Consider the following 72,089-nt stretch of genomic DNA (forward strand, 5'->3'; position numbering starts at 1 on the left):
ACAATAATGGTAGTTTAACTCCACTCCATTCCAATAGAATTTGGCTATAAGTTACCATGTGTTATGATACGATTTACAGCAATGCATCAACAGGTTAATTCTTTTGCTTCTATTGACAATCAACTTTAGCCCAATGCAGTCTACTTTAATGCAGTAGATCAGATAATTTTTGAGCTGAAACAATTAAACGAATTAATTGGGATTAATTTATTATTAAATTATTTGTCTAATTTAGTAATCGATTAATCGTTAACTGGAGTGTAGAGATTCTAAAATGTGTTTTTAGCTCACAGAGCAACCCACTTAGAGCAGTAATTAGGCCAAGATTGTAAAAAAAAATGTGTAAACATTTTGCATTTAATATAAAAACTATATAAAAAATACTGTCAAGTTCTATCCAGCACTCCTCAAGTGTGCTTGAGGAGTGCTGGATAGAGCTTGACACTTGGTTTAATTGACACTTGAGCTTGACACTTGGTTTAATTTTGCATAAAGTCTTCTTTAAGGAACCTTTTGCTATCCGATAAAAAAAATAATCTACAAAATAATTAGTGTTGCACCGATACCGATACCAGTATCGGACGGGTCCCCGATACTGCCCTAAAATGGTGCTATCGGTATCGGCGAGTACCAACAAATAGCGCACCGATACCATTTTGAGACCCATAAGTTTCTTCAACTATTGTCACCCACTCCAGGTAGGCAATAAAAAGTTCTACTGGATTCACTTTGTATTAGATTTTTTCCTGTTTCACAAAGGTAGGCAGCAGCTTGACAAAGCCATGATGGCAATTATTTTACATTATTATGCTATTGGTATCGGCCGATACTGCACAGCCAGGTATCGGGTATCGGTATCGGGGCCAAAAAATGGCATCGGCGCAACACTAAAAATAATCGATTTGCAAAATAATAATTAGTTGCAAACCTAGTTTATTTTCATTTGTCTGATCTGATTTTTTCAGATTTTTTTTTCACCAATGTAAAAAAAAAACAAGAGTGGAGAAAAGCAGCAGCTGCTTTCTTTTTGTCACACCTCTATTAAGAACTTTTGCAACATCCTGGTTTTTGTAGAGCTGAATGAAATAAACTCACCGGCTGTGCACCACTACAGCTGCCTTTGGCATTCCAGTCGTACCAGAAGTGTAAATGTAGAAAAGTCTTCCTGTGATAAAAACAAAGAGAAGGACACTGTGCTGAGGGATTATGCAGCTTTCTCATTCATTGCTGTTTATTCTTGGGTTTTACAGGGCCTCAGGTGTATGGCATTCATGCACCCACATTCCCCAATCATCCCCAAACATGTTTCTTTTTCTCCTAATAGCCTGAACAAGCAAAGACTTGAAGAGTCTCACAGGAATGTGATAAAAAGGGAGAAAAATTACTGATTATTTGAGAGCTTCAATTACAAATGCTTAAGAGTAATTATTTAAAGTGCTTAATGGATTAAAAATCTACTGTTACAAAACAGCATAACTGACTAGCTGTGACTTTTGCGTCAGTCTTGTGCAGGGACCTGTTGTTAAAATAAGTTCAATGAAATAGGGTCGTAAGACAGAGTGTTTTTTTGACAGGCTAAGACCTGCTGCGGGGAATGAATGTTGCAATCAAATAACAAGAGAAGTAACATTATGAATTTGCAGCCACACATTAATACATCAGCAGGATACAAGCTGCAGCAGGTTACCATTAAAGCCTTTCTTCAGCTTGTAGTTTGGTGGGTGAGTGGGGGAACAGGTCAGCAGAGCTTCCAGACTCTGAGCTGAAAGGCTGCAGGGTTTTTCCTTTTTCTCTTCTTCACCAGTGCAGAACAAAGTCATGGCGGGCTGTAAAGATCCTGCCACTTCTGACACAGCTGAAAGAACAACAGCATGTTGTGTGCATTAGAATGCATTGAGGGCAACACTTGCTCTGGAAAATAAGCTACAAAAAAGGATCAGATGTAATAGGATTTTCTGCCGTGAATTAATCATTATGGTACAACTGGAGTTTGTTTTATTCTAACACTATTTAAATTAGTGCTGGATGTTTTATTGATTTTTATAGATCTATTTTTTTGTTTATAAAGATTTTATTTTGGAAAAAAAATCCAGACCTTTTTTTTCCCACTCCTTGAACTTCCACAGCTCAGAGGGACATTAGTTAATCACTTTTTGATCTTTGATGTGAACTAATAATCGATCAGTCAGATTATGGTGAGAAACCACAATCTGCAACTATTTATTGTTATTTTTTTATAATAATTTATAATAATTATAATAATTGTATAACAGGAACGTTTCACAGCTTCAACGTGGTTACTCTTTAAATAAAGTTCACCTCCCGGATGAGATGACTGAAATAAAATCTGATTTTTAGATGTATTATATTTTATTACTTATTTTTATGTCAGGAAACTGAAGGGAGAGAAATAAAAAGATCAATTAGACTAGATGGGAATAAATCAGAGATTAGATTTTAAAGCTATATGGCCAGCCATTATTTAAATGTTCATCCATTTTAAAAACACACCAAAAAAAAACTAATATATGAATTAGATTTATAATTTAAAGAGATATGCTTCAGTTATTATTTGCTTCATATAATCTGAACAAATACAGCTAGAAAATAATCTAAATTAAACAAGGAGGATATTTTTACACTACATTTGATGATCTATACAAAATATGAGATTTCACTTTTAGAATCAAATTAGAAAATAAAATCACTTTGAAAACATAATTGATTTAATTATTAGGGAGGACTTGTTATTCAGTCTTACATTTCTATCTTAAAATATAGCTAAAAGGGATATTTAGATCTGCTGTATAGAAACACAAAACCTTATATTCTGATTATCTGTCTTTTAATCAGACTATGCTTCTCTGTTTTAAGCTAGCTGGAGTACGAAAACAAGTTTTCTGAAAAAATAATCACTAGCCTGCTGGAGTTTGGGCCCGTCCCTCTTGTCACAACTAATGTAAGTAATGGGAATTTGTTGGCCACTTTCTCAAACACACCTTTCCAGTTCTGCCCCACAAATTATAGGGTTGAGACCAGGGCTTTTTTTTTTTTTACTAATGTGATGAGATGCAGAAGTAGGGAAGGAGCTACATGGAGGGCCAGGTGTGGCCATGGACACATTCAGGCAATCATTAGCCCCCCTGTGGCCACACCTATCTGCTGATCCTATGTGAACTTAATTCACAAGCAGTTCCTCACTAAAACACAGGGTGGCAGCAGTAATACTCCAAGGAGAACATTCTCACTAATTTAACATTTAATTATCCTTATACTAATAATAAACTGACAAAAACAAAAAACAAACAAAAAAACACAACAGTCATTAATTCATAGCAATATACTAACATTAACAATGATAAATATAGAATTAATACTCTTTTATACCTAGATTTGTGTTTTATGGGGAAAGAAGAGAATTTATTATTTTTTCTTCAAGTATTCTCAGAATATTTCATGTAAATAGAGAAAAACCCATTAGTAGGTATTATTATATGTATTATGCAGAACAATCAGTAATTAAAGTATAGTGGGCAATTTTTCTAGAAAGAAAGACTCACCATCCGGCCTGCTTTTCATCCAGTATGTGCAGGAATCTCCCAAATGTACTCTATTCCATATTTCTTTTTTTCTGAGGACTTCCTCTTCTTCTCACAAAAGTATATGACTATATCTCAGCCGTTTTTAAAAGTATATAGAGCTGGAACCAACTGGAACTGAAGCTAACTGGATACTTAAACTCTAGATGTGGACATGCACAGCAAGAAAAGGCCGATACATAAAATGTTTCCCCTGAACTCAAAGCCAAAAAAAAACAATCCATATACATTTAATTAAGAGAGTATGGATTTGGATATATGTATGTCTATTTATTAGCAAGGGCTTAAGGAAAATCTAATTGTCCTTAACTGGAAAATCCGTATTTTGTGCTTATGTCTGCTGATGCGCTGTAGATTGGCCCTGAATTGGATCTGACACATTTCTACCCTCAGCCACCCCTTAGTTCACACTGCTCCCTTTCTGGCCACCCCTTTAATAGTTTTCTGGCTACATCCCTGTGCTTTATGGAGGACCAATCCTGCCATAATTAAAAATAAATACAGAAATAAATAAATACTCCAAAAATAAATAAGCATACAATTAATTGTCCCCCATAAATACAATAAACAAATAAATGTAGGTAGAATTGAAATTATATAGTGAGACATACATAGATATACTGTATATCTCTTTTAATTAGCTTCTTTGTTTATTTGCCTTTGTAATAATTACCTTATTTATTTATTGCTTGTTATATTCTTCAACTTTATTTATTTATTACTTATTTCTTTAAGCATTTGTTTATGTGCATGTTCTAATATTTTTGTCTGGTTTATTCTTCCTTTGTGTTTGTTTTACCCTATTTATTTCTTCCATGCTATTTATTTCTGCCTGTCGTATTTACATTTCTGTATGCATTTCTGCCTCATCATGCAAATGAGAGAGGGGTGTGTCTTAAGGGGACACCTTCTGCCCATTGGTGGCTTAGCATCCAATGGCCACAGTCACAACAAACATGTCTACCTACGATGAAGCTGTCAGTGAGCAACATAGCAACATAGTGCTTTAGGTCATTGTGTGTTTTACACTGGAGCTTTGTCTTCGTGGTGATGCCTTCAGATTTTGCTTTCATAGTTCCCTAAAATGCTCTGTTCTCATGATACCATCTACTCTCTGAAATCCTCTGCTGCCTCTGTACTTCATCCTTACAATGTTCCAAAGTTTTTCTCAAATGCAGCGATGGTCATTGTGGTCAAACACAGTCATTTTAGCATCACCAAACTAAAGCACACCTCCAGAAAAATGATCTCTGGGTGAATTTGAGAATTGCAAGCCAGCTTACCATATTGTTTTTAAAATAATGGTTGTGTCCAAATACCCTTCCTAACCTTATGCCATTTTAGATGAATTTCCGAATGTCTAGTGGATGCAAAAGTAGGGGACTCAAAATTTCCCACAATGCACCTTGAAAAGTAGTGTGCAACCATGGTCACTAGATGAACAGATATATCCTAGTTTGCTTTACCAGAGGTCTCCTTGCAAAGCATTATGGGATTTGTTGTAGCAGCGAGAAAGAACAAAGATGGAGCAGGCACCGTACCGTGCAAGGAGGTGGAGTTATGTGACCAATGGGGATTGAAAAATATTGATCATTTGTCCAAACGGTCATTTAACTGACATCACCATGAAGTCCATTATATAGTCCCTGCTCTATATAGTGATTGAGGGATTTAGGGGTTAGGGCGGACATTCTGACACAGCCAAGGTCTGAGAGGCCTTTCAGGTCATGTTGGTAAGAGTAATTTTATTAGTTAATTCCCAACTTTTCATCTAATAGTTTTTATTACTTTTTAAGGTTTTTATGGTGTCATAAAATGAAGAACTATTTTTTATATCTCCACATTTGGGATTTTATTTAACTCAAATGTTATCAATTACTCCGAAGCTGACATAAATAAACTTTGTCTAAGTTTGTTTTGATGTTTAAAAACATAAAGATTTTGGTATATTTAAACTTGTGACTTTTCAGATATAAAAATAAAATGTAAAAATTCCTGGAAAAAAAACATTTTCTCCGGAATTTAACAAATAAAAATAATTGTTATTTTATTTGATCTAAAACAGAAGACATATAGTCGGGTTGAGGGTTGCGCAGTGAACAGAAATGGGTTGTATGTTCTTAAACTGTCCTTATACCTATTTTTATATCAGCTGCATGTCTAACATGATGCCTCATTCCTACCTTCATTCAGTTCTGCTCCAAACACCATGGCCCGAGCTCCACACACAGCGACACAGTGCAGCAGGGATTCTTGTCGAAGGTTGTAGTTAATGAAAGCAGTTTCTACACCCACCATGGCCAGCCCCAGCCACAGAGCCACCACTGATGGATGATTTTCCATGTATAAAGCTACTACATCTCCCTCAGCCCAGCCCTGGGCCAGAGCCCAGTGAGCCACAGCATTGCATCGCTCCTGCAACTCCAGAAAACTCCAAACCTGTGGGGACCAAATATGGAAAACTGCACTTTCATTTTCTCAGTTACCAATTTTTTTTTTTTTGTCAGTAATGTATTCTTACCTCCCCTGTGGTGTCAAAGATCAAGGCTGGTTTGTTTGGATGCTGCAGAACTTTCTGAGCAAACAAGGCAGGAATGCTTGTTTTGTTTCGTAGATTTCTGTTTATGGAAAGTCTTACTCGCACAATAGCAGCCAGACACCTGTTAAACAAAAAAATAGAAAATAGAGGGAGTGATGGAAAGTCATTAATTGGAAAGACAGGGGTAAAACGTTTAATAAAACATGTCTAGCAAATACTTGCTTACATTAGATCTCTCTTAATAGTGCATGCAGCAATATGAAGGTTCTTCCAAGATCCCATCCAGAACACAAAGACTCCCAGGCCTGCTAACAGACTGGAATACCATGGGAGGGAGATGAACCCCAGCAGAGCCAAAAGAATCAGGCTTAAAATCATACAAATCCACAGCTTCATAATCTGCAGAGAAGCAGTTCACAACAGGGTTTAAAGAAGCGTGAGAGGAATCTGGGGCAAAGGGATTTAGATTACAATAGATAGAAATGTATTTACCTGTGCAGTGATTTTACAAAAAGCTCCACTGAGAAGAAGAAGAATCAGGGAACAGTGGAAGAAGTAATTAAGGCAGAGAGGGAGCAGCAGCAGGCGCTCCGAACAGATGTTTCCAGAGCAGCTGTCAGAAATGAAATGCCTGATAAGAAGCACAGCAGAGAGCGGAGCAGGTTACAACTCATGGCTCCTGCGTCACAGCGGGGTGTGTTGTTCATCTAAAGCTAAAATGGAGCTGTGTCTTTACGAGGAGCAAGACACTTTTTTATTTTATGAGATGTATCATAAATCTTCAGCAATAAATACAAATGAGATCAGACTCTTATGCAGACCCGGATAAATGCAAAGGCAAAACAGGGCATGTCCCCAGATTGTCAGGGGGGGGGCATAGAGAGAGGGACAAAAAAAATCAATATAAATATTTAAAAAAAGTAGCAATATGTAAAAATAGAAATAAATAGGAGCAAAAGAGCAGGCAGTGGGGGTTTTACAGGAGTTTCTGTCAGGAAGCCATCCAACAGATTTGAACCTGTTATTATAAGAGACAAAAAGGCCTGGAACAAGTGAAAACATTCCAGAAAGCAACAGTAACAGAGAAGAGGCGTCTTCCCTGCTGGCAATTGAGAATTAATATACAACCTCTCTGAATTATTGAGGACATTGCCTTAACAAAACTCAGGAGAAAGCGTCTATAAATGCATGTTTTCAAAATTTAAATCTGAGTACCGGTAAGTAAAGTGGAGATTTAAGCATAACATAAAATGCATAATAATTAAATGTATAATATAGGGTAATACAGTAATTTCTATTAAAAAAAAAATTGTAATTACATTTCAGGAACAAAACATGCACATTTAAATCTCAAACAGTTATCTTTGATCTCATGCATTTTATTATTTATTTTATTAGGCCTCAGATGCTAGAAAGCTCAAAATTATCCATTCTCCACACTTGCTAAATGCTTTCCTCAGGCAGTGCTGCTAGTTTTATTTACGGTATTATCATTTACTCTTGGACAGTTTATAAAAAGTCTGGAGAAATTTGAAGGATTCATGTTTGTCTTCTTGTTCCTATAGTTAATCACAGGTGTGAATATTGTCTTCAGAGGAAGGGATGAGAATTTTTACTCATCAAATTCAGTTTTCCTTCACTGTCTGAACGGCTCAGATGTGTTCTTGGTTCAAACATAAGGATCAAGTTATTTAATTATTGTTTATTTAAATGTCCTTGCACAGCAAAGCATCCAGATAATCATCCAGACCAGTGGAGAAAACTGCTAAACAGTCCAGACCATGGAGCTGAGCTGCTGAGTGTTGAAGACCCGAAAATTGAAGATAGGTGATGCTTGTCCATAAAAAAAAACATTTTTACTTTATCATTACAGCAAAGTTTCTCTCACTTCAAATTTTTATCTTTTTATATTGAATTTAATAAAAACATTTAATGAAGATGCAATAGCTTACTACAGTTATCGTATTTGTTTACAACACAATGCTTACACTTATAGTGATTTACTGATAGTACTGCCTTAACAATGACATTCACAATGGATAAGGATAATTTAATAGTTTCTATTAGGCTTTTTAATAACATATAAATAAGGTAATAAAAGTTTAATATAAAACTTTTATCTTGTAATATCTTCTATTAAAAATAGACTGTTTTATATATGACTAATGAACTAGTCAGACCATACAGTCTGCCTAATTTAGACCATTTATTTAATCTGGCTCTGCTTTTTGCGTCCAAACACAGTTTTTAATTTTTGAAAAGACCTGCTCTCTCCACTTAAAAAAAAAAAAAATGCACATGCACAACCCTATAACCACTCCCAAGATGTAACAACTATTAAACTCGTGCAAGAGCATGCACAAGCCCATTTCTCCTCCTGCACACTCTGTGTAAAAGTTGCTGTTTGCATCGCTCATCCAAAAGATTTCCACATTTTCCACTATGTTAGACTCCACCACCAGTAAATGAAAATGGGGACGAGCACGTAGGATGGCCTTACGTGAACATATCACCAGAATGATTGATAATTAGGAGGACCACTTATTTAGATGATCCACACGGATACAAAACATCCTCTACTATACCTTTCAGTGATTTAATTTAGAAAATAGGTGTGTGGGCACCAGGGTTGAATTTACTGTGGGGTTTTTGGTGTCTTTACACAGGGTCAAAGGTATACACACAGACTTAATTGTACGTATTTAATCTAGAATTGTATATACAATTAACAGTATCCGATAAAATTAGATCAAATTATTTAGATGCTCTCCAGAAGCATGTTTCTCATAGGAAACCAAAAAGACATCTCTTAAAGGTCAAAAAGAATGGAACTTGCTTAGAAACATGTACTTAAATCCTGGTGGAGCTGTATCTATATGTAATTAAACCTTTTGACTGACAGTGAATCAAGTAGAAAATCCACATCTATTCAAACTTGTGAACTAAATCTTCTATGCTTTGTGTTTAGCGTTTATTAAAAGGAAATGTTACAAGTCCAAAATAATGACATTCATCTTTAGGGGCTATAAGCAAACTGTAAATCGGTATTCTCAAAAGAGAGGATATAGAGATTAAATAAACATTTCAACGATAATCTAATTTATTTAATGGGTCTGTATGAAATTTGTGATAAAAATAACATTTGAAGCAAGAGTTTTCACATGAATGAGCTTTATTTAAATTTATAAACAATATTATTTGAAGAAAAAGTACCAAATAGTGTAAAGATTCAAAGTAAAAAAATAAGCATATTTATAAATGTAGATATAGTATACTCTAACAGAAAGGATTCTTACATTCATAATAAAGCTACATTTAGCTTCTTTACATAAATACATTTTTTGCTTTGCTTTGCAGGAATACAAAAAAAAAAAGTTTCTTGATAGTAATAATAAAAACAGTTACAATAACAAACCAAACAATGTTTCTGCTGGTAAAACGGTTTCAAGAGGAAACAAAACACCATAGAGAGATTTCTGAAAGCCCCTCCTTGGGTAAGAAAGGGCGTTTCCCACTGTTTTTTTAAAACATGTTCAAAATATTCAGGTTGTGTAAATGTAACTGCTTCTATTATTACGCAGCAATGTGAAGAAAAAAAAACAACCTTTAGCTGTACTAAATCTTTTTACAATGGAAAAGTGCAATAATATAAACCAGCTGAGATCTGTATAAACACTATAGCTGTCTGAACGCTCCTTGCAGAGACAAAGCTTCCGTCCTACAGTAACTTACATCTTTTGGGACATAGACAGGAGCTAGAATAAGAAGACAGTCACTAAATGGACAATTATTCCACAAACACTGCATGATGGGAGGAAGCTGCTGCAGGCTTATCAGAAGGGTGGGCCTGTTTTTGTTGATTCCCCAAACTGGTATCCTTTCCCTGTTGGGTTTACTTGGTTTGCAGTTGCTAGAATAATAATAATAATAGCAGAGCACAGCTCAGTCATTACCTTAGATGGAGTGTTTAATGTTAGCCATGAGTGACTGAAACAAAATATCACTCATTTTGTTTAAAAATCTACAACCTGGAATATTAGGGAAATCTAGACGCTATGAGTTTCTGTCCCACTGAAAACAAATGTTTATTTACAGTATGTGGAAACATAAAACAGAAATACAGCCAGGAAAAAGAAACTAAATACCTTTTTTTGTTTGTTTTTTTTCCCGATAAACATGTTTTTCAAATGTGGCTATTGGCATAAACTTCACATCAGATGTTCAAATAAACTAAAGTAATCCACTAATCCAAAGAAAATATGTCTGGAAATATGTGCAATAAGGAGGAAAAAAAACAAAACAGGATAATAGAAATGCTCAGATAAATCAAATGCCAAGTGAGACTTTCAAAGTATAGAAATCTGATAAAATCTCCAAATATTTAGAGATATATCAGTCTGCCTCCTCGCTGCAGATTAATATCATGGGTTAATTCCTGGTTGATGCTAATAAAATAGAGTCTTGCCAAGATATCAAACATGTCATCTCCAAATTTCCTTGCACTAATATTGTTGCAAAACTTAATGATTCCATTTTTGTTTTTTTACAGACAAATCTGGGAAAAAATAAAATGTCACACTTCTCTAAAGACTTCTGAGAGAGGATTGAAAGGAATAACAATGAGAATCAAAAACCGCTGAAAGAGCATCACAGAACGACCTGAATATAAGACATTGAGTTTTCAATAACAATGATAAAGCTGTAAACTATATTGGCTTTTATAAAAGCTAACTGCACAAGACTCTGCTGCTGAAGAAAACGGGAAATTAAGTGAATTATCTGCAGAACATGTATACAAACTAATGAAATGCTGGGAGACATGAGCCCAGGAGTGGCACTGCACATAAAAACACCATAAAAACAGGGACGTTTGCAAGTGAGAACATCCTGGTTTGGGGCCATTATTTACCATACGGACAAGATTTCACATAATTAAAGAAGATGACGGTGGATTTGGATTTCGGCGTGACAATGAATCTAAAATAGTATCCCCTTATACACAAATACATAAATTTAATGGAATCCCTTAACCAACTTACAATCCAGCTACATTCATCCAAATCTGATCCTAGTTATGATACAGTTTAAAATATTTGGCCAATAACCTGATTTCAGCACTAAAGCTACATTGAGCTGTTATCAATGTTAAGTGTAAATGTAGTGAAGTGCTAAAATAGATCCTGGCATAGAGTGGAGGTTTAACAAGGTCTTCAAATTTCCAAGAATCCAAGAATAAAGAATGAATTGGAATCAAATACATTACATCCTTTATAAAATTGTGATTACTTTTCGCATTAAACTGAACAGCAGAAAAATAGAGCTAGGCCGTATGATATTATATTAATTGTTGTTACTCTGACATGGTGCATGATATTATGCTTGTTAAAGCTAAAGTGATGATAAACATGTATAGTATGAGCTGCTTCAATTGATGTGAACATCTGGTGTGAATTTCATGATAATATCCTCATTAAAGATATATTAGCTGAAAACAATTCATATTTATTCAATATCCTCTTCCTAACTGTATGCACAAACAATCAACAACAAATTAATTTTTACAATGAACATTTACATACCTTACAGTGCAAACTATCTGCTCATGCGTGTATAACTTCTAATGTCTGCACTCTGAAATAAATATATTGAAATCCATAAAAGTGAGTTTTAGTTGCTCTGAAGTTAGTACAGCTTATTCTATAACTGATATGTTCTGGATGAACTGTAGCATCACTTTAATTCAAAGAGCTCCTGAATGCAGATTTTTTTTTTTTTTTAAGGCTCACAGTTTCTAAATCATCCGGATAATTTTACAGCAAAGGTTTCGACAACTTTATCAATCTACTACAACTTGTTCTCTTAGGAATGCCGGTATTAGTATGATAATAGGTGGGATAACTATCAGGCTCTATGGTTTAAGAGGTTTTTTTTTCTCTAGGCTTGATTTTTGATTTTTCCCTTTAAAATAAAAAGGACAGCGCTATTGGAGCCATGAAGTGATGCTTGTTTTTAAGTCCTTAATACCAGCAGAACTCTATTAAAGGTCAATTTGCATTAAATTTGAAATGGTTTTCTTAATACTGAAATGCATATCTACAATTTTCAAAAAGCTAAAGTTGCTATTATTTTCAATGGTATGCAGGGGGCAACCTTTTATCTAGGCGAAATGTCATTATCTATTAAAAACCTTTTTTTCATATTGTTTGTAAAGCCAGAAGTTAAGAACTGATGAAATTTGGTAGATATTTAATGGTTGCTTTAATATTTTTTTTTTATCATGGTCCCTTTTAGAGTGAATCTAAATGCAAAGCTGAGCAGCTACTGAGTTGAAGGGTTCGGTTTTTCACGATTCACAGTCTGACCACCCTAAACTCAAGTTTCAGCAAAATCCTGAAACCAGCTGATGGTTCCACTTCATTTGTTTCTGCTTTATAGCATTTATTTTTCTGTTCTTAATACATATTAAACAAACAAACAAAAAAATCACTCATGGTTGACATTGATCTCTTTTTTCTCTTTTTTGTTTTTTGTTGGGGTTTTTTTTTTGCTATTCCAATGGTCAGAAATGGCAGGTTGAAAGATCAATAAATTAAAAACCCTAAAATATAGGCATGAGAGGAGTTAATTTTTTTTCTTGGCTATTTCAATGTCAGTCTGAATGGCTTATTTTCTGTCCATGAGGCTGAGGAAAAACAGCGTAGCTCTTCATATTTGGGATTCTCCTGTGATCTGCCCACTCCGGGAACCCTAAAGAAAAAGAAATCACACCATGAGGAAAGCTTTAAAAAAGGTTTTCCAGCTTTTAAAATCAGTTATTAATACCAAATGAAACAAATACGTTTAATAATGAACTGTGAGGCAGAGGGGTAAAAGACATCAGTTTTAAAAAAAAAAATCAAAACAGATTTTAATTATGTTGCAGCGTAGGTGTTTTATCCGTTGGATCAAACATTAGTGCATGTAAGGTGTGCAGGGAAATAAACATACACTGGTTGCAGGACAACAGCCCATGAGGATTTAAGTCTACCACTGGTTTAAACCCATCATCAGCATCGAAACTAATTCCCAGCTTTCCTTAAATCTTTCTTATGTTCCATACTTACTGCTCTTTTTTTTTTTTTTTTTTGGAAAGCAGGACTTCCAGTTTCTAATGCTAATCTTTTTCAGTGAAAAAAAAACTCAAGGTCTCAGACCTTAACAAATGAATGCATGTTACATGTTTTTGCTTGGTACCAAATTCGTACTGTATTCTTATTCAGCCTATTCATTTTATTTTCATTTCTTTTTGAGTTTTTAATTGCACTCTTGGCTTGTTTTTTTGACAGTAGGCTGACAGGAAAGGGGGTTTGAGAGAGGGGGAGAGAAATGCGGCAAAGGACCACAGGTCGAATTCGAACCCGGGTCAGCCACGTCGAGGACTAAGGCCTCTGTACATGGATCATGCGCACTAACCACTGCAGCACCTGCACACCCTATTCAGCCTATTTTTTCAGAAAAACAACTCCAGATCTGCTGACACTACTTTTCTTTAGGCAATGAGAAATGCAGGTTGGAAATGAGAGGTAGTGAAAACCATGGAATGGAAGGATTTTAAAACCCAGTGCCACTCATTACTGGCCTCCTAACTGCTGTCTGTAAAGCAGCAAAATCATTCATTTGTTTTATCATTAGGGTGGAGTCTCATCTATAAAACAATGTGTAGAATCCATACTAAAAGGATGTATGTATATATATATATATATATATACTGTTAGAAATATTTTATCTATACTCCGTTTGTGTTTGATGGGTTGTGTTCTAATGAACTATTATAACGGAGGAAACACAAGGTTATTAACTCTTGCTTAAGATTGTTCCAGATAAAGGTCATGCAACGGACGGGTTGTGAAGGAGGCCTGAACATCCTCTATCACATGCTGGGTTGTAAAAGAGACCTGAACAGCCTCTATCACATGTTTCTTCTAAAGATGTGTTCTTGGAACAATTCAATTGTAAAACAACCACATGCTTTGTTTTAACATATGTACTGAGGTTTAAAGTAAGATCCTTTTGTTTCCCCTTTCCCTTTAGTTAAACCTCAGCTGATGTAATTAGGGACATCCCATTTTCTTCAATAAATAGCAAGGAGAAAGCTGAAGACTGCAGAGTTTACAAATCTCCAACCCACTCTCCTTCCACTCCTTCCTATTCTCCTCACGAGTAACTAAATTAATTGTCTCTGTGCTTTCTTTCTTTCCCTGTATGTATGTATGATGTTTTAGGTGCTTAGACCTGACATATACATATATAGAGAGTCTCAATTGTAAAATGATAAATTGATAATTGGGGACATCAAGGCAGCGTTGCAATTATCACTGACTTTGATATCTCAGATTTAGGGATGAAATTCACTGAATTATTTTGTCCCCTAAAAGCCGCTTGATAATTATGTTTAAGCCCAATTTGTGCAGGTGACAGCCGTCTGGAACCGCAAAGTGGTTAACAGCTGTAACCTACTAAAAACAAAACAAAAAGCCCCATGATGGGGCAAAGCAGCACATCTATCTATCAGGGTTATGGGGAAGAATGTATGTGTTTAGGCTACAACTTATAGCCTATGCATATACACACACAGAAACACAACCACACACTTACTTGTTCTGCCATCGTAGTGAGGACCATGTATTGACTCCAATTTTCAACCCTTTCTATGCCCTAACCCTAAAACTAACCATTACCAATGCACACCTCACCCTAACCCTTACCCAATTGACACCTTAGCCCTAAACCTTACCATTAGCAACTTAGCTTGTGAGGACCGGGAAAATGTCCTCACTTTGCTGCAACTGGTCCTCAATTTGATTGTGAAATTGGAAAAGTGGTCCCCACTCTGAGGGCTAGACAGGTCATACACACACACACACACACACCTTAACACATAAAATCTGTTAATATTTATTTGAGTTTCTTTAGAACCGTGCACCTAGCAAAGCTTTGGATCAATGCTCACGGTCCACCTGTTTAACAGATGTGACATACGTATAGTAATGATGTGAGTGTATTTGGGTCTGAGAGAAATGCTATAGTAAGTTTGATCAGCTGATAACCGGTCATCATCCAGGTCATGAAACACTGATAATCCCTAAAAACATGTTCCCTCTTAATTCTAGCCTGATAAACCAGACTAAATGGGAGATGAAAGGTGTTATTTATTTCAACTTGCAGGCAAAAATTATTGGTCGCTGGCGGGTGGGGCTAGTTTACTAATTAATTCACCAATTTCCAAAGTCACCAGCATAGTTAAATCCCCCATAGTGCACCATTACGCACAGATGGTTCAGTTCTATCTATAGCTTTACAGCAATGCATGTAAATTCTAACATTTTGTTAGAGAGGACACATTTAAATATGTGCAGACCTCGAATTTCTTGTTATTTATGACAGTACCTCAGTGCCAACACATTTCACACTGTGGTTTCAGATCAGATCTGACAAAGTCGATCCACAATAAGAGTTTCATCTGAAATTAAATAAAATGTGTGAGAAAAGTTATGATGCAATCTGGTTTCTGTTCCCGTCATCACTCGCCATCTGTGTCGCCAACTTCTCCTCTTTCCAACATATGGATGACCCATACGATGGGTCGGAGTTTATGTGACGGACCTCGCATTTTCACATCAGGTCTGTTTTTATAAATCAAAACCTTGGAAATTGTGGAATTTTCAAGGCCCATTTTATGTATAAGGAAGCTCGATAAATGAGTCCACTGGTATTTTTACTCAAGATTTTCACACGTCTAATGCCCCTTTTTCCAAGGGCTCCACTTAAGCTGGCTTTACTTCACTCAGCCCACTTTGTGAGCGTTTCCATTACCGTTTTGATTTTTTGTTCCAGACTGCTGGTAAGAACAGAGCTGAATATGTCTGAAATGTGAGGTGAACAGACTGCTTTTCACTGATCAGACAAGGAGAAACCAAAAGGTTTGGTTCAGGTAGTAAAAAATGAAAAGAAAATATGACTAGACTGACTAAGGTCTATGTGAAATTAGAGATTTCCTTTGTTAATTTTGAATGTTCTATAAAAATATACATTGATTAGATAATAAAAACAAAAAAATACTGTTTTCATGGTAAAAATGCCAGCTGTTTATTTTTATTTTACTTTTCCCTCATAGTTGGGTTTTGTTTTCATAATATTTGATGTCTAACCTTGGCAAAAAGTAGTTAATTCAAGTACACTAAAAGTGCACCAATTTCATATTAAAAATCAAGCAGTGCATTTAGAGTTTACTTCTAAACTATATTTCATATATGTAACAATAGTAAAGTCAAGTGTATTTGACTATACTATTGTTTACTTTATTGTTTACTAAAGTATACTTTAGTAAATTTAGAAATGTCCCAATTTAGTTCAAATAAGTATTGCTTTAGTAATACTTCAAGTACACTAAAAGCACATTTTTGGGTATACTTTCTAAACTTATACTTAAATATTCTTAATAGAATTTACTTCAAGTATACTACTTTTTGCTAACAAAAAGGCTTTAAAACATAAAATGATGTGGTTGGTTGTAGTTTAAGAGATATTTATTATTCATATGACAGATTAACAGATAAAGTCTAATGAAAAAAAGAACTTCTTAAAAATGACTCAGAGGTCAATAGTTAAGAGAACGTTTCCTTTTACTGGTGAGCTTATATGAGAAACAGGAAACAGCACTTACTTGAGATTGACTGCTGGACGGATTGGTGCTGCTGAAGTCTGAGTACCTCTTCTTTTGTGGTGTGCAGACGCAGGAGAGAAGCTGAACATACTCATCTCTCACCTGCAGGGGGCAGCAGAACCACAGGGACATTTTACAGCCCTGTGTGTTTATTCTAATCCCAAAGTTAAAGCAATGATAAAGCCTTTCTTCTCTACAGGTCTACAAATCGTGTCTGTTTTGTTGATTCTTAACATATCCTCTTCCCCCCAAAACAGCATTCACTCTCACAAAAATCCCTCTGAGCTTCCTACCTGTTTAGACAGCAGGCAATGCATGATGAAGACCAGGGCACCCTGTAGGCTGTTGAGGATAGTGAAAATATATGCAAGCGCTATTGTGCCTTCGCTGAACAAGAAGGCTCCAAATACCCACATGAGTCCAAGTATGCACATTTGGGCAACGGCAGTGACTGTGAAAGCTCTGGAGTAAAAAAACAAAAATAAGAAATAAAGAGAAAGGAGAAAGAGAATGTCATTAGATGACTCGAGAACCAGGTGGGGGGTACAGATAAAAGCTACCAGTAAGATTTTTAACATTGCTTGAATCTTAAGTGAAAAACCTAAAATGTTTTGACAAAGGTACAACCATGCAAACTATAATGGATTGGGTTGTGGTACTTCTTTTTTAATTTTCTGAATCACATTTTTTCTGCATTTACAAATCTTTTCAAAAGTCCATTTTAGTTTTGCATCTCTAGATTAAAATCTCTGCCCTTTCAGTTTTGCTTACAAGCTTAAACTCAAACTGTGTAGATGAAGCGTGTTTATGAACAGATGCATTTTCTAGGACACAGACTGTTTATCAGATACTTGTTCTGAGACATGTTCACGTCATAAGGTGAACCTTCCATGTTTCCTGCTTGAAAACCCAAACAGGAACCAAAAACTGACATAAAATACCTGTTTCTGTCAGTCAGACCTACATTTAGGGAAGTTGTAGAGTTGTTGAAAACATTTGTCACTTAAGTCAGTTCCAAAATACTTTATTAATGTCATTGGAAATTTAAATATTGTAACTCTTAGTGGTTTCCTTAGTAATATGTTGTAGTACATTTTTGAAGCCTCCTTTAAGGACATTTTTACATTTTCTATGCGCTTTTAATATTTGTATAACACGTGCATTTTGTATCAGCTACATTTTTTAATAACTACAAAATGACAATAAAGACCCTTTTTGATTGCTTTAGGCAGTTACAGAGTTCTGAAATAAAACTGACTGAAGTCACTATGATGTTTAACATATAAACAAAATTACTCATAACAGATTTTTTTTTTTATTTTACAACCACAAACCTTAAAAAAATAAAAATTTTAAAAAAAGAGGAAAAAAAGTTCAGATTGTCTATTAAAGTCCAGCCAGGGACATGTAAAGGATGTTACAGATGTGGGCCGGGGGCTCTCAAAAGCCCAGATTTTTTTTTAGCATTGCCTAGCAACCAGCTCCATCAGTCTGCAGATCAACTTTGAAGTTTCCTCAAATCATAATAATTTTAAGACTATAGTTTTACCATTAGGACAGTGTTTTTAGAATTAGAAGCAGTGTTACATTAAATTCTATTCTAGGAAATGCTACATACAAGGATTATTTGAGGTTGTTGCAAATTTATCATGAAGAGAAAACTAAGAAATCATATACACATAAGAATGCAAAGCCTTTACTTAATACTTTGTTGATCCACTTGTGGTATTACAGCCTCAAGTGTTTTGGAATCCGATACCACAAACCAAGCACACCCATCTATTTGCAGCCTCTGCCATTCCCCTGCAGTACTGCTCTAGGGCTCGATGGAGCTAGAGTTGCTTAGTTAAGACGGTCAGACATAGGAAGGGTCTCAATGGTCCCAAACTGATTCCAATTACTTTCAAAGTATCTGATGTTTTCTGCATCCTTCCCCAGATTTGTGCCTGAAGATAATCCTTTCTCAGACGTCTAAAGACAAACTCTTTAACTTCAGGCTTGGTGTTTGTTCTCTGGTTTGCTAGTCAGCTGTGGGACCTTACAGGTGCATTCCTCTCCTAATCATAGGTGGGCTCCACTAAAAGGTCCGATATCCTGTTGTTTTAACCCTTATATTTTTGATAAACAACAGTTAATGTTTTGAAGTGAGATTAACTTCAAAGCATTTAGAATATGGCTGTAACAGACTAAAATGTGTAAAAGCTGTGAATAATTTTCAGATCAGACGCCCTGCATCTGTTATTTGGGATCAGACTTTAATTTCAGGCTGGTTCAAACCAGATTCATGAACTCCATAAGCAATCTCTTCATCTTAGCAGAGATCCCTTTTCTCTCCAATCTCATACTTCATGAGTGCTTCTTCCAGCAGCTGCTTTTACGCAAGAAATTCCTTTTCCAAATTTCTCTGACTGACCTCTGATCTATGAGCCTCTGCTTCCAAGGAGAGATAATTTTAAACTAATGTATTTCACATCTGTACACAGTTATTGGGTGTGTGCTACCAACGAGGAATAATAAAGTAGCTTAGTGCAGATAGACAAAATCAAGGGGGGAAACCCCAGTCGGTAGCTCTTCAATAAAGACCCGAGGACAGTTCTCTGGAAGGATTCCATAAAAATTCTAATCCTTTTTGCTCAAAGCCTTTGCGCAATGCAATGCTGCTACACTTTCTTTTTATGTCAGGCAGAAGATTAAAAACAGCAACAGATGATATGGACACATTCACACGCTCATGGTTGCGGAGACTAGCCTGATTTTGTGCAGCTTGGAGAGGTCTGGGTTTAGCGTGGCAAACTTTTGGGCGAGTTTCCAGACGGTGATGATGAAGAAAAAGACATTCAGGATGATGATGAAGCAAACGGGCCCAAAGAAGCTCCAGATCAGACCATGCTGCAGAGAAAGCCAGCAACTATGGAAATGAGATGAAGGGAAAAAATTATTCACATCACGTATCAGATAAAAAGATAACAGCAAGTATGAGAACTCCTCTAAAGCAAAAAGTTTGATGCAGCGGCTATAGATTAATATCCTGGTTTGATTCCAAAGCATTTACTCTCAAACACAAACAAAAACACAGTCATTGTTACTTACTGATCTTCAGTGCCGTAGCCTCCTGATCTGATCATGACAGATATGATAACTATTCCAAGAGGCACCCCGTAACCAATGAGGTACAGATAGAGGGGCCGAATGGTGGCATTAAACACCAGGACAACCATTCTGTACAGCTGAACTCCTTCTAGAAGCATCCAGGTCATTACGCCCAAGAAGAAAAAATGAAGCATTGCAGCAACAAAACTGCAGCCACCCTGGAATATAAAAAAATATGAAACAGAAAGAACAGGTAAAAAAAACTCTGAATGTATCTATATTTATTAGTGTTGCATCGATACTGAAACCATTATCGGATGGGGCCCTGATCCAGCACTAAAATTGTGGTATCAGTATCGACGGCGAGTACAAACAAATAGGGCACTGATACCTTTTCCCGCTTCACAAAGGTAGGCAGCAGCTTGACAAAGCCATGATGGCAATTATTTTACATCCAAGTAGTATGCAGTTCTTCATATAGCCAGACACACACATCAATTTTAAACAGATGTATCGGTATGGTATAGGCCGATACTGCACAGCCAGGTATTGATATCAGGGCCAAAAAAAAAAAAAAAAAGGCATAGGCACAACACTAATATTTATATAGAAAATTGTTTATAAAGAGTAAAAATCAACATTTGCTGTTCCACAATGCTTTAAAAAGTATGTATAAGCCAAAATGTGGGAAGTGTTGCATTTGTATTCTTTGCATTTATATTTAACTAAAAAAATGCTATTGTAATGTTTGTTGTAAGTTGATGAGATAAGTTCTTGCAGATTTAATCTAAATTCCAGGAATAAATAAAGAAACCAAAACCAGGAGAAAATAAGGAGAAACACACACGTGGAGCAAAGCAAAGAAGACAGACCAGCACTGATGAACTGCCTAGAATGGTTATATATGACAGACAGAACCGAGTAATCAGTTAATTGGGAGCAGGTGTGGACAGAAGCAGCTAGAAAGGAGCCGAGGGGAAAGGAAACTTGCACAGGGGGCAACAGAGAGTAACACAAAAACACAACACTGCCAGAAGACACAAAATTACAGTGAAACTAAGAAGAAATCTAAACATAGGGCAGAACCCAGACAATTAATTTCAGGAACCACCTCACAAACTGAATTGGTTCCTACTCTGTAAAGGGTAACACACATAAAAGGACTGGCTGATTTTAGACCAACTCCCTTGGCCTTAAATTCTTGACAGGGTGTCTTACCTTAGGACTAGTTCGAGAAATCCCAACCAAGAAGATGAGATCCGCCATGAAGAGGCAGATGCAGAGGTGCAGATGGATGGTGGTTCGTGTTCCCTGAATGGATCGGCAGAACTTGAAGGTCAGGATGCTCAGTAGAAGACAAACAAGGGAGATGCCCAGGCCGATCTTGGTCAGCAGCTGGAGTTCAAAGGTGTGCTATAAGAGAAGATTGTTTTGGTTTCTTTTAGCTTAATTGTTCCTTTTTTCATTTCCTTCAAGGATTAGTCTGAGCCTCACTAGTTTAATTACTACATCTCTTGTTCTCCCTCAGATTAGTTTCTATTTCTAAATAAAAAAAACAAGAAAAACAGAAAACACCCTTCATCTCAAGATAAGACCGTCATCTTCCTGTCTTCGCTGTAGTCCAGTTCTCCCACATAGCATGATGCAACTATCCAAAAACTTTACTTGCAGGACAAGTCATAACACAAAGCTCTTTTTCATGTTTTTCTTGAAATCAGATCCATTTGATTTTTCTAAATGACATCCAAATCTAATTTAAACTTATATGCTATGCTCATCCACATTTTATTTACATTCTGCCCCTATTACTAGAGACAACGATGTATAAAATAGACTGTTTCCATCTGAGGGATTACATGTTTATTTCCTCCAAACAGTAGATATGCCTACTTTTCTCTCAAAAGCCCTAAATTATGTCCAGGTGTCTGTATCCAATGTGACCTACCTTCATGGGATAAAGGGCCATTAGGACAGCAAAGCTGCTTAGATGTTTGCATGAACACACAGTGTATGAGTCATTGGAGAGTTCCTGGGAGCAACCATCTGGAGACCAGACTCCCTTCTCATTCCAGTATGCACAGATGTATCTTGCCTCAGGGGGCTGTTTTATATCCTAATGTGAAAACCAAAACCAACCGTTAAATACAGGCTGTGTGTTACATTTATATCTTCATGAAATATCTAAGAGAACATTGCAATTTCCTCATGTTTTCCTGCAGTCTGGTCACAATTACCAGCAGCTACATAATTACCAAAGCTACTAGAAGTACGGATATTAATGCAGTTCACTGTCTCAATAATACCATAAAAGGTAGGCACAGTCAGTATTTTGCACCTACCTGTAGATGTCTGAATGTTATGTTGACAGGGCTGCTCAGATTCTGAGTTGATGGGTTGGAAACCACAACAGAGACAACTTTGGAAAAAATCTGGAAGGAAATGGCATCTTTTTCAAAGTCTTTCATGACTTTAAAAGATCTGTTCACAGATCTTTCAAGGTTCTTGTAGCTCAGCAGTGAGGCCAAAGCAAATCCTATTAGGGAGATTAAGAGTCAGTTCATGTTTTCATAACCGAGCATTAAAAGTTTATCAGGTTTAGGGATTTACCAGGGTATGGGCCTGTGCCAGCTGCCGTTGTCCAATCAGTGTTGAGATGAACATGTTCACTAGTTAAACTGACTGGTCCAGTTGGACGGTTAAGTCCTCTTCTTACTGCAATTTTTACTTCTGTTTTGGCAATGATGACACATTGTTAGTCATCTGGATTTTTTTCAACTGTATGGTTATCAGATCGACAAATGCTGAAAACAATGACATCATAGATGTAATAATACCTGTTTTTTTAGTCTCCATCTTTGTGTCGTTGGCTTTGAGCTGAGGACCAATCAGTAAAATGGCCTTCTCCATAGTGTTAAGCAGCCCACTCACACCGTCTTCGCTTTCCACATCTCCAGAGGACAGAACTGAGTCAGTCGCAGTCAGAAGTTTCTAACAGAGATGGAGAGAGGAGAGGGTTTTTTTTTAAAACTTCTCTCTTTTTGTTATTTTTAGTGGCTGGGATGGGTAACATTAAAAAGTACCCAAAAAATGTACAATTTGAAAACACAGTATCATATGCATATACTGTAAATGGCAACTGGTGGAATGAAATTATATAATTTATATACCTGTATACAGTAAGTGAATGATATGATTATCCAAGGATGAAACCCAATGACAATGGAAGAATCATAGACTAAACCTCAAGATTTTTAACATCTTCTGTCCTCACATACTGTAATCTCATTAAACATGTAATTAACCTAAAGGTGAAATTAACTGATGTATAATAAATATGTAATATCATTTACCTAAAAAGTGAGAGAACCTTGTGATACATCTTTGAGTTGGTTAACATAGAACAATGAGCATCTCCAGTCTAAAAAATATTGACTCTGTCATTGAGGTCATTTTGTTATCATAAAAAGCTACTTTTATAAAACCTAATCTGACAATTCCAATAAAAAGAGATTATTCTTTCCACCTCTAAACAGAGTGCTGTGGGACAAATGAATGCACTGCATGCAAAAGGTAATAGAAGTGCTTCATCATCATTAGGAGAAAATTCACAGCTGTCTAATGAGTATTTAAAGGTACAGTGGTGGATGTTTTTTTTCTGGGTGGATCCTCAAAATAAGTGGTCCTCCTAATTGTCAATCATTGTGGTGATTTTTATGTAAGGCCATCCTATGTGCTCGTCCCCGTTTTCACTTACCAGTGGTGAGTCTGACATAGTGAATTGCATATCATTCAAAAATTAGCTTGTAACTTTTAAACACAGCTTGCAAGAGGAGAAATGGGCTCGTTCATGCTCTTTCAAGCATTTAATAGGCATTCCCTCTCAGGAGCGGGTACCGGGATAGTGTATGTGTGATTGTTTTTTTAAAGTTGAGAGGGTGGGTCTTTTAAAAAAAAAAATCACAAAAATCCCCCAATATACCTTCAATATTAAAAGAAACAGTAAAAGGTACAGGTTTATAGATTCACTGATGCCAAATAAAAGCTTTTTGTTTCAGTTTTCAAACTCTTCAGTAATACTTATTTTAATGTACATTTGGTTTCCATTTTGTATTTGTTTTTAGGCTTATTGTAATCTGATGACCATTTCCTTCACCACTTCAATGTTAAGGATTTTTTTTTGTTGTTTTTTTTTTTTTTTTTACAGTTTTTCTTGTACAAGAAAATACATGCTTCATCAAAAACCTGAGGTGGAGCTGTGTCAATAGATAAATTGCATGTGGTTTCAAAATGTATTAGAGTTTGTGTCTTATATATTTTCCTAACCTCAAGAAGCGCATCTCCATCAGCCTTCCCAAAGCTCATGTTGGACAAATCCAAACAGCTGTTTCTCATCATGGCCACTATGTCTGCCAGACCTCCAAGTGACTATGAAACAGAGACAAAGAGAATAAAGAAACCATTCAACTCCCCATTGAATGTTATTTATACACACAACGGATTTTAAGGCAGTAGGTTCTTGAACACAGAAAAATTAACTGTGGGGTTCTTGCAGGGAATTGGACATCAAAATGTCAGACTACTTTTCTGTTACGTCATAGATCATTAAATGATCAGCATTATGGAGGCTGCAGCATGAATCAGCTGTGCTTATACTGTTTTTGTCCAAACATACCTTCACAAGATTGCTGTCGGCACTAAAGCGGTCACATTTGAGCTCTACAAGAAAAGAAAAAAAGAAGTTAAATATTTACATAACCACCACAGCAGTTTGTATACTTGGATGAAACCTTCTCTGAAAGCAGATAAGTGTGACAAAAAAGTAAAACGGCATGTTAGGACAACCCATCATCAAATGAATTACTGAAGGAAATAACTGGATGCTTTCAATGAGCATTTAGAGAAAAACCAAAGCTGAAGTGATAAAATAACACCACAGGATATAAATAATAACAACATTAGACTTTACTTTTACTCTAGAACATAATCTATTAGATGTAAATAATTACAAGAAATTAAAGACTTATCTATGTTTGGTAAACCAATGCTCACTCCCCTGAGCATTGTGTTCTTTCTTGGCCGTAGGAGGTGAATCCTGCATTACAGAGGCATTGATAACTCCCATTGAGGTTTTTACAGCTGCCATTCTCTCCACAGATATTGGCATTTATCTTGCATTCATCTATGTCTGTAGAAAATAATCAAATAGAACCTTTTAGTAAGTATAATGTGCAATCGAATAATTGTCTTTACAATGCATTAAACTGGTTACTATTTCACTGGGAGCCCATCAAAAACTCTTACACAACTTAGTGAAATACTTTATAACAGGATGATATCAAATAGCTTGCTTTCTTATTGCTGCAATTGCTTTTTGTTTCCTTTAATCTTATTAAGTCACTGATGTCACCATATATCGTTCAGCTGCATACTGTATATAGGCAGTCAGGGCAAAAATTTGAACAAATCTATTTTTCCTTGTACTGATCAACAGTTTTCTCAAAAAGTAGCACACCTTTTAAAATGACTTTTCTTATTTCACATTTCTTTTTCATCAAACCAGATATGGCTCTTTGACCTAATAAGGGTTTGGATTTTCCTGCATAACATGCTTTAGGATATTGCAAAGTGGAGACAAAGGGCTCTCAAAGAAATGCCAGGTCAATATTGTAATGCAATACCAAAAGTTGTTGCCATCATAAAAAAAATAATCATTGGTATTAAATAATTACTATAACCAAAAAAAAAATAGAAATCAAATAAGTTCCACTTCCAAGAAACTATAATTATTGATTAAATGCACTTAGTGCCCTCGAGGGTTTCGTGCTTCAGCCTTACTCTGCCGGGTCTTATGTGGTAATAGCTTTTAGAAGTATTTTGTTATTACCTCAACCAAGGAGTTTATGTTTTTAGTCGAGTTTGTGTGTTTTTTTGTTTTTTTTCTCTATGTCTGTCTGTGTAGAGGAGAACTTGAAAAGTTTTGAATGTATTTTTATGAAATTTTTACCAAAGGTGCACCTCAGTCCAAAAGGCAATCCATTAAATGTTGGTAATGATCCACATCATAATCCAGATGCAGGAACTTTTTATAAGATTCTTTTAATATTATTTGGCAGAACAAGCAGTTCCACCCTAAACCAGAGGGTGGCAGCAGTGACTATTGACAGCTTCAACATTGGACTCAAAAAGTCCAGAAAGTCCAGATAGGTGCTGAGTTCAAATTCAGTGGCTGTGTCCTCTGAAGGGCAGATAAGTCATCTGATTACGACATAGCGTGGAGCTAGGTCTATTCAGATTGGAAGACTCCTTCGTATGCAACCGACAAATACATGCTTCTTTTTGCACGTTTTGAAGGATGGGTCCGGTATATCCTACGTAGCTTTGGGTATCTCATGATTCATTACGAATACAAGCAAGCCGGCTGCTCTGTGCTCAGATGTAAAAGGGAAATGGCACCAAACAGTGGTGAATATTGTAAGTGTAGTTTAATATAATACAAGTATGTGAATAGATCCATCTAAAATTAATGATAATAGTTGTTTGAAATGGTAATAGGGTCAGATACGTAGCAGGTAATGTTTATTTATTGAAAGGTTTTATTCTGTCCCTGTGCAAATGGGTTTGGCTGTCATTAAAGGACTGAGTCCAATATCTCTGCAGTGTGGGGACTATAAATATGATATTCGTAATGACGGTACTGCTGCTGAAGCTCCTTGAAAATGTTATTAGCACCCAGGACAGAAGCAAGAAGTTGCTTTGTGTGTCAGCTGTAACGGTTGCTAGGCGACACAGCATACATGCGGTGAAAGCCGGAGAAGGCTTGACCTGTTTGAATCCATAGCCAAACTCTTCCAGTCACCATATTTTTATGGACCTTGAAGGACCCAGTCCACATGGACCGTGTCATTGAAATCGAACTCACCCTGAGACTAAAGAGTGAGAGCAGAATAAACACCAGAGTCTGCAGAGTCATGCTGTGCGTTATTTATAAACTCATGGAAGGATTTTAAGCAAATTGTTACCAAAGGAGCACCTCATGTGAACAATTCAGTAAAATGTTCGGAATTATCCAGATCATGTGCAAGTTTTAGCTATAGTTGTAAGTCCCAATATGGGACAAAATGTGCTTCTAGGCAGACGTCTGTCCTCCAAGTTTCTATTATAGTTGCTTAATGTTTTAGCATTAATCAAATGGATCTCTGTTGAATAAACAGAGATCCACTGCTCAGACGTGGCGTCTGAGCACATCCTAAACTCAAAGTGTTTGTGTATGTCATGCATATTCACTCTATGCACTGGCTGGAAAATTATTTATAATTTATTAATGAATTGACAGTAGTAGGGAAGGAATGAGCAAACCTGAAGTACGACCTGCCTGCTGATAGTTGTTATATTTTAGCTGCCTCTATTTAGCCTTCTAAAATTTGTTTAAAATGTAAGTATGGTTTTTGTAAGGAAAGAAGGAGCAAAGGCATCAATAACAATAAAACAAAGGAACAAATAAACAGGGGAATAGAAGGAAAGATAGAAAAGGGGAGATTTAAGAAAGGAAAGAAGGGAAGACAGATGGAGGAAAGAAAGGACACAGAGGTAAGTAAAGAGGAGGCAAAAACATTTTAAAAATAGCAAAAGAAATAGAGTCTGGAATGACAAATAATAATAAAACTCTGAAATCAATACTGCCTTAAAACTCTCTGAACCATTACTGAAACAAATAAAATATGAAGAAAGAATTGCCACTCACCTTTACATTCTCCTTGGCTTTTGTTGCTGTACCCAGAGTTACAGGAACATTCATAGCTACCAAGCAGATTCAAGCATTTACCATAAGGAGTACATTTTGGAGGGCTGTCTGTGCATTCATTAATATCTGATAAAAGAGAAAATACAGACACCATTAATAGCTGGTTCAAAGAGAAATGCTTACATATTTCGTTTGTGGCTTACCAAGACACTGTCCCTCTGAAGCAGAGAAGTTTAGTTTCCTCTTTGAGTTTACAAACCCGGGAAGACAGTTGCAGTGGTAGCTGCCGTTGGTGTTTAAGCACCTTGAGTTATTCCCACACAATCCTGGATAGTCTTTACACTCATCTATATCTGTAATTTGGAAAAGTACAGTTTGAAATGTAGCAAGCAGGCAGCATATCAAGATAAAGAAACACTTAAACTGCTTTACAAACCTGGAAGCCATGTTGTGTATTTCTGGTCCCTTATTAAAGATTTTAACAACAGCATAATTCCTCATCTAAACGCTGTGTTCAATTTAATATTTTATAAGCAGAGGTGGGAAGTAGCAAAAAATGTGCACAAGTAGAGGCAACACCACTTCAACATGGAGCAAAGTTAAAAGAGTAAAGTTAAAAAGTACCCGTCCGATAAACTACTCAAGTAAGGGTAAAATAAGTAAATTAATATAAATGATAAGTACATTGAAAAAAATCATTCAGGGAGAAGAAACTATTTAAAAATTCAAATGTTTGTCATGACACCATGCTTTTAGATATATAATGTATGACAGAACAGGGTAAGCTACTTCCAGTCATAAAATATACAATTTTTCTGTATATTATTAATACTAATAATTGAACTAATCTCACACTGGAGAAATTCAACTCTGCATTTAACCCATCCCCTTGGGGAGCAGTGGGCTGACATTGTGTGGCACCCTGGGAGCAGTCTGGGGTTAAGTGTCTTGCTCAGGCAGAGTGGCAGTCTGTGGGAGTGGGTCTTGAAATCAAAACCTATTGATTCCAAGTGCAAAGCCCTAACCACTAGACCACCCCTCTCCCTATTACCTTGACATCTATGTCATAGAAATCCCAGTTTATGAAAGTATTGTGTGTGTTTTTTGTTTGTTTGTTTTTTAGTTACAAGTGAATGTAACTATGTGAATGTAACCAGTTACTACCCGACTCAGTTTAAAATTCCTAGAAAAAATAAACATTTTATTTAATCCACTCCCTGATAAAACCATTTCTGAATGAGACTACCTCTCTTGATAACAAATAAGGCTATAGGGAGAAAGGTTTGTGAAAAATGTACCTTCACAATTGTTGCCAATCATTTGGAAGCCATTCTGACACCCAAACACAGATGTCTGCAGAGCATACACAAACCCTGTGGAGCAAAACAACAAAATATTACATTAAAAGTATGCTTCACAAATATATTACCAAAGCAAGTTAAGACATTTTACTTTACTTATACATATACATAAAGCATTAGTCCTTTCAAGGGTTTTATTGGATAGGAAACCAAAAACCTTCGGCTGAAACACAACAAGCATTATAATTAATTGTTAATAAATCCTCCAGTATAGTTTTCATACCAACTTCCAATTTCCTGCACCTATGTTACAGTAAGAATCAGTGCAAGTTGTCACCTTCCAAGGGGTTTCAAAGGAAGACTGGGCATTTAAGCAGTTCCACTGAAATTATATGTATATATATTATGTAAGGAATTATAGTTCAACTAATGTATTTGGTGGGCTTCTTAGTAATGCAGTGGGTAGCACTGCTGCCTTGCAGCAAGATAGTTCCAGGGTTGATTCCCGGCCCGGGTGAGCATGCGTGGGTTCTCACTGGGTACTCAAGCTTTCTCCCCAGTCCAAAAACATGACTGTTAGGTTAATTGGCTTCTCTAAATTCTCCTTCGGTGTGAGTGTTAATGGTTGGTTTTCCTGTTTGTATCTGTATTGCCCTGCAATGGATTGGCGACCTGTCCAGGGTGGACCCCGGCTCTCGCCCATAGAAAGCTGGGGATAGGCACCAGCACCCCTCGCGACCCCGCTATGGATAAGTGTGAAAATGGATGGATGGATGGATGGATGGATAATGTTTTTGCCATTTAAGATTTAAAAAAAAAAAAGTTATCATCTGTCAATATATTAAGTTAGTAAAAAATCTTCTTTAAGGAACCTTTTATTATCTGATTAGTAATCGATTAATCAAAAAAATTATCAAAATATTAATTGATTTGCAAAATAATCATTAATTGCAGCCCTAATAGCAATATATAGATAGATATATACATATCTATCTTTACATATACATACATCTATCTTTATATATCCGTTTTTAACAGTATTTGTCCAAATAACCAAGGAAACAAGGTTTAGTGAGACAAATCTGGAATCCATGATTGTGAAATACGGGTTTTGATAGTTAGAAATAGAAGCATTCCTAAATAATTCCTGTAATACAGTATAAGTAAGAGCTTATGGCAGGAGTTACAATTTGATCCTTTTCCAAAAAAACAAGGTTAAGATTTTTTATCAGCCAGGGTATAGATGAACTGCATACATCTATTTGACTAATGTGATAGGAATGAAATTGTTCATGGATGAATGTGAATCACCCAACTAGTCAGTCAGCTCCATCTACAATGCATGGGTTGCAAAGAAACATCAGCACAGTAAGAACTGTAGCTGGTACTAGCAATCTTTATTTTCTCAGCTTCCTCGCCTTAACGTTGGGTTTAGCTCTGTGCAGAGTTCAAAGATAATCCCTCTTAGCATTCTAAGCGGGCTCTCTGAAAACACTCCCTCTGACTCCTAACAGTGACGTCCTCCAGCAATGCTAACGTTTCTATGGTTCCACAATTATGTGCAGCTTTACACAACAGTTTTCTGGATATGTGTGACTGTCTATACCTGGTCAATCTTAGGAATGATCACACCTAAAATCTTTTAAATCTGTTTCACTGTAATTTTGTTCTCACAGAGAATGACAGTGCCTCTAAATTAATTACATGCATTATTTACAATTACACATAAAACATAAGGGGGAAATGTAAAGGGGACATCCAACTGAGGTTATTTCAACCATTATTTGTTTCAAGTTATAGCATCTAATTAGGATGAACGTTTAGTTTTCAAGAAAAATATCTGGTTATCTGCTTCTCGGATTAGAAAAGAATTGCCCAGATTTTTTTTTACTCATTGATATACTATTACACAGAGCTTTTAAAATAGGGTGATACCTTCTAACAACCGTTAAAAAGCTGTAGATTCCAGTCCAGGTTTTCTTCACATGGAGTTTTGGATTAAAAGAAAAAAAAATTCATCCACTTTTAATTATTTTTTTTTTTTCTTAAATGTTGCTTTTGAACCTTTGAACAAAAAGAGGTTTCACATTGATTCCTAGATGTATTGAATTAAATGTTGAAAAACTCTGATAGATAAGTGGAAGTTTCCTAATAATGCAGTAATTTCTAAAGGTCAAACAGTGTGACAAAGTTATTTTTTTAGTGAATCTGCGAGATAAAAAATAAAATAAATTGTATCTTCAGTTAGTCACATCTTTTTCTTTATTAATAACTTCATACTGTAAAGGCTGAGTCACACAAAGAAATGCAATACGCGAGTCTAAACAGCATGTCATGATGTTCCCATCAATAGTAACAACAGATGCACTGCTACGTTCATAAATTCTTAGAGGATTAAATATTTATGAATGGGAAAAAATATTCTGCAATCATTGGTCTACATTGAACAAGGTTCATATAAAAGAGTTTTAATCCAGTAGATCTGAGACAAACTGCAGGCATGAAAAATTGTCTAACTAAACATATTGCATTGAAAATTTTATAAACATGTGTTCTGGGAAGGAGAAGCTGATGAAAGCATTGAAACTTGGGTCAATAAAAAAGCAAGAAACAGGGTGAGAGGGCATGAGAAAAAACTCTCAGGGGAAAAATACAGCAAACAAACATATAGAACACTCGTGTAGCATCTATAAATTTATTTTTGGCTTGCAATACCATGAAAGACTTGACTTAGTTTAGGGGTGAGTCTATGATTTAACAATTGAGCAATATGTTAAATATATCTACTATATTAAGTAAAAAAAATACTAAAAATAAGGATAATTTGTTGGTTATATTTAATTGTGTCCTACAATTCTTTCTTTCAGTTTAAACTAAGCCTATATGCTTTCTATGGCGCAATTTATACTGGCAAAAAGCTTTTGGAAATCTGAGAACAAGAAAAGTAGCCTCTTCATTTCAATGTTTCCAAAATCCAAAGATATACCACAAATTTTGTAAAAAAATAAAATAAAATAAATAAATAAAAAAGAACTTTTGCAGGAAACTATCCAAAACTATATGTGAAAATCCTATTGCCTAGCTTGTTATATCATAAATTCTGACCGCCTAATTTTCTAATTTTTTGGAAAAAACATTTCGATGTCCCGAGACAGACGTTAGCCTGATTACTTCCAGACCTGCCATACCAATAAATCAGTTAAACAGAGCCTGTCAGACAACATGAAGTAGAAATGTACCGTGTTAAAAGGAAACTCAGGAAAGGCCGTTCACATTTTTCATTCTGGAAAGGCCGTTTCACGCCTTGGTCTCCAATGAAGGTCAGTAACCGATATAATCTACAAATAGAGACAATATGGGATGAGGGTGAACTGCCCCCGAAGTGGAAAAACTACTCAAAGAACATCAGTGAGTCAACCCAGGAAGTCACAACAAGAACAACATCTCTAAAGGCTTCACTTGCCTCCGTTCAGTTTAGCTTTCATGATTCAACAAAGAAACATCTTGAAACTACTTTCCAGAGTAAAAAAAACTCTGGTGACCAAAAATAACCAAATGCTGATCTATTTTTTTCCGTGACTCATGCCAACATACTGTAAACAATCTACCATATCCCATGTGTGTTTTGGAGCAAAGAAGAACTACAGCAGATATTTAGGCAGGTATTTTAATTATCCAAGAGGGAAATGCATAATATTCAAAGATCAGCAGAGGTTTTTCTTGCTATTTCGTTTCATCCTTTCTATCTTAATCAAAGGATAAGACTAAAGGTTTACAGAGGCATATATGTAGGGTTGTGCCTACTGTAACAAAAATCATTAACACACCTCTTAGTAAAAAGTGGAATCTGAACTTAAAGCCAAGAGAAGCTTCAGCTTTAGATGTAAAAGCTACTGCTTAGTTAATGCATCCTCACACAATCCATTAGCCATTATCATGTCTACAAGAAAGGCTCTACAATACAAAATCTGACCTTATATCCCCCAAAACGGGAAAGAATGCTGTTATTGTTGATGCTGGTGAGAAAAATCTCTCCAAATATCATCTCCTGTTAGTAAAGTCATTTTCCTCACTCTTAAAGTGATCAAAGGGAGATTATCTGGGTAAAAATGTTTTCAAAAACATTTTTTTTTTATTCAGTTTTGTATGAGCTGATCAAATTTTTAAATGTGTGTTCTGATTCTAATTTTAATATTAGTTTATCATTATAAAGGATTTGGTGGAAAACAAAATAGGAGAAAGAGTTTTGCACGGTCCTTCACTCTTTGAGGTTGTGCCATGTTGATTTGGATAACTATCCTACCTATGCATTTATAGAATTATCCTTTGAAACTGCAGCATATAATTGTTCAGGTTATTATTTTCTGATACTAAAATATGTTTGCTGATCTAAAATACTGAACAGTTGCATAAAAAACTATAGCAAATCTGTCTCCCAGCAGGGTAAGACATAAACCTGTAGACATTTCAGAATGTGATAAATGTCACCATTTTATTCTGCCTTTGAAACCTACAAATAGTAAAAAAAATTCACTAAAAATAAGCTTCACTCCCAGCTTAAAGAGAAAGGAATTTTGTTAAATCAGGAAGATTAGAATGGCCTTGGAGTGCATGATAACCTTTTTGTTCTGGGCTAACTATCAACTCTAAAGCAAAGGAAAGCCATGCCTTATGTACAAACTGCTTCTGAGTTAATGAAAACACACACTCTTGTGAAATCATTCTACGAAAGATTAGACTTGGGTTTTTTTCTAGCTGTATATGATTTATCTAAAACATCAGACTTCCACTGTGGAACAGACTGGGAAATGTGTTAAGGCATGACTTTTGACAAGTGAGTCGGCAATGGGAATGAAAAATAATAGGACTATCTGCCATGCCCCATTTTCATCAGCTGTTAATCAATAACCACCATAATCATTGAAGATTTACGAACTCGTGAGTACAATAAAAGGTGACTTTGTTTCCCTATTCTTTCATCAACCTCAGCCGTAACACACCAACATGAGCAGCCCTTTAAAACGGACTAACGCCAGTCACATTTCCATGACTAAGGAGCGAATGAAACTGCTAAAAACAGAGCTCTATTCAACATTCCAAGAGTCTTTCACTGTGATTCCCTCCTTTCACCACAATGAGCCCTCTGTTGCGGTGTGACAGTGCTGGGGTCCCATAATCTTAAACCCTGAGGCTGACCAGACAGGGTTTGACTGAGCCAGGGAAATGAGAGTGAGAAAAACTGTGTCTGAGTATGATTATATGCTGCTAAATGTCTGTTGATGGAAACAGGGACAGAATGTATTTAGAGCTCTTGGCCTACTTAGTTACTTCTTATTTTTTTGTGGTTACGTTCCCAGTATGTCATAACATATTGCATGAATAAAAACTGTCAGGAAACCCTGAAATACATATTTAAATGACCTTAAAAGAGGCATAATTCTGGTGTTTTTGGACAAAATGAAAACATTGCATCAGGCTCCATCCACTGGGTTTAACCTATCACACTGTCTATTGTGCTGTATTTGCTCGTACAAGTTTGTAGCGTAACTTCATCTCAACTTTGAATAGATACAAATTATAAACATCATCTATATATATGTAGTTTCAGCATGTGTACAAATATTTCAAAGAAAAGCGCTTGGTTGACCTGTGGCTCACATAACTTTGTGTATAATTTACTGCCTACCTTTGACATGTTTATAGTTTTTTTCAGCAAATGTTTTTAAATATGCTGTCAGCTTGTATTTCCCTGACAATCTCTCAAATACTTCAACTCAGGCAGAGGATGAGAAAGGCAAGTGTCTCGCATCCGTTTTAACAGGTCATTTAAAGGGCTCTATTCTGCAAAACATTCAATGTGGTTCCTAGTCACTACTCATAACTGGAATTATGCTTTATTTTTACTCACATGCAAAAAAAAAAATATGGAGAGAAATCTGATTTTTAACCTTTTATAAATGTCTTGACCAGGTTAAGTCTAAAATTTTTAAAAGCCTGTGTCAGTAATGTTCTAGTACAGGAAACTCAAGCAGAAGTAGTGGTTAAGCTGGTTCTTATTGACATTTTGTGCACGGATGGCATTACGCAACACATGCAATGAAGTATTCCATTGTCTTAAACATTTGAATGTGTTTTTTTACACTTTATAGTACATTTCAGAAAGTAGTGAAAATTTGCATCCAGGCTACAGACAGCACAATAAAATGACTCACTGTTTGATAAGGTGAAGGGGGAGGAACTGCAAACTTTGGTTATAAACACAGCTAAGGCCATTCCTCTGCCTTGCACTTTCAACTTTGTCTCATTTTTCTTGGTATCCAAGTTAAGCACTGACTAAGCCTCTCCCCCGTTAACTCATAGTGCAAAAACACAGGCAATTGTCCCATTTAAAGCTGGGATTCAAGACATGTCTAATGTTTAACAACTATTTAAAGACAAAGCAGGTTTTCTTAAAGCTGCTAACTTGTGAGATGACCATACTGAAAGAAAGGCTGACAATTCTACAGAAATAGGCTGGTCCTGCGTTAATCTTCTTTGTCATCATGATAAATCATGTGTTGCCTGGTGGTAATTGAACACAAAGCCAGCTTTGACCCTACAACCATGGGTGTTATGTCTGTTTCAATTTCTGCAGACAGATCTTATCAGTACACTAACATCTCATCTGCACACCATTGAGAAATTAACCACTTTAACATGCAAAGACCTGAATTAAAATGAAGGCCAACTATCATGATGTCGGGTTACTCATGTTCTGTTATTGAAACAGCTGCTCAGTACTCAATATTATGAGATATGAAACAGCTTTTGTCAGACATAGAAAGAGGTCGCAAATTAATTAATTACATAGAAGCTCTAAAAAAAGTTGCTTGCGTGAAATAAGTCTGAGCAACAAGCACTCTGGTAAGATCAAAGTGCTTGTTGCTCAGACTCAGATGTGCAATAACTGCTTCTTTTCCACATGCCCTACCCTTTATCTTTTACAGCATTGATTATCTATATAAATCAGCCCAGAGGACTAAAATGTCCAATCTATAAGGTTCAGCTTAAATCCGGCCACAAAGAGTCTTGTTCTTTCTAGTTAACATCAACAAACTGCAATCCTGGTAGTTTTTTAAATGTGCATGACAAGATGTTTTCTCCTTAAGACAGAAAAGAATTAAAAGAAAACATTTGCAAAGGTTTCCTTACTCAACAAAACTTTTTTTTTTCTTTATTGAAACCATATATAATACTCCTGTTACTGTCATTCCTCAAACTAATTTTTTACCACATTTTGGCGTGTGGTTTTAGGAGCCCCATGCGCAATGTTGACATATTTTTTTTATCTTCTGAGAATTTCCAAGCTGTCAGCGAAAAGACACAAACCAGAATAAAAATGTATGTTGGAGTTCTGTCACAAGCGAAATAAAAAGGTTTCTGGTGTGTGTGTGTTTTTTTTTTAAACTATCTAAATCAAATTGACACATTGTAACAGCTCGCTGTAAAACTACTTTACATATTTCACAGCCTCATGCTGTCGTTAACCAGGGGACTTTCTAATAAAATATTTTTAGTTAGTAGTGAAAACTAAATAGGACTGTGACTTAAAAAATAAATTAAAATATGAATGCATCACAGCACATACAGTCACTGTCCTCTCTGTACAAATGTCTGAGGTACCGTAAATGAAGCAGTAAAGTGCAGATCATTACCTTCTTCATTTTCCTCTGCAGGTTTGTATTTAACAATTCATCCCGACCATGAAGCAGTTTTACTCACCTTTAAGATATTTTGTACATCCCATAATAAGTGAGGAGTTGAATGCTTGAAAGTTTCTTTGTTGTAATCTGATCATCTAATGCAAGAAAATGTGACTGAATATTTTCAGTTAATGATACCTGACAGAAAGGAGGTTACTTAGTTATTTTGGTTAGCTCAGGGGTCCTAATCTGTCTAATTTCATGAAAGTAAACTATTCCCAGGGTGAATCTGAAATGCAAGGAGTCCAAACAGACTAATAAAATAAATCCCTAATTATTATTGTATTGAATTAAGTTATGTATGAAATTCTGCATTTAGTATCTCTGCATTAAAGGTAACCTGATAGTTCAATGTGATATATGAACTGGTTGGTTTACATAGACAGGATTAAAATAGAAAGGGAGAGATTGGCTCTGTGGGTGCACAAATCAGCCACGGCAGTCAGATAGCAATTACTTAATCACCTTGATGTTTAACAGACGGCATTCTGAAAGTCAAAATGTTTCAGAAAGGAAAAGACAGGGGATTTCATTTACTTAAAATATAACATAGTTACTGATGCCAGGCAGTCTAGCCTATTTTTAGAAACTGCTGGCCACTCCAATTTTTACTCACAACCACCTCTCTGGTCTACAGAAGAAAAACTACAGTGCGCACCAAAATACAAGACATCAGGAAATAGTAAACAGACTGGGTTAAGAAGATAGAGTAAACAATAGTTTAAATAATTATCCATTTCTTATAATAAAGGTAGTGTATCTTCTCCAAACTGACAACCATGTAACCTAGAATTGGGCAGGGCTCCTCCTCAAATTAAGAAAAAGAATCTGAGGTCATGATTTATACAGGTTCACCATAGCATGACACTAAGAAATTAAAAAATATTACCAATTCCAATGATTTTAGCTACTGAATTCAAGTGGTAAGCTCAGAAATGAACGTTAAAGACATCTCAAAGGCTCAAAGGTGGAGGTAAAACAGAGTGGAGACATTTTCTTGACGCACTTTGAGTCTGTTAGAACCAATTTTTAAACACTACTACCCATCTAATTATCAAAACACAACCCTTTATGATCACAGTACCACTTTATATGATAGATGAACAAGCCCAGATCTCCTCAATCTGATTTCTGACGATGACAATGAGATCACTGTGGTCCAATGACCTCCAAAGTCAAAACTTCTCACTTCTGTAAATTCAGGATGTGGTGGAACAGCAGATTAACATCAAATATAGGAAGACAACAAAAACTGGCCAAACGGGACGCTGCCATGTTCATTTTCACCAAAATCTCTGGGGATTATATGGAAAACACATTACTAATGCAGCCCTGAATGTAAAATTGGGTCCAGTTGTATAGTATACAAACATAATTTTATGTCTATATGACATTTAATATAAATCTGTATACCCAAAAAGAGAGAGGCATAAAAGCCCGAGCTGGTTTTCACCAGTGGTCAAAGGTGCTGCTATTGTGGGTTATTCAGATAAGTCATGGAGATTCATATAACTCCACCAGCTTGAAACCTCAATCACAGCCACAGCTCATTTAGTACCTCAATTACCCTAACTCAGACCACCTGATAGGCAGACCTGACTGGAGGGAGCACTTTGATAACAGAGATTTCAGCAGAACGCCACCCTCAGATCACAACCCCAAACCTCAGCTAAAATGACAGCATGAGAGGTTTTCCCCCCCAGCTGGACACGTTGAACAGCTCAGGTTGTATTAATGTCAAGTTCTAAAAAAAAAACACCAAAAAAAAAACAACACAATTTTAAAAAATAACTTTTTAGATCCACAACTTTTCATTTTAAAAAAATTCATGCTTTCTATTTTTCTTTATATGTATTTTTATTTTCAGAAAATTGATTTGCAAAGACATGAAGAAGTTAATGATTAAAGGATTACAACACTTATAAACATCCCTTAACTTTTGGTTTCTTCATGCCCACAGATCAACACAAAAGCTGAGTTCTCTTTGACAGACTCACCCAGAATCAGCAGTTTCCTCTCAAACCCCATATCAGAGGCCAAGGACGACCCTCACAGACGATATATACACTTTATCAATGGAATTCAATTTAAACACAAAGGTGGGTTCCTCTCACAGAAGCTTTGCTGTGGATTTGTAGTCCAAGGTCCATAGAGATCCACAAGGGAAGAAAATTAATGAGCCTTAAGAAGTTTTTTCTTTTCATAAAAATAAAAAAGATCCTTCACCAGAGCTCTTTTTTTAATGATTCAGACTTTCAGACCAGACCAGACTTCACTCCCTCTCATTCCCCGCCCCTTCTCTCTCTCTCTCCCCACCCCTCTCTCTCTCTCTCTCTCTCTTCTCTCTGTTCTTTCTTTCTTTTCCTCTCTTTCCTAATGAGGGCCTGTGTCTCTCAACGTTGCTCTGTCTCGATCACTTCTTTTAGTCCAAATCCCCTCTTTGTGAACAGGTTTCTCACACTGCTAGTGTATCATGTTGCACCACTACCACCCCCCTCATTCTGTCTACCCATGCTGCCACATTTCCCCTGCTGCTCCAGTAGCCTCAATTCCGGGAGCTATTCGCAGCATACAGAAAAGGGGGGTTGGGGGCAGAAACTGAAAAAGATGGTGATGTCTAATGCTTAATCTAAACAGCTGTTGCAATGAGAGTTTGAGATTTGCCAGTAAGGAGTCTTATATCCGCTCATATTCTTCTTTCACTTCTACCCTGCATCTCCTCCCCCTTTTTGTTCTTTCACTCAGTAGCATTCAGCCCTTCACCCATTTTCCGAGAAAAAAAGGCCTGTGTTTTCTCAGCCTTCCCCCGGGTTGAAAGAAAAAAGGGTTTCAGACGGATGTAGGGGTTAACCTCTACAAGGCTTCTCTGGTGTAGTTTAGAGAAGGGCAGCTGGTTAGCTGAGAGGATATGAAACAATCTGCCCACAAAGTTTAGATGCTCAGTGAAAGTTCACCCAAATTAAAAAAGTGTTTCCAAACATTTCAACAGTTTTTACTTTTTCTTTTGGAAGATTCAGGCATGTCAAAGCAGGGTTTGGGCTTAGGGAGATATCCCCAAAGAACTATTTGTACAAAGACTTTAAAATAAATGTTTAATGGAGTCACAGTGAGCCCACAATTGCCCTCTTTGCAGCAAAAGTCTTACAGTGATCTTAGTGGATTGTTTCATTAATTTTCCCCTAACCATCATCTGCTGTGTGCATGGCTGTCAGAGGAATTTGGGTCTTTATTTCCTCTGCTCATGGTTCTGTTTTTAATTATTGCGCAGACAGTTTTCTGTGTGAGTATCTAATTTCTTCTTGACATTTCCTGACTAATTTCTTATTAGTGGCAAGAGTTCTTTACCCATTTTGAAGAGAAGCTGAGGAAAATGTACTTTGAGAGCAAAGGTGCACATCTCCAGTCCTCGCGGGCCGATGTCATGCAACATTTGGATGTGGCTCTGCATCGGTTCACTTACATCACATAATTCAGGTTAAAGCAGGACTCTCTGCAACTTGACTACATGCATGGGGGGATACGGTCATTTAATTCAGGGATTTTCAACATAATCTCTAGCCCTGGAGGGCAGGAGTTTGACACCCCCACTCTGAATACTGTCATCCCACATGGAAACAGGACTGTCAATAGATTTTAAATAATACATATGTATTCCTAAGTTTCATGAAGCTGTAGATCATCTTATAGAAGTTACACAAGTTTGTATAGATGGTGATGGTATAGGAGGGACTTCCTATAGTGATTAGTATTATGAGATCTTTCACTAATGTATTGGATATCAGATAGAGCTTGGCCATTTAAGGCTTTATATGTAGAAGGAGGATTTTAATTTCTATTCTGGATTTAACAGGAAGCCAATGAAGAGAAACTAGGATAGCAGAGATATGATTTCTCTTTTTAATTTTCATCAGAACTCTGGCTGCAGAATTCTGGATTAGCTGAGAGCTTTTAACTACAGTTTGTGGTCTTCCTGATAGTAAAGAAATACAATAGTCCAGCCTTGAAGTTACATGTTCAGTTTGATCTAAGTAGTCAAAAAAAGGTTCTGATTCCATAATTACCTCAGATTTGACCTCACCTTTCAGAGATCAACCAATCATATTTAGAGGGGTGCCAATGCTTATCTTTTTATTAGAAGCAATTCGATTTGTAAAGACTCTCGGACTCTTACTGCATTCCACGTCTTATTTAAACCAGTCCGGCAGAAGACCACCATGTTCAGCCTAGTTCTGCCAGAGGTTTCTTCCCAATGGGAAGTTTTTCCTCTCCACTGTCGTTTCATACTTGCTCATCATGGACAGGGTTTCTCAACCTGTGTTATCCAAACTGGACTTCCATCTTCCAGGTCCCTGAGTGAAGCTCTAGTATCAGTTCACGCAATCCACTGGATCTCCCCATAAAGATCAGCATACCGTCTTTCTAACCAGCAGTCTACAGACTGACCAACTTCATTATCTAGACTCCACCACCAGTTTCAGACCTGGGGGGGAAAAAGCCCTATTCTTTACTCCTGTTCATGGATATCTTCTCTTCGTGTGAGTTTTTCAGATTGAAATATCTATTCTATCGATAGAATATCAAGCTTTTAGAATTTTTCCTTGGAGAAAAAGTTGCTTGGTTAACTCATTCATGATCAGTTTGTCTGTTTTATTTTCCTCTGAGTTAGGAGGGACTTTGTTTTCATTTCAGAGTCTAACCACCAGCTGTAGGCCAGAATTTAATCCCACATCTACCCCTCTCTCATCTAAAACACATGCAGTGAAAGCAAAAACCTGTGCTGTAAAATTCATTGAGTTCAGCAACTACATCCAGAGTGCAGAATTTATAGATGCACTGTGACTGTAACAGCATCATTTGTTAGTTTTAATAGAAAGATCACAGGTTTTTATTCTCCTATAGCAAGGCTTTCGATTCTCACTCCAAATTAAGCTTTAGGCTAGTGTAAAAGGGGAGTAAGTCAGGCAACTTTCTCATCAGCGGATGTAATTTACATAAACAATACTGGCAGCACACACACAAGATAAGCCCAGTGGACCGTTGGGGTTCTGGGTAATTAAGCTCTAGAGGATACAGAATTTTAAAATTCACGCTTTAACAACTATTCCACTCAGGTTAGTTCCTTCTGAGAAAACTTTTATGTCTAAGCAGCCTGCACCATGAGTCACACCTTTGCAATTTTAGATTTTTGTAAGAAAAATGTGAACATAAAACATTAAGGCATTTAGTCTAACCAGAAGTCAAAGAGGCATAACAACCCTAGAGCCTGGATTTAATGAAAATATTGTAAAGAGGCTAACATAGCCTTTATCAACCTGTAATTACCCAACTGTATAAAAGGTCAAATGAGAAATAACTCAAAGCTCTGTTTGACGCCTAAAATGCTAATAAAAATAACACCTTCCTTCACGACTTCCTCCCTTTGCTGGAGTGTGAGACAGATGTCTCCAAGAGTGAAAAAAAAACAAATCAGCACAAACACACAGTGATCAATAAAAAGAGCTTTGAATTCATAAACATGAAGCATGATTCTGTTTTATCAATCTCATAGTAAACACTACTGCAAAATAAACCCTTACACTAAATTAAAACAATAAAAAGGAGCAAGCGGCACAGTGCTATGCTTTTTAGGTCCAGCATGTACACATGCTATATTTACAGAAGGAGACAAACTTTTATCACTTTAAACTGCATTGCACAGGGTCAATTAGGTTTGAGGATTTTAAGATGAGACAATAAGATTTATTGTTTTTCTCCAGTATTTGGATAATAATTTATGGGAAATTTGTTTAATTTTACTCAAACATGGACAAAAGTAACTGTGTTAGGAATCCAGTTTGTGTGAGTTGTGTTTTTGTTTGTTTTTTCCTTCGCCACCAGGTGGCGCCTGGTTCTCGTTGGCCTTCTCACACACCTGCGGATGGTTGCCTCATTACCGGAGGACTCTTAAGCTGCTGACTGCCACTACCTCGACGCCAGAGTGTTTGCCAGTTTTGGGTACCCTAGCCAAGCTGAGTTTTGCTGAGTCAAACTGCGTTTTTGTCACCTGAGTCTTAACCTTGTTTTTGTTTTTTGTCTTTGCCTCTCGGCAAAGACAAACTGCTGTTATTGACACACCATGCAGACTTTGCTTGGTTTGTTTCCTTTGAGCTCTGTTAATACTCAAATTAAAACACAGGATAAAAGAGATTTGAATATGTCCAAAATGAATTGTATAACAATAATGGAAATGGGTTTAAATAAACCCAAGCCTTCACAGAACTGGCATTGGATTTTAGACTAATCTGGACTCTATTTACTACTGATCTAGGGTTATTGGTTGTGCTGGATTTTACTTTGGGGTATCAGAGTGACTGGGGCTGTGACAACATTTTTAGTTGGTGTTTTTTGGGGGGTTATCAGATGGCCGCTCACACTGAGCCTTGTCCTGCTGGAGGTTTCTTCCTGTTAAAAGGGAGTTTTTCCTCTCCACTGCCACTACAAGCATGCTTAGTGTGAGGGATTGATGCAATCAGCTGGTTTTCCTTAGATAGAAAACTTTGAATCAATTTGACTGTATGATCTGTTTAGATTGTAAAGTACCTTGAGATGACATGTGTTCTGAACTGGCGCTCTAGATTTAAACCGAATAGAAAACTGAATTATTTTGGAATTTGTCAACGTGTTTAAAACTTCAGGATTTTCTAAATCCCTTTATTGTTCCACAATGAGGAAATTCGCTCTCTGCATTTAACACATCCCCTTGGGAAGCAGTGGGCTGCCATTTTGCGGTGCTGTGGGAGCAGAGTGGGGTTTAGGGTCTTGCTCAGCAGTCCGCAATGCTCTAACCACTAGGCTATCACTTCCCTGTTTGTTTAAATACTTTGAAATTAGACTTAAGCTTATTTTGATTCTAGAATACATATAAGAAGACTTTGTTGGATATGATCATAAAAAATGATGATCAAATTTACCAAACCTGTCCAATTTGGAGAACAAATGGGAGTGAAGCAAGTGTAGATTCATTGGTACGTGATTAAAACACTGAGGCAGCATTTAAAACTGGGAGAAATTGTATTTATGAAAATGTTTTGTCTGTCTGGGCTTAAGTAAAACAGATACTGTACTTATGCTCCTTTATCGAACAGTCCTTCCAGTAGCTGATCAATAGTTCCAGAAGGCTATGGTTTATTGATCTGTTTTTTGTGGGCTATGTCATCACAGAAGCCTACAAATTGTAAAAAGCAATTTAAAGAAGCTGCCCTTTTCCTCCTTTCAACTTTAGCTGTTATTTTTTAAAAAGCTGAGAGCTTTTGTCTCTTACATTTGCACCTATGCATACAAGGATTTCTTGAACAGTCGTCATTGGGGTTTATGTTTTCTAAGTTTCAAAAGCATCAGCATATAAGGTTTAAACTTCGGTTTCAGATTTACTAGATGAGGAAGTTTGAAGCTGTTGTGCTTCCAATTGTTGCAAACTGTCTGTTGATGCTGGATCGTACTTAGAGAGTCATAAACATGCCAAATGAAGTATGAGGTGCACAGAGAAGATAGGGAAACCCGTAAACAACTGAAAGAAAGATAAGGATGTGTCAAATCACATCATGATCTGTACCAATTTCCTACACTTGTCAGAACAGAAAAAAAACAGACCGGTTTCCATGGTTTCCCTACTGTGTATAAAAACAATCTCTAAAGTGTGTGTGGTAGGAGCAGAGTAGAGTTCCTGTTTGGTGCAGTCGGTTACAAACTGTTTCACTTTTCAGACTGAGCAGGTTGCAGGCCTCTGACTCATTCAGTAACCCAAAAGGCTGCTGATGTGACCACACTCCTCTGCCCCCATTCTTTAGTTTCACATGGTCTCATACTGTCTTGGCCTCCTTAAGCACCATCTTGTCTCCCTTTGATCGTTTTTCAGCGTTTTAGTCCAGACAGATAGCCAGACAAGCAGAGACAAACAGAGAGGCACATGGGGACGCACAAATCACACACACATGCAGGCAGGAAGAGGATCCGTTTATGTTGCTTCAGTATCTTTACTAAACAAGAGGCAGATGCACCAGCAAGCGTGTGTGTGTTGCTGTGACGACATTGCATCTCTTTATGTAAAATAGCTTAACTCACAAATTTAGATACAATCAGGGTTTATTCTTGTTTTAATTACTGTCTAAATCTGTATCCCTAACTGCTCTCTTATGCAGTTTGTGTGCTATTAAATGGAAAGAGCCAGTTAGTGTGTGTCTGTCTCAGTTGTGCTTCCCAGTGAGCATTAATCCCACATGCTTTTAATTGACGTCTGCGCATTGTGATCATCAGTCATTTTAATGGAGGAGCTGTGTGGGAAAAATGTGATCTGTCAGAGAGAGAATGTTATTTATAAGTAGCCATTTAAATGCTTTTGAGAAGTTCATGTGGGCAGCCTTCCCTCTGTGCACGTTATGCTGGAATGAGCATGTGACAGTGTGATGCAGTGTCATTTGATTATCATGGTAGAAACTGAAACTGTCCCTTTACCAGCATTGTGGATCAGCAGGGAGATAATCTAATCTAACCATAGTTAGCAGAAAGGTGTTCTTACTGAACAATATTACTGAGGATTTATTTATTTCTATCATTTCTTCCCCCCTACACAAGGAAATTATTACCTTAAACTGGTATGGGTTTATTTTGACAGTTTCTGTCACAATTCTTACCTTTCTGGACTTTTTGGTTCTGCTTAAGTTTTATTTTGGGGTTTTCAGTTACACTTTTGTGTCTAGGTCATTGGTTTCATTTCCATTTTGTGTCATTCTAGTTGTTTTCTGATTGTATTTGGGCATTTGATTTTATTGAGTATTTGACTTAAAGGTATAGAGGAAGAGCTTTTATTTATAAATAAGGGGTCCTCCTAATTGTCAATCATTCTGGTGATATGTTTACGTAAGGCCGTCCTACATGTTCTTCCAGTCAGCTATCTATTTCTGCTCATGCGCACTTTCAGGTGTACCGTATATCTGTGGTGAGCTACGGTTTCAGACAGTCATTGAAGCTCACCTTTCTCATGGCGGTTCTTTGAAAATTGCTGAGGTTTGTAAGAGAAAAGTGTCTACGAAGAGTATGAGAAGAAAAGAAAGGCCTCAGAAGAGGCAGATATATCCCAGAATACTTTGCACAGAGAGCTCTCCTCGCAAAGCATTATTGGATTTGCTGTCACAACAGCCCACTGTTGCCATAGGCTGCCACTACCTGACAGCGGCGACTAAAAACAAAAATTGGCGCAGGCACCACGTGGTGGACCAACAGGGAAGTAATCATCTGTCCGACCGGTCAGTTAACTGAATATGCTATAAAGTCCACTATATAGTCCCTGCTCTATATAGTGATTTAGGGGTTAGGGCAGATGTTCGGACACAGTAAGCTTGTAAGAGCTATGAGAACAGCAACTTTTAAACACAGCGTACATGTGGAGAAATGAACATGCTCTCGCACGGCCATTTTTTTTAAGTAGAGAGGGCGAAAAATTTGAGACAATCCTCCCCAATACCTTTAAGTAATTCTCGGTTACTATTACTTGCAGTAAGAAAGTTCTGGGTTCGATTCCCGGCCCAGGGTCTTTCTGCATGGAGTTTGCATGTTTTCCCTGAGGATGCATGGGTTCTCTCCAGGTACTCTGGCTTCCTCCTTTGTCCTGTGTGTCTCTGTGTTGCCCTGCGATGGACTGGTGACCTATCCAGGCTGTACCCTGCCTCTCACCCATTGACTGCTGGAGATAGGCACCAGCGACCCTTGTGACCCCACGTGTGTCAGATAATGGATAGATGGTTGAAGGGTTACTCTCTGTTGCCCTCTTGTGTCAGCCTCCTTCTAGATTTGACATATATACTCCTCTGCAGTTATTGTTTGCTGCATTCTCTTAATTTCTTTATTCCTTAGGCTTATTCCTCCCCTGTGTCTCCCAGTTTTTGGTTCCTTGGTTTCTTGTTGATCAGTTTTTCATTAAACTTAGCAAGAACTCATCTCTGCCTCTTCAGCTGTGCCTATGGGTCCTCAACAAGTATCTACTGACCTCTGACAGTTTTAAATAGTGAAAATAATCAGATCTCATGTTTAACTGAATAAAATGGAAGAATTTTTTTGTTCTCTCTTGGCTCTGAACCCTATTTGGGCCTTTTATTCTGACCTAAAATTAACCCAATATAACACTTATATGAACATATTTGGTCACAGTAGACGTAAGTTAATAGAAGAAAATTACTTAAAATCATTCAATATAAAAATGTACAGAGCATTGCTAAAAATACAGCACAACATCATCCTTTGGAAAAAAAAACACTCAAACTGACAAACTATTGACACAGAGAGCCTAATAGGACAAGCAAAAAAAAAAAATCTTTTTATAAATAAGCCAAGAATAAGATCCACCAAAACTTTTAGAAAATAATTTTTTGCAAGAAGTTAAAACTCTAGTATGCGTATTACACTACAAAAGAAAAATAACTTGCACAGAGGGGTCCCCAATCCCCAGAGCAGATATGAAGGGGGTCATTCAAGTCAGATCTGGTCTCAACATCCCATCGGAGACTGTAAGCTGCTGGGAGTTACAGTATCCCCAGAATATTGGATGGAACAGATCCAGGAATGTAAAAAGGCCAAATACTTGGAGCTGGTAGAGGCTCAGAGAGACAGAGAGGCTGAGTGGCCGTGTGTGAACCAACTGATGTGGGATGCAGGGAGTTCTCAGTCTGTACACATCAGGAGCCTTGGCATCAGACAGTTAGTAGACAGACTTGGCTACTGTAAGAGTAAATATATACAAAAATGCATGTCTTTTTTTCCAAATATATGGTGAACAAAGTGTGCTGAAAACTCTGGAGAGTTTCTTTGTGGAAGTGTTGTGCTTTCCTGAAATATGTGTTGGAGCTTTGCGTTGATTTTGCCCATTTGCTGCCAAAAAGAGGAGTTTGTGATAGATTAGATTATGGAGGAGGACGACCTGAACAGTTCTGTTATTCAGTCTGTTTCCAGTTCCTATAAACAGTTTATCAGGGGCCCAATGAACAAACCTCTCTTATGTCTGCCTGTTTAAGACACTGGAATAATGTAAGCTAATGCACCTTGATCTGATCTAAAATTCATTAGCTTGATGCTTTTTTAAAAAAGCATTACCTTATCTGCAAAGGTTTAACTACTAAGTTTGTAATTTGAATATTGTGTTAAAAGGGCTTTTTAGGCTCCAGTTTTGAAGGCATAAAGGAGATTATTAAGAAAAATAAGGTATTACAGCTCCAAATCTCTTTTAGAGCCACATAAAATGAATCTTTTCTCCTTGACTTCAAGAGACATACTTCTTTTATTCGTTGTAAATCACAGGAATACCTTTTTGGCACATTTTTCATCATATCCATGTTGGATTTCCAAAACAAAATCCCTCAGACACTTTCTAGTCATGTGATAAGACCGTTGACTGGCAAAGAACTGAAACTTGCTGAGCGCTGATTACCACATCTGAAAAGATCTGTTTTCATGGTAATGTTGTCCAACAGCAAGGGCTGTGTGGTTATTCTTGAGGGTATTTTTCTCATTCCTAGACTTATCACATCTAAAGTTACATCAGAAACTTAGCTAACAGTGTACAAGTTGTCATGACACCTATGCAAACCCAGCAACCACTGTTTCCCTGTAGAAAACAAAATATAAAACATCAGATAAGTTAAACGCTGTTGAAAAAGGACAAGAAGAATTTATCTTAGGCTCACACAGAAAAAATATATTTCTTCTTTCTTTTTAAGCTATTGAATGTTTATGCTTTATTTGGTTTTTTTGTTTTGTTTTTTTTTTGCTGCCTAATTTGATCATAAGACTTTGAGAACACATTGGATAAGTCTTACTTTTAGCTTTTAGAGATAGAATTAAAACCTAGCTGTGGATCATGTGAGCTTTTAGACAAAGCCATCAGGGACATAGAAAATTTCCCCCAGCTGCCTAATTATTCTTTAAAGAGGAATTCAATATTTACTCTTCACACTTTACTTAATGATTAACACAGGGCTCGTTGGCAAACGGCAAGTTGCTTCAAAACTATTGCATCAGAGAAGCACAGTGGAACATTTTTGGTTGAGTTAAGCTCTGGTAGCCCATGTAGACATAAGCAAAGCTGGAGCTGCTGCTCGGAAAAACAGGATCTTTCCATATGGAAACACAGCAAATGGATCGTAATCACTTTGATGCAGCTGCAGCTTGAATCCTGAGAAAAACACACAGACATGTTATTTAATGTTACACCGGTCCATGAGGGCATTTGACATGCAGGACAGAGTCAAACCTGGCAATCTGCTTTTTACTTACCACATCCTCCTTTTCCAAAATCCACTTCTCAGTCTCGCATGGTTTTCTGTTGCACCATTACTGTGACTATCTGTACAGTGATAAGTCCAAGCGTTTTATCTCATTAAAAAGTTTTAGCTCTGTCCGTATGGCATTGTCTGCCTTCTGGAGGTCTACCTTTACCCTACTCCCAGGTTGTTTGCATACGAGTAATTTCTGAAAGTATATCAGAGGATTTAGCTCCACCTATCAACTCTAGCTCCATCTATCAACTCTGCTGTATGTGCTTCACCAGAGGGATGAATGGGGATTATTTCCAGCTGTACTTTTTATATTTCTGTACATGGTTTTGTTTATGTATAGCAAAAAAAAGTCCAGTTTTGGTCTCATTAGACCATTTATCCACTTATCTTACTCTGCTTGTTTCCAAACTTAAAATATTACTTCTGCTGATGTATTATTAGCAATCGCTTTTTCCTGGGATATATAATTGGATGGATATCATGTGACTGCAGCATAAAACTCATGAGTCATTAGCATTCATTCAGACAGGACTGCTGTTGAAGCACTGTCAGAAGTACCCAACTTAGGTTATTTTCAAATTCTATCAAACTTTTAGAAAGTATAATGACATGTTCCTTTTTGTAATAAAAATGAAAGCAATATCATTTACATTAAATGTAAGCTATGAAATATTCCATAAAAAATAAAAGATTTCATAGGTATGCTATGTAAAGCAAATGTATGAGCAGTAGAGTAAAGTCAACAGTGGTAGAAAATCCCTTTATTGTTCCACAATGGGGAAATTGTGGTGTAAACAGGAGCAAAAGGTTATAATATAAACAGTCACACAATGTGGACCTTAGAAAAGTATATAAAAAATAAAACAAATGGCAAGGCAAGGCAAGGCAAATTTATTTGTATAGCACAATTCAGTACAAAGACAAAGCAAAGTGCTTTACATGATTAAAATACAGGAAAATAAAACAGAATCAAAGCGAGTAGGAAAAAAATAAATAAAATAAGATAAAATAAAAAATGCACAAACAAAAAAGAATATTAAAAACAGTTGGACTAAAGAAAATAAAAAAGTTGAACTAATGATGTTTTAGTTGAACTGTTTAACTAGAACAGTCAAAGGCAACTCTAAACAAATGTGTTTTTAGTCTTAATTTAAAGGAACTCAGGCTTTCCGCACTTTTACAGTTTTCTGGAAGTTTGTTCCAGATAAGTGGAGCATAGGAACTAAATGCTGCTTCAAATAGAGTATTGTACTGTACAGTGTTTTAACTATATAAATATCTAGCATCTGGAGAATAAAAAAAGTCAATAACAGCTGTCAACATTTTTACAGTAATGGATATGTGAAAAATAGCAGCAACATGAGGGATGTGCAAAAAAATGACAGCAGAGCTGCCCTGACTAAGACAGAAACTGTGCAAAAATCAGCATGAATGTAACAACTTATTGAGGTTGTTGGGAACAGAGATTGTCATAAAGTCTTACAGCTGCTGAGAGGAAGGATCGTTCAAGTAGTACAAATAATTTTTAAAAGGCACTGTATTTTAGTGGTATTCGTTAATTTAACTTGATTTTTCTATTATGTTTGGAACTGACAGAATAAAGAAAGGTAAGGAAAGCTTGATATGTTAGGATTAAACATTTATACATCTGAAGAAAATGAAATGTGTCATTGTGGCTTTTGCCTCTTATATTTGCACATTATTTCACTTTTTTAATGCAATGATTGTTATAGACTAAAAGAAAATTTTGCTCCAACTTAATTCTAATTTAATTCCCAATTTAATTTATTAAGTTTAGAAGTTAAAATAAATTAGGTTGGACAGGCTTAATTCAATTACTTGGTACTAATTAAAAAAAATTAATTCAAATTGGAGCAGCATTTCCTTTTCAGAGTGGACGAGATTATCTACTGATGGCATCAGTGTGTGCTAACATTTACTTCTCTTTTCACTGCTATGTTGCACTTTTGTGAGAACAAGAATCATTTAAGATCTGCTGGTGCTTTACTTAAAGAAATATTTAACAAAAAATGTTTAATTGGTTCCACACTTTGGAAGGTTTGTGAAGGTTATGCAAGGCTGTGTCAGCCTCAAATAAAGTGTGCACCTCCCTGTTTCTATTGCTTTTATACCCAGTATTTTTATCCTGAAGCGAACGTAGCTCCCCTCACAACCTCAAGTGGTTTTCTTGTGACGCCACATGTACCGAACGGAACACAGACATGCAGCTGTGGTTTCAGTTCTGAAAGGTTGCTCAGTTCTGTTCGTTAGTTTCAAAAGTTTTTGAAAGTGTGATTTTTTTCAAATGTTTTATGCTGTGTTATGTTACAGGAAGAAGGGGCACATGGTGACAGAATCAGTGAAGTAGGCTCTCAGTACCTATATTGCTAATCAGACTTTCTCTGTGGTTTGTCAGTTCAAACTTTAGCAGCAAACAGTAATTACAGGATATCGAGAAAATTGCTTGTTTTATTTTTGCATTTAAAAAACAGCACCACATATTGTTATCTTCTTTACTACAAGCTGATTACATCATGTTATCAAGCCTTTTTTCTGTTTCCAACTGTTCACAGCTATCTGTACCATACTCAACTATTAAACCTTTAACCTACTAAAACCAAGCTTTTTATGCTTCGTCTGCAAACCTGTGATCATATTTTTCATTACAGCACTGTCTCAACTGAGAACTGAAAAAGCAGGTGCATCAAAGCACTGAAGCTTGCAATGGATGCTGCTGCAGCTGAACATGCTCTCAAACTGAAATTTAAAAATTATTTGGAGATCGCTATCAAATTTGAATAAAAAAAGCAGGCAAACAAACAGAAAACTCATCTGTTTCTTTTAGGTTTTTGGATGTTTTCAAATGATTTCAGATGTGTGAAGCTTAGTGGGGTGTTGATAGACTTAATGCATGAATTACAAATAAAGTAGCACACAATCATATTAATTACAACTTATATAAATTATTAAAGTTTGTTTGGATATTTTGTCCCTTGTGAAAAACACACCATTATCAGTGTTGCAAGATTTATTTCTTCTGAGATTTCGTCCATACAGACAAGAAACTTGTACAGCACAGATTTATGTTCATCAGGAGGATCTACCATTCTTCCATATATTTATTAGCTCTACCAGATGGACATTTGATGACTGTGGAAGCCACTAAAGAGCAGAAAACTCATTACTCTGTTTAAGAGGGATGTTTAAAAGAAATCTAGCTTTCAGTTCAATTCAGTTTACATATACAGCAGCAATTCACAACACATGTCATCTCTAGGCACTTTACAGAGAGGATACACTCCAATTGGTTAAAAGCGTCTGTTAAAAAAAGCTGAGTCATTGAATTGCATCGAGTTATTGACTTGCAAGACATGCTCCTCCTGGCTGAGCTTGACGATTTTAGCTTGCATTTGTTTGTTGACTCTTCAGCAATCCCTCACACTGATCATACATGTAACAACAGTGGAGAGGCAAGTCTTCTGTTTAACAGGAATAAACCTCCAGCAGAACCAGGCTCAGTGTGGGTGGCAATCTGCTGAGGCCAACTGGGGTTCAAGGAGACAGAAGCAGAGATACAAAAGAAAGAAGAGATACAAAAGGTAACTGTTACATAGCTCCACAGATGGCCCTGTCCAGGAATGACGCAGACAAGCTCTTAGCCTGTTCTCATGTCAGAGGATGAAAGAGCCCACATACAATTGGTCATAGTAACAGGAACAGGACTACAGTGTAGAACAAACCAAGCTCCAACATCTATCAACTATCTATAAAAATGTTGATGACAGCCGCATAGCTGATATTTCAATCCATGATGGTGTTGCGTCTGAACAGGAACAGACTAGATGAAGCTACTATGGCAAGCAAAAGCAAAGAGGACATAAAGCTATGGGTGGAACTTAAATACTGCAGAAAGGGGAGGACAAGGGTAGAATGAAGCAGAATTAGGAAAAGTGGTCTCTATGTCCTCCAGTTGCCTAATCATATAGCAGCATAAATACAGAAAATATCCCAGGATAATATAACTATTTTGGATGAGACATAAGAAAGGTAGAGCCATTGTGAAATGATGCCTAATTATCCAGGACTTAGTCATCAGAGTAAAGTAGTGCTCATAAATGGATGAAGATGGACTGTGTTACCATGATACATCCACCAGCAGCCTAAACCATTAATACAAGGTAGAGTGGATCCATTCTCTCTCTCTCTCTTTTTTTTGTTTACACCAAATTCTGAACGCATCATTTGTACATTTCAGTTAAAATCAAGAGTTATCAGACCTTTGCAACGTATTATGGTCACTTTTTGATGTATCTCTGTAATGAACAGCCTCAGCTTCAAGTTATCAGCTGAGGTGTCCCCCACTATGGTCTTCTGCTGCTTTAGCCCATCTGCTTCAAGGTTGGTTGAGCATTACAAGACAGTATTATGTGTACCATGACTGTAAAATGGTTGATTTGGCTATTGTTGTATTTCTATCAAATAAAATCAGTTTGCCTGTTCCTCTTTAAACATTTGGGGTGTCTGGCCTCTGCTACATGCACAGTCAGAGATTTCCTTTGCCATTCTGATCTATAGGCTATTATATCAATTGATAACAATAATCATCTAAATACAACATTTATCATCACCAGTAATCTATATGGTTCAAACAAAGGCTAGACTTCAGATGCCACAGGATAGAAGCACATGACAATGCCTTACTTGGTTTCTTAATCTGCTAAATTAAGCCATAATTTTGTTTTAAAATGCTCTACTCTAGAGTTCAAATACAGTAAACACACATTAAATGCAGCTTGAAAAAGATTAAATTTGTTTTTCAAAGTCTTCAAACTTTTAAAAAACATACAGGAATGCTACCTGCAATTAATTTTGTAACTTGATTTGATTTGTAATGTTTAAAAAAAGTAAAAAAAAAAAAAAAAAAAAAAAAGAGAGTCCCAGCTCTACAAACTAGAGTGAAAGTTAGATAAGATATTACACTAAATTACTGGAGCTCTGAAACCACTTTTCATAAATGTTAATCTCACCACAATAATCATAATTTTTTAGAGGTTTAGAGTTAGCATTCATCAAACAATGAAAATACATGCAGGAATTTCTCACGCTCAAGGCATTTTTCCCAGGAAAAGAAGGAATTGCCGACCCTTCCTCTTCCCAATAATTCACTTCATTTACATGAAAGCATGTTTAGAGATTAGCTGGGGAGGCACACATTGCTGCTGCTTCCTGTTGTACAAGGTAGGAACAGGAACACTGACACAATGTGAGATCAGGCAGACCTGAGATATTCAGCCCTGGTATTCATCACAGCTCTGCAGTCGAGGCAGGACAGGAATTTGACTGCCTTCCTCCGACCTGAGGACACTTTTGATTCAATAAAGATCCCCAACACAGCTTATTCAAACTTACTAGGTGGTAACCCATGGTAACAGACTCAAAATCCACCCACACCCACACTAGAAGCCCACCTATCACTTCCTGGGGAAGTTCTCCCCTCATTGGCTACTTCCTGAATGAACCACTTTAACAGGATTCATGAAGCCCACATTAAAACTAGAGGAAGTTCTAGGGGATTAGAAATCACAGGTAGAGAAAGTGTTTTACTCACCTTTTTTTTTTCCTTCTGCTTGAGCAACTAGTTATTCTGTGCACTGCTGTCACTGCTGATAGATCTTGCAGCTGAATGAACTTATGCAATGTTTGTGAAGGTGTGACAGCCTGCCTGAGTGTGTGCGTAGGTCTCATAACTTGGACGTCATCTGGAGGCCGTCAGAGCTTTGCTTACATCAGGCCAAGTCCCAGAAATGACAAGTAAAAAAAAAAAAAGTTTCATAACGAAGTGCTTTAACTTTTAAAAAAATGTTTAAATAACTTTCTGATTGTCTTTTACTGCTTTAATTTACAGTTAAAAAGTTGGGAAAGTGGACCAGAAGCAGTTAAAATGTTTAAAATCCAACTATAGTAGGTACAGAAGCATTATCCTAGAGTCAGCCCTTACTGTACAAAAGTAAGGCTTCATCTGAATAGGTCTGCCTTAAATTGATAAGGACACTTAAGCCAGGTTGGAAATGTGTTGATGGCTGACATTGTGTTATACGAATAGTGCTGGTAGTAAGCAAGGAGCTAGGACCAGGAAGCACCCATTCATTTAGCATTAGGATCCCCTGATGTTTCTAGCCCCTACTCAGAGGTTCACAACATTTGATGATCAGATGCCCCAGTATTCAAGGTGAGAGACAGTGGGAAAGTAAAAAACATTAGAATAAAACAGACAATAAACAGACAGAAGCGCAGAGCTGTGGATCTTAGGATTGCAGCGACTGCAGGGGGGAGGAGGGGCACCGCCCAATCACTGACACTCTGGAGGGAGAAACACAGGTACGTGACCACGATCATCTGACGGAGATGAACAGCGTTGTGAGTCACTTACCTGGCTTAACAGTTCAGTCCATCCTCTCCGAGAAAAGCAGAATCCAGCCAGTGGAGATGCGACTCACAGCCGCCCAGAGTGTCCCCCATGCAGCAACTCCTATGAGCAGGCTGGAATCCTATCAAGGCCAGAATATAGAGCAGACAGGAACAGTTCTGGAATCCAGGAGTCTGCAGCCTGGTCAGGGGTTCCACACAGAAACAGACAGGTCCAGGGTTCCAGGAATACACAGAGTGTGAATGTGGGTTCAGAGTTCCATGCATCAAGCAACAAGCTCAAACAGAAACACACCGATGCAGACAGGCGGGCTCAGTGGTTGAGGGACAATACATGGTACTGGAATTACTGCAGAACTTTAAAATGGTCTCCAGGAGCCAGGATTACGGGGGACTTAAAACAAACTTAAAACATTTGCTTTGTTAACTTAAAGTAACAAAACAAACAAACAATGATCTGGCCCCAATAGCTGGGCTGAACTGAATATAAAGGAACAGACACAGGTTGATAAGATGAGGAATGATTAGGAACAGGACAGAGTTAGGCAGGTGAATGAAGTGAACAATAAAGGTCAGCTATCAGGGCAGATCATGACACATGCAGACAAAAATATAAAGTTATATGTCAGTTCTGGTATTTTACAAACCTGATAGAGACATAACCCCAAAGCTGCAGCTGCAGTGAAAGATGCTTCTGCATCTATAGCTCCCCAACCTACTTTTGCAGTAACTGTTTTATTTTACTTCCACTTCAAGGTAAAACATAATTCATGTGTTAAATGCAATAAAACAAAGTGTTGTTATGAACCAAAACACGACATAAATCATAAATGTCCGTAACTTTGAAACACACTAAAATCCTATTAGGATAAAGGGCTGTAAAGATGCACATTAGTTGTGACTTGACAAAAAGTTGGAAGTTTAATAAATATGAATACTTTGGTAAAGCACCATTATGCCACAATAAAAAACACAATATAAGCCAAACTGTTCAAGACTTTTAAACAACACTGCATAAAAATGATGCATCCTTCTCTGATCCTCGACTCTCATACTTTTTCTACGTCTTTGTGAAGTGAGGGGGTGGCGGAACGGTGACAGAGGGCAGATGTTTCCTCTCTAGTTTTGAAGTGCTTGTAAAGATACAGATAGTGGAGAGGATAAAGCCACAGAGAGTTTTAAGAGGGAGGCCACCATCACACTCAGCTGATGCAGTGTTTGTTCTGAACGCCACACAGTTTCAATCTCTGCTGCGATTAAAAAAAACCTAAACATTCACCTTAAGCCTAATATAAGCAGAGCTACTTTCAGCAGCTGGACCAGTGGTCCTTGCATGTTGTAACATGTGGATCTGGTCAAATAAAACTTTGTTCAGTGGGCGGAGATAATCCCCATGTAGACAGACAGCTGTTAAGACCAGTGAAAGACAGATCAGCGCTCTGTCTTTTGTGAATGTTTGTATTACATCAAGTCATTTGGAAAGATTTTACCACATATGCTCAGTGCATCTGTCCCTCCATTTGTTAAGCATGCAACAGCTCAGAATGCTTCTTTGGCCAGAGGGCAATATGTGAATTGTAGGCTCCATACTGCCATCATGTGGTTAAAGACTGAATAATGTTCAGCTGGATTTTAAGTACTTTCATGGCAGAAAGAAAAACATGCTGATGTGTGAAAGCAAAGAGCAGGACATTCTCAGGCGTATTTCTCTCTAAAGCCTACATTGTGAATACCAAAAACAGAAAGAAGAAAGAACATTCGGCTCGTGGTTAAAGTGTGAACACTGCTGTACATTTATGTTGACACTTGCATATGGTGAAAGATACATCTGTTAAAAGGGTTTATCAGAATCTTTGTGACATTGTGTTTATGCAGACTAAAGGAAACTGTGTACTAGAACAACAGCAGAAATGTGTGATATTTTGCGATGCACATTGTGTACATTTTATGTTTTTTGTTTGAAACTTGAAGAGATGTGTCCTGGAACAGTGGAGTGAATCTCACATTTCTGATTAAATATTATCGATATGAGGTCACAGTTAGAGGAAACGTATATTGATATCATCATCATATGGGTTCTAAAATGATCTAAATCTAACCACACCTGTGCAAAAAAAGACAGATTTATCACTTGCAGCATCAGCTGAGACAGGAATTATTTTTAAGATTGAATATTTCTCTCATTTTGAGTGTTGCTTAGAAGCTCTGGCCCACTTTTCTACATAACATAGTTTCAGCTCATTGATGTCCAAGGATAGCCTTATGGCTAGGTTTGAAGTCTGGACTTTGAGTGTGCCATTGCGTTATCTTGTTTCTCTGTCTTTGCCGTTATTTTTCTACTGTGCTGCTGTATCTGGGATCAGTTTCCTGCCGTATGTTTTTATCTGCAGGACGGATGGCCCCTTTAGAGCACAGGGGCCCTCTGGGTTAGTTGTGTTAGTGGAGACCTAAACTATCACCCCTCCAACACCTTACTGTACTTGGTTTTCAGGACATTGATGTGTATGTTGGGTATCCCATCTCTACTTTGGTCCCATCTGTCATAAGGAAACTATTCCAGTCGTTTCAGACATTGCTCATTCTGATGCAACTTTCCATACTTTTAAGAAAAATGTTTCTCTTTCCAATCATTTCAAAAAGTTCTTATTTAGTCTTTTCCAGTTGTCATTAAATGATGTATGAAATTCACTTTGACTGAGGCAGATGGTTATCTTGCTTTTTGTGTGTGTGAGTTGCAGAGTCTGGCCAGAGAGTGAATTAGTTGAAACCTCCTTTCCTGAAAAACTTGGAAAATATTTGGGAAAACTGTCTCTCTGTAGAATGACGCACTGGAAATAATTTGGGAATCAGCTTATACGTCAACCTGGTCTGATAAGAAGCAGCAGTAGCTGTTTTCTGTGGTCATTCCTGCTGACTTTCCGCCCAGGCCTTGTGTTAACAAATGCAGCACATCCTTCTATTGATCCTCTGATCAAACTAGATGGTTTTCTACTCTGAAATCCTGAGGTACGACAAGTTCACTTCTTATTTTTAGGAATCCACCTAATTATTTTTATATGTATAACTTTTAACTCAATTTTACATTTCTCAGAGGAGTCAGTCAACTTGTCTATATTGACAGCTCATCATTATATGAACCTATATATTTATATTTATATATATATATATATATATANATATATATATATATATATATATATATATATATATATATATATATATATATATATATATATTATTTTATTTTTTATTTTTTTTTCTACAACAATTACACATGCTTTATTCACATCCTATACTTAAAAACCAGGTGTTTTGATCCATCAGAAGATGCTGTTCTGCACTTTACACCTCTGTAACTTTCTCTTATTTCACTGGTCCTGAAGTTCAAAGGGTAGAAGGTGGTACTTTGGCCATGGTTTCATTCAGCTTTTTAGGGTTGGGGTGCAGAATGTGGCAGTGTTCCTGGAGATTTTATAAAATTGCTGCTAATGCAGCTAGTAAGATTATTTAAAGATAAAACAGTATGCTTAACCCTTTGTAATATGTCATCAGTATCTCTATTTATTCCACTGCTGGTTTGTTTCATTGCCCTTTTTTCTTACAGGCAGGCCTCATACTCTGAACTTTCAGTGCACCCTGGACTGTTATTTTTTGTTTGCATTTCAACTGTCGGCAATCAGTCAGATCAAGATAACAACCCAGTGATTTGCAGCCACGTAGGGGAACCCTTTCTCTATCTTTCTCTCTCTCTCAAACCAGATTCATTAAGGTATTTTTGCACATCTATGAGTATATTGTGAAAAAAATATTTCTTCCTGATGCATATATTTTGATATGTTTGAAGCCCATTTCCTTTCCTTTTCTCAGGCAGGATTTCTGTCTTTTCAGTCATTTCCTACCAAATTTGACGAAGACTTAATTTTAACATAAATGATACTTGTTTTGTGTCCTTTAAGTAAAGAGGCTACACAATTCCTTGTAGTAGAAACCTTCAAACATAGTTAAATACTGCATATACTTACATACATTTCCATTTGTGATAACTGGTTGTCCCCTTTTTTTTTTTTACAACTGCACAGTATTTTTTTCCTGCTGCTCTTACAGTGTTAATTTAATTCAAATACATTTTCAAAAAAGTTCATAAACTATCCATTCCTTAGAAAGTTTTTCCAATTTCTCGGTCAATGATTAATGGGCATTTGTGTTTTTCACTTTGGATCTCGCCCTGAAATGCCATTTGTGCCAAATGAGATTCTTCCTATTGAATCATGAAATGAAGCAAAGTAGGCTTACATTGCTTTAGGTGTTGTTCCGTGTTCTTTTTGAACTTGTATTTTTTGAAGTAATTTCTGTATTAAAATGTCTTTAAACTGAACAATTAAGCATGAAAAAAGCAAAAATAGAAGAAATATGTAAGGGGATACATTCTTTTTCACAGCAAGAAGTTGAGCTACATTTCTTTTTCAATATTGTTTAAATTTTACCCTTATTTTCCAGTCTATAGAACAAATATGTAGAATAAAAAGATATGTTTTACAAAGTATAGTATTAATCAATCTAAATGATTCACTTTATAAAACAGAATTTTGTATTTGTTTGGTTAATGCCCTTGGTTTAACGATCTAAAGTAAAACGTACATAAATAGACATTTCAATTTTCAAATCAAATATTTTTCTTAGCTTTAATTCCCAATAAGAGCAAACAATCAAAGCGGTATTGTAATTCTTGAACAAGTATTCTAATTAGAAATCTTGGCATTCATTCTCTGCAATACATTTATATATTAAATATCATTTTTACTGCATACATTTGTATTCCAGTGAGAAACTTGGATTTCCATCCTTATTTAGGCTGTAATGACAAAAAAGAGAGAGAGAGAGTTAAGAATATTACAAAAAATGTGAATCATTGATTTGGAGTCTTTCAAAAGCTCATCTTACCTTTTATGATAATTTTTGCAGAGGCCTCACTGGAGCCGATGTGGTTGGTAGCCACACATTTGTACGTTCCACTGTCACTTAGTTTAACGCTGGCTATTATCAGTTTCCCATCCTTGGTGGTTTCTGCTCCAGCAGGTAAATTACCTCTTCCCACACGGCTCCAGGTGAACTGGATTGGATGAGAGCCGTGGGCGAGGCACTGGATTATGAGAGAGTTTCCAGGCTGAAGGCGTACCTGGTCAGGGAGGCAGGTGGCGTATGGAGGAGCTGCATGTGGAGGAAAAAAATACATGATCATTGTTTTGAGGAGAGGGACTGTGTAAAGGTTAGGGACAGACAGCTTTTTTGGTTTGTTTACAGGTGGTGGCTTTGAGAGGAGTAAAAAAGAAGCCGTCTTAAAATGAGTTTTTTTTTACTGGAAGATAAACATTGCTGGATTTAATTAAGAGGATCATTAACAGAGGAAAAAGAAGTAGAAATAGGTGCATTATTATTGATTTTTTTCTGTGTGAAACACAATAAGAATACAAACAGCTTTTATGGTTAGAGTCGCTGTCTTTGAAGTGCTTTGTGATTGATTTTACCACTGCCTTACTGTTAGTCTATATTAAGTTTATGTTTTTACTCTTTAGGTACAAACAAAAAACTAATATTGTAATAGTTATATTAGATGCCATAAATCACATTTACTCATTTTTGCAACCATTTCACTCCCTGGGACCTTAGATGCTGTAGGTTTTTATGTGGAAATATTTCCAGTGAAAGTATATCTTATCATATCAGTAAATAATGTGTTTATAGCCCTTATCTTTTTGGACAAAGCTCATGGTTAGAGTGGCTCAGATAATCCTGAGCTATCTCTATAGTTATACTGCTATAGGCTTAGACTGCTGGAGGACATAGGGACCCTTTTTCATCATTCTGCTTCATTCTCTCTCTATACTCCCACTCTGCAGAATTTGATAGTTCAATCTCTAACATTAAGCTCTCTATGCTTTTTCTTGTAGTAGCTTCATCTGGTCTGGTACTGTTTGGCTGTGACTCCATCCTGGAGAGAAATATCAGCTGTGCTGCTGCCATCAACACCTTTATTTATAAATGTTGGAACTTGGCCTCTCTCTCACTGTAGTCCTGTTTCTCTTACTGTGACTAATTGGATGTGCTCTCTTCATCCTCTGACGTGGGAGCTGGCTCAGAGCTCATCTGCCTGGCTGTGTGTTTCCTGGACGGGGCCGCTCACACTGAACCTAGTTCTGTTGGAGGTTTCTTCCTGTTAAAAGGGAGTTTTTCCTCTCCACTGTCACTACAAGCATGATTGGTGTGAGGGTTTGCCTTCGAGTGAATGAGTCGATGCAACCTTCTGGTTTTCCTTAAATATAAAACTTTGAATCAATCTCACTGTAGTATGATCTGGTTGAATTGTCTCTGTAAAGTGCCCTGAGATGACATGTTGCGAATTGCCGCTTTATCAAAAACAGAATTAAATTGAATAGCCCTTGTAAAATTTTATGCAGCAGTATTGTATTTTAACACAGCCCTTTGTGATATTAGTATTGTGACAGGTATAATAATTTTAGAATAGAAAGCACCAAAACCATGAACTCACTTTCCACCTCCATGTCAGTGTAGGCCTCACTATAGCCGTTTATGTTGGTTGCATTGCAGATGTATTGTCCTGAGTCTTGGCGCCCCACCCCATTTAGAGTCAGAACTCCATCAGCAACAGTGTGCTTCCAGGGCAGGGGTGCTCGTAGCTTGGACCAGGTTATGACTGGAGGAGGGGATCCTAGGGAGGATACATTAAAGAACCAGGATCACAGCTGGAATGTTCTGGGGTTTTTGTTTTTAGAAAACACTAACAGACATCCTACCTGTAGCCTTACACTCCATTGTTACAGTTTGTCCCTCAATAACTGTCATCTCTCCAGGATTCACTGAGGCCACTGGAGCTCCAGGGGGACCCACCACAGTGATCTCCACTGCAGCCTCAGATTCCCCTAAAACGTTGACAGCCTGGCAGACGTACACTCCCGAGTCTTCTGGGCGTGTGGAAGGCCACTGGGAGAACAGTCGAACATTTTATTTCACTTATCTGAAATTTAAAAAAAGATTCAAGTGCAACCTTTCTTTTTATCTTGTTTTACCTTTATTATCTTGACGTCATTTATCTCCTGAGATACTAATTGAAGTGTGGATCCTCTGCGTTTCCAGGTAAGGGTGGGGCGTGGCCTGCCAGTAGCACTACACTCCACGGTCACAGGGTCCCCTGTCGTGATCTGCAGGGGGCCCGCAGGTGTCAGCTTTACCTTAGGAGGAACTAAGAGATACGGAGGTGCATAAATATGCTACTCTGATATGCTGGTTGTCCCCCCACAAAATATAACAGTCATGTTGGGCCACCACAAACCAAAGTGACTAGGCTTTTTTTTGTTTTTAATTAGTCCTGCATATTCACCTGCTATTTGTGTATGTATTTGCTTTGGGAGCATTTAAGTCATTTTTTTTTTTTTTTTTTTATTAGTCCTGCATATTCACCTGCTATTTGTGTATGTATTTGCTTTGGGAGCATTTAAGTCATTTTATTTATGTGTTTTATTACATGTTTTTCTTCAAGCATCTGAATATTTTCAAGAATAATTAATTAAATGTTACACAAGGTAAGCATAGTCCCCTGTGTTAGCCATTGTTTTAACATTAAATAATCTAGTATTATTTCTTTGTAAACTTGTAAGCAACGTTACTTTGCGTTCAGGATATTTTCTATAAAGTGTGAACCTAATAAAACTTCTTTGCATGTGTGAAAGTCTGGTGGAATGAAAGGCTGTTGTGGTTATTACTAGTGGTGCTTAAAGCATGGGTCACACTTACATTTGACATTAAGCACAGCGTTGGCAAAGCTGCGACCAGCGGCACTAATGGCCACACAGCGATACTGGCCATGGTTTCCAGGACGAACATTTGCAATCGTCAGCACAGATCCATCACGACCAACCTTTACATTGTCTGGGCCGGAAAAAAAAGACCATTCAGTGTATCCTCACAGATTTTGGCAATATTATACAAACTGTGTTAGTACTTCTGACCTGGCAAAGCTTGATTATTGCCTTTTCTCCACTCCAGCTGAACTGGTTGGACGGTGCTTTTTACCTGGCAACTGTAGCTGACAGACTCTCCTTGAAGGACAGTGGCGGTTCGAGGCTCTACAGAGACAACTGGAGCCTGAGTCGTCCCTAACAGAGACAGAGACAGATACAGCTGTCACATGTGAGGACGAAAACAAGTACAAATCAACTCTGTGAATCTTTAAACAGAGACAGAGAGAAACAAAGTGTAAATAAACAATCACCCCAAAGCAAATATATCTTAAAAAAATAGACGCTTTGGTGGCAAAATAGCAACCCTTACCTAAAAGAAAACTTAAAAACAACAAATTGTATAACTGCACCATTAAACCAAAAAATATGTTGCATTTATTATTGCGCTCTATAATAATTTTTAATTTAACTTACTTTTTAAATTTTATTTATTTATTTTCAGTTGTGTGCTATACTGTCCGTACCATTTAATTAACAAAAACTTCGTAGGGGGTCTATTGTACGCCTTATTCTCAACTCTTCGAGCTGCAAAATATTTTTACGATGCCAAAATGCACATATTGTTAATTACTGTTACCCAATGTGCACATGGACACACATCTCTACTGTAATGGGCATTGCTTCCTAATAAAAATATATATATATATGTTGCAAAAAAAGATTTACTTTTTGTTTTCTTTATTAAGTAATATGTACAGCACTAAAACACAAGTCAAATGCTTCATAAAGTGACAAAAAATTACCCTTCCAACAGAGTTAAAGAACTTTTTTTGCCAAAAGATACAGTCTTGTTTTACCTTAGATTTTAAACCAATTGGGGGAAAAAAACTGTGAAAAAATATAGCAACCTTTTTTTGGTTCTTTAAAATCATATAAAAACCCTTTTTTGTGTGAATAGAACTGTAATTCTTACCTAAACATATCAAGGAGCAGAATATAAGAGCTGCAGCAGATGAATCCATGATGAGCAAAGAACGAACTCACTGTCACTGCTCTACACAACCTCCCCTGTTATCACTTTTGAACTTTAATCCTTCCTCCTTGCTGACCCCCTTTTCCAAATACTGTCTGCGGGGGCCAGTCACGTACCAGAAGCTGATTATAACATATTCTTCCTGCTTTTAAGCTAATGATTGTCTGATTTCCTTTCTATTTGAATGGTTGTTTGAGAATGTTTGTATTGTTGTGTTGAGGAAAAGTAAATCAGTCTTTTTTTAGTTTTCATAGATTCACTCTGCTTTGTAGGAATTTCCTTGTAGGAAATAAATAAATAGCCAGTGGATACATGTATAAAAATGCTCAGTCATACTATTAAAATCTAAAATAAAGTAAAAAGTGATGCATGTGAATCTTACATTAAAAATGTACCCACCAACCATTTTGGAAAATAAGGTTAAGATTATAAATGCATGCTGAAAATCAGCAGTTTCATCCCCTTTTTGTAATCTATAGATCAGAGAAGCTCATACAGTCCTTCAACTAAGAATTGCAAACCTAAATTATCTTACGCCATATTTATTTTTTTTACATGTTAAGTGTTATATACTGGTGTTTTTTCAAATTAGGAAGAATATACGGAGTGTCAGACAAACAAATTGATGAGCAGATGAGAGAAAAATGTAAGCTAATAACCCGAGGGAAGGTAGATTGTCAAACAAAAAAATCGCTAACAAAACAAATTAAATATGGTTATGAATACAAACCTAGATATAGAAAAAAAGTCTAAAAAGTATAATCTATTCATAAACAATTTCTTACTCTAGAATGTAAAAAAAAAATTATTGCAATGACAAATAGTGACAATTAGATATCCAAAGCGTAGATATTTTTTTAAAGCATTCTTAATTTCTAAAAGATCATTTTTAGTACTTCAAAAATCAGCCTTTTACCAACCCAAACATTAATCATTCCAGTTTAGGGAATGATCAGCAAACATTCTCATAGAATTAACTCATTTTCTCCCCACCTCTACTGCCCATAGTTGGTCAAAAAGCCCGTAAAAAAAAAAAAAAAGAATAAAGATATTTTGTTGCAAAGATAATTTCAAATGTACTGTCACGGTTCATCCCTCTAGAGAAGTTTGATTGTTAGGTAATTTGTCTCTGCTGACATTTTTATGTATTGTAATTTTTTTGTGTGTCTGTGAGTGTGTTTTATTTATTATTATTATTATTATTATTATTATTTTACATTTGAACTCAGAAGGCTTTATCTAAAATAGGAACCAAATATCAACAAGAACGACCAAAAATATAATTAAATTCACAATAAATAGAGCTACTGCTGCCACCTTGTGGTTCATATTGAAATAATTGCTTCCTTGCAATGACGTAAGGTCCGAGGCTGATGGGAAATGTAGTTTAAATTAATTGAGAACTTCCTGCTTCCACGACAGCGATTGGAACATTTGGGCTAGGAGCTCACAAGTTCTTTATTCACCGGGAAAAACTGACAACTTTACAGACAGAGTAAGAATTTCCACCTTTATTTCCTGTATTTGCCTTAATGTGAAACAAGCAGCATTTGGTTTATTTTGAGTTGGAAACAGGGAAGTTTGTCAACTGAAGAATCGAGCCTATGGTTAACTCAGCTTGTATTGTTTATATTAGTTGGAATATCGCTACATTCTGTGATATATGATAGATAATGTGAAATTTTAATAGGACAACCATTAAGTTTAGTTTCCTAATGGTTTAAGATACCAAAGATCTGATGTGATCGCGGCTTCTAGCCTTTGAGATAAGTTAATAAAGAGTTAATGTACCTGAGAGCAACAGGTTATTATTGTTCCTCCGCTGTTAAAACATAATGTTCACTTAATGACAATGAGATCTTTATAGACAAACTGAATGAGAATACCGATTCCTGTACACATATAAAACAGAATTGATGATGATGATGATGATAATAATTATTGTTTCCTTCGTTTCTTAACTTTTTGTTAAAGCTCATATATATTGACATATTGCTGTTTGGTAAGGAGATAAGAATGGGAGATTTATTCCTGTTCTAGAAGCCTCTCACAGGGCAAAATGTTCAGCTGCTGCTAGTTTCCAGAAATTAAAGGTAAAAGCAAATTGTGGCTGAAAACATGATTATTCATTGATCACATTTAGAATCAGAATTTCTTTATTATTTATATTAAAGGCTGAATTCTGATTAAAAAAAAGATTAAAGGCAGATTTCTGAGATTAAAGTCAGATTTCTGAGGAAAAAAGTCAGAATTCTGAGGGGAAAAAAGTCACATTTCTGAGATTAAAGTCAGATTTCTGAGATTAAATTCAGAATTCTGAGATTAAAGTCATATTTCTGACGAAAAAAGTCAGAATTCTGAGGGGAAAAAAGTCAGATTTCTGAGATTAAAGTCAGATTTCTGAGATTAAATTCAGAATTTTGAGATTAAAGTCATATTTCTGACGAAAAAAGTCAGAATTCTGAGGAAAAAAAGTCAAATTTCTGAGATTAAAGTCAGATTTCTGAGATTAAAGTCAGAATTCTGGGATTAAAGTCATATTTATGAGGAAAAAAGTCAGAATTCTGGAAAAAAAAAAAAAAGAATTCTGAGATTAAAGTCAGAAATCTGCGGGGGGAAAAAAGTCAGATTTCTGAGAAAAAAAAGTCAGATTTCTGAGAACATATTAAACTGAAATAATATTTTAAAAAACATGTAAACTTTTTTTATTTTTTTCAGTGTCCCTAATCCCTTTCCGTAGCTCTATCCAGAACTCATATATATATATATATATATATATATATATATATATATATATATATTTGCGCTGTGTATCGTTGAAGCATTGTGTATCTATGGTTCTGTTGGGCTTCCTGGCTCCTGATAAGGTGAAGTGGGTCACAAAATAAAACCAGTTTCTGCTCTGTTAAAGGGATTAGTATCAAATTTCAAAATTCAAAGCAGGTCAAAGAAAACAAAAATACTTAATATTTGATAAAAAATAAAATGATGCATGCATGTAAATAAGACCAAATAGGTCTTCCAAATGCTAGAACTCTGATAAGAAAAGAAAAAATGACCAAACAGCATTCATATTTTAAAGAGCAATAAAAACTCCGAGACAATCCATTCTAACATGCAAAGGCGGGCTCTGGTGTGGGCTCTCTCTGTTTATTGAGCTTCTCCTGCTGCACCAGCAGAATGTCTTTCACTGAATAGTTTCTTTCTGTTGGTCATTGTTTAGTGATCAGACTAAATGTGACCTGGCTGTCTGAAACAATGAAGCCTGTTGGCCACTTGTTGTCATATGGACACAAATAATGTTCCTTCAGTACCAAATAGGAGGACGCGCCCACAAACGCACTGATCTTGACCCTCCAATCTGATGTCCCTCATCAGTTCTTTGACTAAATGTCCAGAAAACGCTGTACGTCTGATTATTCAGCTTCGATAAACATTAGCTGTAAAGATCAGTCCTCATTGGAGAAACAATGATTTAAAGATAAAATAATCATCCTAAATTAAAAGCTAAACCCTGAGGATTGTTAGCTAATTTAGATTGTTTTCATGTTTACACAAATAAGGGACTTTTTGTTTAGGCGGCAGCTTTTAAGTAGGCTTCTTAGGAAAAATAAGTGCATTCTGTTTTTGTAATTTTCATTATTTCTTCTATAGATGTCCTTGAATCTGCAGGGGAAAGTCCTGCCATTGACAGCAGTGGCCTGGACCTCCAGCGCCGGTTATTGTCCCAAAGAGTTCACCTTGGTAGGAAAACACATTTATAGTCTTATAAGATTTTTTTTCTCTTTAGCTCAAAATATGGCTCCAAGAAAGTCACAATAAGCTGAATATTGTAAGGTTAGAAGGATGTTATTACTTAAAACTAATGGATCTGGTTTCTACATGTAATATCACTTAGTCCTCCTTTGGAGTATTCTTTAAAACTCATCAAGATAGCATTTTTGAAAACCAGTAAGTAAACTTCTCTCCATTCACATATTATAATATTTTAAACATTTCTCCACCATTTCTCCATCTGGTTAATATCGGTTATAGCACCTTGTTGTTTTACACTTTGTTTTTGGTCAATTTCAAAGTAAACTTAAGTTTTTTTTTTTTGTGTTTAGCATAAAAGAGACCACCTGGCATATTGCAGGTGTGGGTATGAGTAAAAGAGAGAAAAGGTCCAAGTATGAAAAGTAAAAAAGAAATTGAACCGATCCCCTACGTGTGCAACCATTCTCTCTTTCCCATTTCTTAAGCTGATATTGCTTTTTCTTCCATGTTCATTATAAAATGGAATAATAATAACAAATGTTACAAAAACATTAACTTACTCAGAAATATTAACATTTACTAGAAAATTTTAACAAAATTTATTGGATATCAAATGGAGGGAGTGGCAATTCATGCTCTTTAGTGCTGCCATGATTAGTCGGCTTACTCGTAAAATTCATCTACAGATTTTTTTTTCGTCTCTGATTATTTTTTGTCAGCCTGTTTATCGGCTTTTTTTTCCAAGAAACAAAACAATTTTTTTTTTTTTTTTACTTGGCGTCACCACACTGCAGCTGCTTTGCCAACCCCAAGCAGTGGGGATTTTTTTAGGGGGGAAATTAGTCATACCTTTTGTATCTCCTCTTCTGTCTCCTTGAACCCCAGTCGGCCTCAGCAGATGGCCGCTCACACTGAGCCTGGTTCTCCTGAAGGTTTCTTCCTGTTAAAGGGAGTTTTTCCTCTCCACTGTCGCTACAAGCATGCTTATTGTGAGGGATTGCATTAGAGTCAATGAGTCGATGCAATCAACTGGTTTTCCTTAGATAGAAAACTTTGTATCAATTTGAGTGTATGATCTGGTTGAACTGTAAAGTTCCTTGAGATGACGTGTGTTGTGAATTGGCACTATAGAAATAAACTGAATTGAATTGGATTTAATTAAATTAAATTAAGATTAGTCGACTACCGGTAATTGAAAAATTATTCGAAAGATTACTCACTAGAAAATTAGTCGTTAGTGGCAGCTCTGATGCTCATGATTGCAAGGCACAGCTGCTGAATGCACTAATGAATTGGAGAACACAAGAAAGTATCATCCAATAAAGAAAAATATAATAACAATTGGCCAAAAATACTGTCTCAGTCTATCTATGCTTGAAAAACATTAGAAATGTTGGTGTTTTTCGCTGAAGTGGGAGCTAAACAGAAGGAAACTGCCAAGTTGATGGATGCATGAGTAAGTACTGACAGCAGTTGGCGACAGCGTGCGATGTCTGCTGATCACACCATGTAAAATCATTATTTTCTGGCTCAAAAATAACAAAGTGAGCGTTATCTGGACCAATGCTTGGCGTGTATTCCTTCATATTCACATGAACATTTGTTTTTTGGTGAGGTTTTTATAGGTGCAATATGTGATAGGGCCCTTTTAAAATATGTGTCTGAAATGAGTTATTGGCACATAACAGCAATAGTATAATGACACTGTTAACAAAACCTAATGAAATCTTGTGCTGAGGGACAATATACTCTTCCCACGCAGATTTAATCCATTCTCATTGATTTAAAGGCAGATATTTCTCTTAAGATTATATTTTCTTTTTTAATCATTGGAACTGACCTATTGGTTTATTTAGCTTGCCTTATGCGTTTATCTTCTAAATCCCAACTTTCTGCAGATCAGTATCACAGAAGATGGATCAGCAGCAAACTTCACTCGCAGCTTTGCCATGAAGTCCGGATACTACCTCTGCTTCAGCAAGGTGACTAACAGAGAGATGTTAAGCAGATTTTGGGGTATTCCAGCTCCCCTCAGCAGCTAATGGTCTCTTATCCTCCATAATGAACCATATTGTTCTCCTTCAGGACCTGAAACGTGGTGAGGTGCTTTCAGACATTCAGATTATTTCAGACAAAGACTCCATTCCTCACGGCTACAGTTATATCCCAGAGTACCTTGATCCAAGTACGTATAGAAGTGCCTAGATTGTTTCAGATTTTGTACGATAATCAAGTTTTTGGTTATTTTCTCAATTCTAGTTTTTGAGTTGTTGCTAACTGTTTAATTAATGTGTGTTCAGAGACCACGGTGTCAAAGAAGAAGCGGGTGATCGTTCGCACCTCCCCAGTGGCCAGCGTAGAGACGGCTGTGTTGGATATCAAACTGACAGCCAGAAGCAAAATGTTGCTGCAGCACTACACTTATGTTGGGTTAGTAATGTTCCTGTGGGCAAACCTGCATACGAATAGGAAGGCCTTGGGAAAAATATTCATTTGAAAAGTTTTATGTCATTTTTTTTTTGGTTTAAAAAAGAAACTGTAAATTTTTTAGAGATACGGGGATATATTTCAGGTGATTATTTCTTGTAAGTTTGTTGAATTCCTCAAATCAAGACATAATTGGGCACGCATTTTGTATAATGTGTAAGATCTCTTGATTAAGTATCAATTATTTCAATGTTTCTTTGACACTGATGATGCATGAGCATCTCAATGGAAAGTTTAGTGGAAGGAAAATAATCGGACAAGCAAGAGGAATAACTGAAGCTTTAAGAAGATTTTAAAGGGAAGGTCCAGAAGGTTGGAGGATCTTTACAAGAGGAGGTCTATAACTATCGTCAGCAGGTTTAAGGAGCCGACACAAACAGACATTAACTAGAACTGCCGCAACAATCGGATTAAGTAATTCCAGTCTAAGGACAACAGTATAAGCAAATCTCCTGGGATAAGTAGAAAAAAAAAAGACTCAGTCATTCTGTTTGTTAAATAAAAGTACATTTTAAATTTTATTGGGAAATCAAGATTCTTTAGTCTGGCCCTGGAGAAGGAGTGGAGAGGAATAGAATTATAAAACCTGCTTGAAGAGCCATGTCCTCTGCTGATGTGTGTCCTCCAACATTTATCAAGTTCAAACAAATAAAATGGAAAGTTAAGTGGAAGGAAAAAATGTGGCATGGTTGATAAAACATTATTCTATTGCAGAATGTACTTTTTTTTTTTTATTCAGTTGAATTATTATTATTATTATTCAGTTGAATTTATATCATAGTACTTGATTGGCCTACAAACCAAAGTCTACTCAACTTCTCATTAGATCCACAAGTGGCGCACCTCCATGGCATGCTTCATTGATATTGTAAATCCATATTACAATAAACTAAAATCGAACCTATATCAATGTGTTTAAAAAGCCCAAAGTAAATACGTTTTTACTTAACTTATTGATTGATTGACTTTATTGATCTCACAGTGGAGAAATGTACTTGTTGCATCAGCTCAATAGTCAAAAAGAAGGTGCCAAAAAGAGAAAAAGTTGCATGGGGTATATACAGTGCGCCCACATATCTATGTATATATAGATATATATATAAAACCACTGAAGTCTCTTATTTAAAAGGATTATTGCACAGGGTATTAAATGGGTAATATTCTGATCTATTGAAATGAAATTGTAAGTATTTCCTCAAGACAATACATCTTTAAAGGTTCTAATCAATCTGTGCAGCGACATCCATGGCTATGTGCTGTGGTGCAGAAAGGGACCCTTTTCCAGCCCCGTCCCCAAAGCCAAACCTCGTAGTGTCAGCTTGGAACTCCGCGGTCTCTCTCTGGATGAAGCAACGGACTCTCCTCCTCCTCTTCCTCTCCGACCCAGGTAAACTT

General features: G+C 36.6%; 4 protein-coding genes across 4 annotated transcripts in view; 1 reads left to right on the forward strand and 3 right to left on the reverse strand.

Moving 5' to 3' along the window:
- LOC107083408 (long-chain fatty acid transport protein 1-like) overlaps window positions 1-6,756 on the reverse strand; it is an 11,444-nt gene extending 4,688 nt beyond the window's left edge. The window contains exons 1-6 of the mRNA XM_015372608.1: window positions 6,631-6,756; window positions 6,365-6,537; window positions 6,121-6,259; window positions 5,783-6,038; window positions 1,688-1,855; window positions 1,096-1,165 (exon numbers count right to left, since the gene is read on the reverse strand). Of these exons, the coding sequence (XP_015228094.1) occupies window positions 1,096-1,165; window positions 1,688-1,855; window positions 5,783-6,038; window positions 6,121-6,259; window positions 6,365-6,534 (803 nt within the window). The 5' untranslated portion in view covers window positions 6,535-6,537; window positions 6,631-6,756. The remainder of the gene's footprint in view (window positions 1-1,095; window positions 1,166-1,687; window positions 1,856-5,782; window positions 6,039-6,120; window positions 6,260-6,364; window positions 6,538-6,630) is intronic.
- Window positions 6,757-12,669: 5,913 nt separating this feature from the next.
- adgre5 (adhesion G protein-coupled receptor E5) lies at window positions 12,670-38,988 on the reverse strand. The gene is given in 17 exon segments (XM_015372674.1): window positions 12,670-12,885; window positions 16,841-16,942; window positions 17,134-17,302; window positions 19,590-19,748; window positions 19,931-20,148; window positions 21,149-21,343; window positions 21,876-22,043; window positions 22,270-22,463; window positions 22,538-22,657; window positions 22,765-22,918; window positions 24,254-24,355; window positions 24,603-24,646; window positions 24,951-25,115; window positions 27,672-27,797; window positions 27,875-28,024; window positions 28,970-29,044; window positions 38,712-38,988. Coding segments are annotated over 17 exon segments (2,214 nt in total). The 5' UTR covers window positions 38,743-38,988; the 3' UTR covers window positions 12,670-12,843.
- A 21,135-nt stretch (window positions 38,989-60,123) lies between these two features.
- Window positions 60,124-64,492, reverse strand: LOC107083425 (basement membrane-specific heparan sulfate proteoglycan core protein-like). Its single transcript, XM_015372627.1, has 8 exons — window positions 64,392-64,492; window positions 63,467-63,613; window positions 63,252-63,386; window positions 62,528-62,700; window positions 62,255-62,441; window positions 61,990-62,169; window positions 60,384-60,650; window positions 60,124-60,294 (listed from the first exon to the last, which is right to left on the reverse strand). The coding sequence occupies exons 1-8, from the start codon at window positions 64,438-64,440 to the stop codon at window positions 60,290-60,292; spliced, it is 1,143 nt and encodes a 380-aa protein (XP_015228113.1). The 5' UTR covers window positions 64,441-64,492; the 3' UTR covers window positions 60,124-60,289.
- A 1,362-nt stretch (window positions 64,493-65,854) lies between these two features.
- Window positions 65,855-72,089, forward strand: part of mvb12a (multivesicular body subunit 12A) — a 10,413-nt gene continuing 4,178 nt past the window's right edge. Inside the window, exons 1-6 of the mRNA XM_015372606.1 lie at window positions 65,855-65,946; window positions 68,106-68,195; window positions 70,106-70,189; window positions 70,293-70,392; window positions 70,508-70,637; window positions 71,932-72,081. Of these exons, the coding sequence (XP_015228092.1) occupies window positions 68,106-68,195; window positions 70,106-70,189; window positions 70,293-70,392; window positions 70,508-70,637; window positions 71,932-72,081 (554 nt within the window). The 5' untranslated portion in view covers window positions 65,855-65,946. The remainder of the gene's footprint in view (window positions 65,947-68,105; window positions 68,196-70,105; window positions 70,190-70,292; window positions 70,393-70,507; window positions 70,638-71,931; window positions 72,082-72,089) is intronic.

This window comes from Cyprinodon variegatus, unplaced genomic scaffold (assembly GCF_000732505.1).
Source record: "Cyprinodon variegatus isolate N-32 unplaced genomic scaffold, C_variegatus-1.0 Scaffold74, whole genome shotgun sequence".
NCBI classification, from domain to species: Eukaryota; Metazoa; Chordata; class Actinopteri; order Cyprinodontiformes; family Cyprinodontidae; genus Cyprinodon; species Cyprinodon variegatus.

Coding starts and splice junctions, on each gene's coding strand:
- LOC107083425 (XM_015372627.1), bottom strand. CDS start 64,440: ATGGATTCATCTGCTGCAGCTCTTATATTCTGCTCCTTGATATGTTTA. Junction 62,701..63,251: donor CGCTGTGCTTAATGTCAAAT/GTAAGTGTGACC, acceptor CGTATCTCTTAG/TTCCTCCTAAGGTAAAGCTG. Junction 62,442..62,527: donor ATGACGTCAAGATAATAAAG/GTAAAACAAGAT, acceptor CTGTTCTCCCAG/TGGCCTTCCACACGCCCAGA.